Raw genomic sequence first — 71442 nt, 5'->3', positions numbered from 1 at the left:
GAAGCCCAAAGTGAGCTGTGTTTGCGTGTGCTGTCTGGTTCCTTGTTTTTATTGTTGTTTCCATCCACCATACTTATTTTTCTCATACCTATCACCTTGCTATCCACCATACTTTTGTCACAACCTAGTACTTACAACACTTTAGACCAGCAACGAGAACAAGTACTTTGGACTATAATTCAGCATTACTTTCTGTTACTGACTTATGTGCCAGATATACATATTACTCTTTGTTTGCCTTCCAAGCTCCACAAATTCTTCAGATCAGTACAGACAAAGGGCCTTGCAATCTCCGTACCACTATCTCACAGGTATCACGAACCAGCCGCCGGTTGTACCGCCCACTGCTTGCGTTGGTAAGAACTTGGTAAGAGCTTGGTAAGATGCTTCCACTTGCTGTGAAAAGTAACACCACTACAACCACGTAGTCATTTGGTAGGGATAACTTTCACCTGTTTATTCCTATTTTTGTGTTTTCAATGGCAGGAGGTGAATAGACTGCAGATAACAATCCTAAGGGTTTCAGCGAGTGTGTCAGCCAAGAGCAACTACAAGCTGTTGTAGAGGATGCCCAAAAAAGGATGAATGAGGCCATCAGGAAGGCCGTCACTGACGCACTCATTGAACTCAACATTGGCAATAGCATAGAGAGATTGGACAAGCGAATTTCCACGCTAACCGACAAGGTTACTGAGTTGGAAACCTTTGTGGCGGGCAACAACGATGTTTCCGGCAGCAACACCGATGGTCAAGACACGGTGCATGATGCCGCCAGAAACATAGGTCGAGCAGCTATCCGACAAGAGAGATTACGGCAATGTCTACGCCGCAACACGACAGGTATGGGTGGTGTCCACCACCACCACCGTCAAGGTAATAATCACCGTGTGCCCGATGATCCTTATGCTAAGATTAAGTTCACAATACCATCTTTTTCGGGTCATTATGATGCTGAGGGATATCTTGATTGGGAGATGATGGTAGAACAAAAGTTTAGTGCCCACCTTGTATCTGAGCAGCATAGAGTTAGACAAGCTACTAGTGAGTTTAAGGATTTTACCATTATTTGGTGGAATGGGCTAGCTGCATAGGATGCTTTACCTGGTACATGGGAAGAACTTAAGGTAGCTATGCGTGATCGTTTTGTTCCTCCTTCTTATCATAGAGACTTGCGTAAGAAATTGATGCGTTTAGAACAAGGAGATAAATCTGTACAGGATTACTATGGTGAGCTCCAAAAGGGATTGATGCGCTATAGTGTTGTAGAGGGAAACGAAGATGCCATTTGTCGTTTTTATTCTGGTTTGAGGCGTGACATTTAGGACATTGTTGATTATAAAGAATTTAACACTATCAACCAGTTGTTTTAGTTTGCTATGCTTGCAGAAAAGGAATTGCAGGGGCGTGAACAGCAGGGCAAGAGCAAGGTCAGCACCAGCACATACACGCCACGCTCGGCACCATCTTCAGGGCTGACCAAGCCAACCATTTTTGGATGCCTCCACCAGCGAGCAAGCGACCAACAGCCTCTGGAGTTTTCGCTACACCTAAGACACCTCCCGCATGACCTTTAGATTCAGGTAAAAATTCTTTGTAGGTGCCTACCAAGAGTTCCTCATCCGTTGCATCGACGGGACGCACTTCGGGTATTTAGTGCCACCGCTGCCATGGCATTGGCCATGTGCAGAAGGACTACCCAAGTCAGCAGGCATATATTGCTATAGAAGATGGTTACATCAGCACCTCTGACATTGAGGATGAAGAAGACCAAGATGTAGATGAGGAGGACCGGCGAAGTCCTTAGTGACGAGGCCACGGCGTCCTATAGGAGCATTATTGTACAGTGGGTGCTCAGCTCACAAGTCCAGCAGCCTAAGAAGCTACAACGCCATAACTTGTTCTAGATTTTCTTCGTCATCAGCGACCATCGAGCACGTGTCATTATTGATGGAGGTAGCTGCAATAATTTGGTGAGTTCTGATTTGGTCAAGAAGCTTAGCTTGACCACACGCCCACACCCACATCCATATCATATTCAGTGGCTAAATGATTCTGGTAAAGCAAAGGTAACACAAACTTGTAGAGTTTTATTTTTCATTGGTTCTTATGCTGATTCTGTTGATTGTGATGTGGTACATATGCAAGCTTGTTCACTTTTATTGGGTCGTCCTTGGGAACATGATAATGATGCTACACACCATGGTAGAAGTAATAAATACACTTTTGTGCATAAAGGAAAGAAAATTACTTTGGTACCTTTGACCCCTGCTCAAATTGTACAAGCTGATAGAGAACGCGCTGCTAGTTTGAATGATGTTCAATCTGAAAATCAGCAAGTTGCTAATTCTATTTTCCCACCTAAAAAGGATAAGTCTACATCTATTTCTAAGGCTGAGGGGATTAAATTGAAGGGTGGTGTTATGCTTGCAACAAAATGTGACTTTGCTGAAATTTCTGTTGATGATATTTGCTATGCTTTGGTATGCAAACGAGCTATGTTTTCACTTGATGATATTGTTAGCTCGGTACCTCCTGCTATCACTAACCTTTTGCAGGAGTATGAGGACATTTTTCTAGCTGACATACCCCTGGGGCTGCCACCTATGAGAGGGATAGAGTATCAAATCGATTTGATTCTGGGAGCGACCTTGCCCAACCGAGCTGCATATCGAACCAATCCTGAGGAGACTAAGGAAATTCAGCGGCAAGTCCAAGACCTTTTGGACCACGGGTATGTACGTGAAAGCCTTAGTCCTTGTGCCGTTCCTGTACTTTTGGTTCCTAAGAAAGATGGAAGTTGGCGTATGTGTGTTGATTGTAGAGCCATCAATAATATTACTATTTGGTATCGTCATCCTATTCCTAGGCTAGACGACATGCTTGATGAGTTGTGTGGTTCTATAATTTTCACTAAGATTGACTTGTGAAGTGGCTACCACCAGATTAGGATGAAACTTGGAGATGAATGGAAAACTGCATTTAAAACCAAATTCGGGTTGTATGAATGGTTAGTTATGCCTTTTGGTTTGACAAATGCACCTAGCATTTTCATGCGCTTAATGAATGAGGTTTTAAGAGTTTTTATTGGTCATTTTGTGTTAGTTTACTTTGATGATATATTGATTTACTGTAACACCTCGGGTGTTTAAATATTAAAATCTGACATGTCATCATATGCATTGCAAAGCATTTGGCATTTGGTGAAACTTTGAGATGCATACACTAATACAAGTTTATATTTATGTGGTATGTGTTGCAATGTATTGTTTGACTTAAGTTCAATGTTTGTTTGGATTTGGAATTTTTCCAGAAAACCCCGCTTTTCAACATTTAAACCCTACCCTGAAAATCCATTTCAAAATCTAAGCATATTTTGGGGCTGGGCCCAAAAGCAAAAGTGTAGAGCTTGGCAAGTTATACAAAGTTTGTCTTTGGAGTTTTTCAAGTTGTTTAGAAAATTTTTGAGTAAATCAAAAAGGCGTAATTCGGTAAATTTCCCTATTCAAATTCAAAAGTTCATTTCAAAATCTAGACCGAATTAGGAGATGGTTATAAAAGCAAAGTTGTAGAACTTTTGATTTTGAACAACTTTTATTTTTGGAGATTTTTGAGTTGTTATGAAAATTTGGGAGTAATTTATGAATTTTGGCGAATGGCAAACTTGTAATTTCGATGAACAGTGTTCACCGCTTGCGCTACACCGCCGGCGAGCTTCGGCTTGCTTCCAGTCGCGCGCGTGGCCGTCTGGGCGTCGTGTTGGCGCGCTGAAGGCTTCATTGTGGCTTCTTTGCGCTTCCTTGGTGGCCCTATAAAGCTCTGGAGCCGCCGCCGTTCTTATTTCTTTGTTCTCTGTTTTTCCCACCGCCGCTGCTCCATCTCCGGCGAGCCCGTGCCGTCATTGTCGTGCTCCACCATCGCTGATAAGCTAGTCCTAGTTCTGTCTTTCTCTTGCGCATCCACCCAGCCAATTGTGGTCGGCTGATTTCGCCGGGAACTCGCTGACCACGCTCTTCTTCCTCGCGGCCGGCAGAGTACCCGTCGAGCGAGCGCCGTCGTGGCCAGTACTCTACGATGAGCTTCTGATCTCGGGAAGCATTGTTTCAGCTTCTCCGTGATGCCATGGTGCTTAATATCTTGTTGATTGCTCATTTTGTCCACCACAGCCACTGGAACACCGTCGTCGCCATTACTCGCACCGCCGTGATCGCTGTGAACGCCGCCCCGCTTCACCGTTGCTTCTCCGGCCTTAATTCTTGCTTGAACGTGTTCGTGGTGAGCTACTGGACCTTCCCATGCCCTCTGTTTCCCCATTTTCGGCTTCGTTTCGCCGGTGTAGCACTGCCGAGCCACCGCGTCCGCCATGGCCGACGCCAAGCTCGTAACTCGTAGTAATTCGTCTAGCTAGCGCCTTCAGTCGATGCGCCGGGATGATGTGGTCATTTTGGTACGTTGGTCGTCGCCGTTGATCTCACCGTCGGTGAGTTTGCGCCGGTCAGCGCCGTCGTCATCGTAGTCAACACGCGGGAGGTAGAAGATGACAGGTGGGGTCACTATGTCAGTGACTCAACGTTCAAAATGAATTTTTCTATTTTCAGATTTGAATGAATAGTGTCTGTTTTTGTTATTTTTGTGTAGATTTATTTAGAGCTCCAAAAATTATGAAAATTTTTGAGTGACTTCTTTGTGATGTATAGTATTTAAGAAAAATATGAAATAATGTTTTTCAGTAATTTTTAAATGTGGTAAAAATTGCTCAATTAATTCATAAATGGATTTCCATGATTTTTCTAGGCTTATTTATTTATCAAAAAAATTATGAAATTTGTTTTGCCACTTAGTTAACATGTAATGAACATGTACTAAAATTTGGAGCTCAAATAGAATAAGTTGATTTATTTCATAATTTTGAATTAAATAATTAATTCATAAAAGCAAATAGTAACCTTTAATGATTTAGGTTTTTGTTTGGACTTTTGGATTGAGTGATGACCTTGGGTCCTTAGTTGATGATGATCCTTGGTAGTTGATGTATGTGTTATGAAAAAGATTTAGTTTGTTTGACTTGCAACTGTACCGCGAAGGAAAGTTGTATTCAAATTATTAACTTTGCATCCATCATCGAGCATCATATTTCGTATTCCGCATCATGTTAAACATGGCATTGCTATTACGTGTAGTGAACGAAGGTGAACACGTGGTAGTTAATCAAGTCGTGGAAGAAGTTTATCCGTCTGTTGAGGTCGGATCGAATACTTGTGAACCGTCGCAAGAATCGGACTTTTCCGTCAACGAAGGCAAGCCCCGGATGCATACAACCCTACCTTATGTTTTACAAATTAATTTTGCTTTTGCTTTCTGTTACTGCATTAAGTGATTAAGGGTTAAGTAAAAGCCTAATTGGTGCATTACCATCCTTGTTATTCCATATTTACCATTTTATCAGTTTTAAACTCGTATATGCCTAGTTTTGCTTAGCTATGCGTAGAACGATGAAAGTCGGGTGACTACCTGCCACCTGCAAGTTTTAAATGGAACATTGGTTAATTATGTTAGCATGTGATATGGGAATGTGGAGTAATAAATCTAGACCGGGCGGACTCGGTGTGTGTGAGCCACAAGACATGGAGGTCTTGTGAGCGGGTTCTTTCCGCCTGTGTCGATTAAGGCACGTCCGTTGTTGAATTGTATGAGGTGAGAATTTGTAGTACTAACCACATACTCCGGTAAGCCTGAACTTGGCAATTCTATTATGAGAATGGCTACTCGCGCATTGGGAGTGGAGAGATGGTCAGAATAGCGTGTACCCACGTGGCCATGGGCTGGAATGGTGGAGTACTATGTTCTCGGGTGGCGCAGACCCGTTCTTGTTTTAGAGGATCCGAGGGTAGGTTGGTATATGGAGGTCAGGGACCTGCATATGTCGTGTGGTCTGGAATCCCCAGCTGGGTTTTTAATCGGTTCGAATTGTCGTTGCTCCTCGGTTAAGGAGACTCAACTCACTGTTCATCATCGTAGAATTAATAACCGGAACTTGAATAAGGCTTATGAAGGTGTTGGATATGAAGTTTCATGATCTTAGTGCGGATCGTGTCAGCTTTGTATATAATTCTTGAGAAGTTTTCTATATAAAAAATGTTGTTAAAAGAGCTTTTACGCAAAAGAACTTTGATCATTGTTAAAGCTATACCTTGAATCCCTGAGCCTGCATTTCTGAGTTTATCAGTTAATATTTCGGATAAGTCTTGTTGAGTACTTTTGTACTCAGAGTTCGTTGACCACTTGTTGTAGGTGAGCCTCATGAGCAGATCTGTTTTGGATCGTGCTGCATGACTATCGTTCGTTCTAACGATGAGAAGTAAATGTGTGATCCTTGGGCAGGATGTTTATTTTGTGTGCTATGTGTATATTAATTATGCCACTCCACTACTACTATGGTTTGTAATAATTATCGAACTTAGTTTATAAGGTTTGAAACAACTGGTTTGTAAACTATGTTATCGTAAGACTTCCGCTGTTTTTACTCTGGTTTTGATATTTGAATAAATGTTGTAATACTACAATGACTCTGTAACGTGATCCTTCTCGGAAATCGTGGATGATTCGGGGTTCCCTGAGGACACCCGACAGTCTTTTTAAGTTAATGGAAACATATGCATAAATGTCAAAGGTCGTCGGACAGTGACAGGTGCATGTGGGCCCTATAACTTAGGAGGTTCTGCTACAGAATGGTATCAGAGCGATCGTTAGAAGGTTTTGTTGTATTGTTTTACAAAAACTTCAAAATGATTTGGATGACTAAATTTAACTTGGTAATTTAGTCCAAATTGCTTCTGGCTTATCTTATTTCTTTCTCACCATTCTCTATTTGATTAAAAAGGTTTTTGTGTGGTGGAGTAGTAATTATACTATGCCCTATATAAAAATAAATGTTGTTTATGTGCATTATAAACTTTGATGTTTTTGTTCGTAAGAACGATTCATGCATCAGGAATAATTCACTTGTTACTTCCTTCACCTCTTAGTCTGGAGTTAAGTAGTGAGTCTGGTTTGAGGAATGTAATCCATCTTAGCTACTTTCTAGATTTTGATCAATGGTCTTACTTGGATTAAACTGGCTTCCTACAGTATGGCTCGTGCCAAGATGACGCCCCGTAAGTCAACCGAACCCAAAGGAGTTCCTCGTCACCAACTTGCCCCTAGAAATGATGGTGCTAGCAGTAGCAGTTCTAGGCCTGATCCCCAGGCAGAGATACAGAGGATTTCCGCAGAGTTAGCACAATCTACTAGAGATAGGGCTTTGGATGTTATACAAATAGGTGAATTATAGGGTTAATTGAGGCAGCTCACCACCGCGCATAGGAACTGCGAAAGTATGTTAGTTCGTACGGTGGAGGGAAGAAATGAAGCTTGGCATAGGGAAAATGTAGCTAGAGCTAGAACTCATGAGCTAGAATTCTATGTAGAAGATTTAGAAGAACATAATACGTATCTACATGAGGAGGTTCATAGGCTTAGCAATCTACTAAATCCGAATCATGAGCCTCAAGCGGATGCAATGGACCCCGGTGTCATCCTTGCCGATGATGATGAATCGGGAGAGGAAGAAGAAGAAGATCCTGAAGAATTAGTAATGATCGATGAAAGCGATGATGAAGGCGGTAATAATTCCGGAATGGATACCGAGCCTAAAGTTTGAAGAAATTGAGGAAAAGAGTAGAGTTGTATAATAGTAGCTCTAGTTAAGTTAAGTAGTTTTGTTCTCGTACTCGTGGGTTTGTTTGTACATTAGTAAACTCCTTGTAATGTGTCTAGAGTAAGCTTGGTACGATTCAATAAAGACATGTGAATAAAGTTTGGTTTGTTATGAGCAGATGCGTCGTACGTGAGGTTCATATATTCCTGGAACTTCACAAGATGAGGATGGTATTCCAGATCCGCCATCAGTTCCAACCAATTTAGCTGATGCTATAACCACACTTGTCAATGTGACGGCTGAAAATTCTCGTTTGCTTCATGAGATGGCCCAGAGTAATCAGAATCAGATGTATAGAAACCATGGACGCCACCATAACCGACAAGAGGCTACATATGTTGATTTCACAGACACAAGACCCCCAGTGTTCACCAAGGCAGATGAACCATTGGAGGCTGATGACTGGCTTCGAACCATGGAGCAGAAATTTGACCTTATCCCATGCACGGAGTATCAGAAACCTACGTTTGCCGCCCAACAACTTAGAGGAGCAGCAAGTGCTTGGTGGGCAAACTTAGTGGCTATGCAACCTGCTGGTATTCCAAAAACTTGGGCTGAGTTCCGTACTGCCTTCAGAGCCCATTATATCCCTGAAGGAGTGATGGCTATGAAGCTAGATGAATTCCTTGCTTTGAAACAAGGAGATCAAACCGTGATGCAGTATGTGGGAAGATTTAATCATCTGTCCCAATATGCATCCGAACATGTCAATACTGATGCCAAGAAGAAGAGGTGGTTTATGAGAGGCCTGAATACCAAGTTGCAGACTATGATGACCACTTGCACCAATGTTACTTACCATGAGGCAGTAAATATTGCAATTGCTTCAGAATCAAAGTATCGGCAGCATAAGGAGCTCAAGAAGAAAAAGAGTGTGCCGTCTAGATCTTTTGGTGGAAATCAGAAGAGGTAGAGGGTGATTTATCATCCAGTACATCATAATCATCCTCCTTATCGTCCGCCGCAGTTCCAAGCTGGGCAACAGTCAAATGTCCGTCCTGCTATAACCTATCAAAGTTTACAGTCAACCAATGCTCCTGGTGGCAATGCTCCAACATCCCAGGGTCACAACTATCCGTGTTACAATTGTGGAAGAACTGGTCATTTTTCCAGGGAATGTCCATATCCTAGGCAGGCTAATCAAAATTATCAGAACGCCCCTGCTAATCAACAACAGGGTCAGGCACCAAACAAGAACCCCAATCAGAATGCTCAGAAGGGCAAAGATGAGAGGAAGACAGGATGGGTGTTCTATATTCAAGCTGGAGAAATTCCAGAAGGGGAGCCAATGATGATGGATATGTTTCCTGTTGCCAATCACCCTGCAGTTATATTTTTTAATTCTGGCGCATCGCATTCATTCATCAATAGAACATTTGTCGTGAAGCATGAAATTTCAATTGGGGCAACAAAGGAAAGTTTCTTTATACAGTCGCCCGGGGGACGTCTATGTACTAAGGAAATGGCATACCAGGTACCCGTAAACCTAGGTGGGCATATTTTTCCCACTACCATGATTGTCCTTAAGGATCAGGATATAGATGTAATTTTGGGAATGAATTGGATGTATCAGCATAAGGCTATTATAGATGCTTTGAATAGGACCTTACGAGTGAATTTGCCTGATAGTAATTCTCAACTTCTTATCCAACTTCCAACCCTAAGAAGATCAGTGGGCAAGATTTGTGCAACTACTATCAAAGAGATTAGAGATATTCCGGTGGTGTGTGAATTTCTGGATGTATTTCCTGAAGATTTACCCGGTCTACCACCTGATAGGGATGTACAGTTTAATATAGAGTTACAACCTGGAACAGCTCTGATTTCTCGGAGAGCTTATAGGATGCCACCTAAGGAATTGGCCGAGTTGAAGACTCAGTTACAAGAATTGATTGAGAAAGGGTTTATCCAACCTAGTTCCTCACCTTGGGGATGTCCGGCAATTTTTGTGAAAAAGAAAGATGAGACCCTGAGGTTATGTGTTGACTATCGTCCATTGAATGAAGTGACCATCAAGAATAAGTATCCATTACCTCGGATAGATCTGCTTTTTGATCAACTGGCCGGAGCCAAAGTTTTCTCCAAGATAGATTTGAGATCAGGATATCATCAAATCAAGATAAAACCTGAGGATATTCCCAAAACGGCATTTACCACAAGATATGGATTATATGAATACTTGATAATGTCTTTTGGTTTGACAAATGCTCCAGCTCATTTCATATATCTAATGAACTCAGTATTCATGCCTGAACTAGACAGGTTTGTAATGGTGTTTATTGATGACATTTTAGTATATTCCAAGAATAAGAAAGAACATGCGGAACATCTCAGAATTGTTCTGACCCATTTGAGAGAACATCAACTATATGCAAAGTTCAGCAAGTGTGATTTTTGGCTTAAGGAAGTGCAATTTCTTGGACATGTCTTATCAGCCGAAGGAGTTGCAGTTGATCCAAGCAAAGTGAAGGATGTGCTTGATTGGAAACCGCCAACCACAGTTCATCAAGTTCGGAGTTTTCTGGGTTTGGTGGGGTATTACCGTCGGTTTATTCTAGATTTCTCAAAAATATCAAAGTCCATAACTGAATTGTTAAAGAACCAAGTTAAGTTTGTCTGGTCATCAGATTGTGAGGAGGCTTTCCAAACTTTGAAGAGACTGTTAACCACTGCACCAGTATTAGCCCAACCTAACATCGAGAAGTTGTTTGATGTTTATTGTGATGCTTCAGGTATTGGTATTGGTATTGGATGTGTATTGATGCAAGAAGGTCGAGTCATTGCTTATGCATCCCGGCAACTTAAGCAACATGAAGAACACTATCTGACCCATGACTTGGAGTTAGCAGCTGTGGTTCATGCTCTGAAGATTTGGTGGCATTACCTGCTTGGTAATACGTGTCATATGTATACAGACCACAAAAGCTTAAAGTACATCTTTACTCAGTCAGAGTTGAACATGCGACAGAGAAGATGGTTAGAACTGATTAAGGATTATGACTTGGAAGTACATTATCACCCCGGTAAAGCAAATGTAGTTGCAGATGCCCTCAGTCGCAAAGGTTATTGCAATTGTCTGACAGTGAGGACAATGGATTTGAATTTATGTCAAGAAATGGAAAAGTTGAATGTAGAAGTAATTCAACAAGGAAGTTTGACCAACATAATTGTTGAAGCCACTATTCGAGATCAAGTCATTGCTGCTCAGAAGGAAAATAAGGGTATAGCCCATATTAAGGAAAGAGTCAAGAATGGAAAAGCGGAATGCTTTAGTATTGACAATGAAGATGTGTTATGGTTCAAGGATCGCCTGGTGGTACCAAAAGTTCTTGAGTTGCGGCAGTCAATTCTAGATGAGGCACATGCTACTAGGTTATCTATCCATCTAGGAAGCAACAAGATGTACCATGATTTGAAGCAAAGATTCTGGTGGACTAAAATGAAAATAGAAATTGCTAAATATATAGCAAAGTGTGATACTTGTCAAAAGGTGAAAGCTATACATTTGAGGTCTGCTGGTGAATTACAACCATTGCCTATTCCATCTTGGAAGTGAGAGGACATAAGTATGGATTTTATTGTTGGTCTACCCAAGACATCAAAAGGATTTGACTTAGTATGGGTTATTGTAGATCGACTCACTAAGTCAGCACATTTTCTTCTAGTTAAGACAATATATCCTACGATCCAATATGCCAAGATGTACTTAGCAAGAATCATGAGTTTGCATGGAGTACCCAAGACTATTGTGTCAGATAGAGGTACACAGTTTGTCTCCAACTTTTGGAAACAATTGCATTCTTCATTGGGTATTAAACTTCTGTATAGTACAGCTTATCATCCGCAGACTGATGGACAGACGGAAAGAGTCAATCAAGTACTTGAAGATATGTTAAGGTGTTGTGTCCTTAACTATTCCAATAAGTGGGATGAATGCTTACCTTTGGCCGAGTTCTCATACAACAATAGTTATCAGGAAAGTATTAGAATGGCTCCACTTGAAGCACTCTATGGTCGTAGATGTAGGACATCATTGAGTTGGTCTGAGCCTGGAGAAAGAAGATTCTTTGGAGTTGACCTTGTGAAAGAAACAGAAGACAAGGTTAGGCAAATACAAAGAAATTTGAAGATAGCTCAATCCCGACAAAAGAGTTATGCGGATAGAAGACGGAGACCATTGGTATTTACCAAAGGAGATTTTGTATATCTGAAAGTATCACCAATGAAGGGAGTTACCCGTTTTGGTGTTAAAGGAAAGTTGGCACCTCGATATATTGGACCATATCAAATTTTGGAAAGGTATGGAAAAGTGGCATATCGCTTGCAATTACCTAAACATCTTGTAGCTGTGCATGATGTGTTCCATGTTTCTCAATTGAAGAAGTGTCTCTGAGTGCCTGAACAGAATATTGAAGTTGAAGGAGTGGAACTAGAACCGGATTTAACTTATTCCGAATATCCTATCCGAGTGTTAGATCAGAAAGATCGTGTTACTCGAAGATGAACAATCAAGTTCTATAAAATATAATGGAATCAACATTCAGAAGAGGAAGCTACTTGGGAATCAGAAGGCTACTTGTTAGAAAAGTTTCTAGAATTTCTAGCGTCAATATAGAATAGACTAATGTTAGTTGAGCTCGGTTGCTACAAGTTGTGTTTTGTAAAGTAACCTCGGCTGCTTTATGGATAGAGTTTGTATGTGTTCTCGCGACACATTTCCTTTTCCATTACTTACCCTATGGCTTTGAATCTCGGGGCGAGATTTCTTTTAGGGGGAAGGATTGTAACACCTCGGGTGTTTAAATATTAAAATCTGACATGTCATCATATGCATTGCAAAGCATTTGGCATTTGGTGAAACTTTGAGATGCAAACACTAATACAAGTTTATATTTATGTGATATGTGTTGCAATGTATTGTTTGACTTAAGTTCAATGTTTGTTTGGATTTGGAATTTTTCCAGAAAACCCCGCTTTTCAACATTTAAACCCTACCCTAAAAATCCATTTCAAAATCTAAGCATATTTTGGGGCTGGGCCCAAAAGCAAAAGTGTAGAGCTTGGCAAGTTATACAAAGTTTGTTTTTGGAGTTTTTCAAGTTGTTTAGAAAATTTTTAAGTAAATCAAAAAGGCGTAATTCGGTAAATTTCCCTATTCAAATTCAAAAGTTCATTTCAAAATTTAGACCGAATTAGGAGATGGTTATAAAAGCAAAGTTGTAGAACTTTTGATTTTGAACAACTTTTATTTTTGGAGATTTTTGAGTTATTATGAAAATTTGGGAGTAATTTATGAATTTTGGCGAATGGCAAACTTGTAATTTCGATGAACAGTGTTCACCGCTTGCGCTACACCACCGGCGAGCTTCGGCTTGCTTCCAGTCGCGCGCGTGGCCGTCTGGGCGTCGCGTTGGCACGCTGAAGGCTTCGTCGTGGCTTCTTTGCGCTTCCTTGGCTGCCCTATAAAGCTCTGGAGCCGCCGCCGTTCTTCTTTCTTCGTTCTCTGTTTTTCCCGCCGCCGCTGCTCCATCTCCGGCGAGCCCATGCCGTCGTTGTCGTGCTCCACCGTCGCTGATAAGCTAGTCCTAGTTCCGTCTTTCTCTTGTGCATCCACCCAGCCAATTGTGGTCGGCTGATTTCACCAGGAACTCGCTGACCACGCTCTTCTTCCTCGCGGCCGGCAGAGTACCCGTCGAGCGAGCGCCGTCGTGGCCAGTACTCTACGGTGAGCTTCTGATCTCGGGAAGCATTGTTTCAGCTTCTCCATGATGCCGTGGTGCTTAATATCTTGTTGATTGCTCGTTTTGTCCACCACAGCCACTGGAACACCGCCGTCGCCATTGCTCGCACCGCCGTGATCGCTGTGAACGCCGCCCCGCTTCACCGTTGCTTCTCCGGCCTTAATTCTTGCTTGAACGTGTTCGTGGTGAGCTACTGGACCTTCCTATGCCCTCTGTTTCCCCGTTTTCGGCTTCGTTTCGCCGGCGTAGCACTGCCGAGCCACCGCGTCCGCCATGGCCGACGCCAAGCTCGTAACTCGTAGTAATTCGTCTAGCTAGCGCCTTCAGTCGATGCGCCGAGATGATGTGGTCATTTTGGTACATTGGTCGTCGCCGTTGATCTCACCATCGGTGAGTTTGCGCCGGTCAGCGCCGTCGTCGTCGTAGTCAACACGCGGGAGGTAGAAGATGACAGGTGGGGTCACTATGTCAGTGACTCAACGTTCAAAATGAATTTTTCTATTTTCAGATTTAAATGAATAGTGTCTGTTTTTGTTATTTTTGTGTAGATTTATTTAGAGCTCCAAAAATTATGAAAATTTTTGAGTGACTTCTCTGTGATGTATAGTATTTAAGAAAAATATGAAATAATGTTTTTCAGTAATTTTTAAATGTGGTAAAAATTGCTCAATTAATTCATAAATGGATTTCCATGATTTTTCTAGGCTTATTTATTTATCAAAAAAATTATGAAATTTGTTTTGCCACTTAGTTAACATGTAATGAACATGTACTAAAATTTTGAGCTCAAATAGAATAAGTTGATTTATTTCATAATTTTGAATTAAATAATTAATTCATAAAAGCAAATAGTAATCTTTAATGATTTAGGTTTTTGTTTGGACTTTTGGATTGAGTGATGACCTTGGGTCCTTAGTTGATGATGATCCTTGGTAGTTGATGTATGTGTTATGAAAAAGATTTAGTTTGTTTGACTTGCAACTGTACCGCGAAGGAAAGTTGTATTCAAATTATTAACTTTGCATCCATCATCGAGCATCATATTTCGTATTCCGCATCATGTTAAACATGGCATTGCTATTACGTGTAGTGAACAAAGGTGAACATGTGGTAGTTAATCAAGTCGTGGAAGAAGTTTATCCGTCTGTTGAGGTCGGATCGAATACTTGTGAACCGTCGCAGGAATCGGACTTTTCCGTCAACGAAGGCAAGCCCCGGATGCATACAACCCTACCTTATGTTTTACAAATTAATTTTGCTTTTGCTTTCCGTTACTGCATTAAGTGATTAAGGGTTAAGTAAAAGCCTAATTGGTGCATTACCACCCTTGTTATTCCATATTTACCATTTTATCAGTTTTAAACTCGTATATGCCTAGTTTTGCTTAGCTATGCGTAGAACGATGAAAGTCGGGTGACTACCTACCACCTGCAAGTTTTAAATGGAACATTGGTTAATTATGTTAGCATGTGATATGGGAATGTGGAGTAATAAATCTAGACCGGGCGGACTCGGTGTGTGTGAGCCACAAGACATGGAGGTCTTGTGAGCGGGTTCTTTCCGCCTGTGTCGATTAAGGCACGTCCGTTGTTGAATTGTATGAGGTGAGAATTTGTAGTACTAACCACATACTCTGGTAAGCCTGAACTTGGCAATTCTATTACGAGAATGGCTACTCGCGCACTAGGAGTGGAGAGATGGCGGGAATTGCGTGTACCCACGTGGCCATGGGCTGGAATGGTGGAGTACTGTGTTCTCGGGTGGCGCGGACCCGTTCTTGTTTTAGAGGATCCGAGGGTAGGTTGGTATATGGAGGTCAGGGACCTGCATATGTCGTGTGGTCTGGAATCCCCAGCTGGGTTTTTAATCGGTTCGAATCGTCGTTGCTCCTCGGTTAAGGAGACTCAACTCACTATTCATCATCGTAGAATTAATAACCGGAACTTAAATAAGGCTTGTGAAGGTGTTGGATATGAAGTTTCATGATCTCAGTGCGGATCGTGTCAGCTTTGTATATAATTCTTGAGAAGTTTTCTATATAAAAAATGTTGTTAAAAGAGCTTTTACGCAAAAGAACTTTAATCATTGTTAAAGCTATACCTTGAATCCCTGAGCCTGCATTCCTGAGTTTATCAGTTAATATTTCGAATAAGTCTTGTTGAGTACTTTTGTACTCAGGGTTCGTTGGCCCCTTGTTGCAGGTGAGCCTCATGAGCAAATCTGTTTTGGATCATGCTGCATGACTATCGTTCGTTCTGATGATGAGAAGTAAATGTGTGATCCTTGAGCAGGATGTTTATTTTGTGTGCTATGTGTATATTAATTATGCCACTCCACTACTACTATGGTTTGTAATAATTATCGAACTTAGTTTATAAGGTTTGAAATAACTGGTTTGTAAACTATGTTACCGTAAGACTTCCGCTATTTTTACTCTGGTTTTGATATTTGAATAAATGTTGTAATACTACAATGACTCTGTAACGTGATCCTGCTCGGAAGTCGTGGATGATTCGGGGTTCCCCGAGGACACCCGACAGTCTTTTTAAGTTAATGGAAACATATGCATAAATGTCAAAGGTCGTCGGACAGTGACAGGTGCATGTGGGCCCTATAACTTAGGAGGTTCTGCCACATTTACAGCAAGTCTTTTGATGAACATATGGATCACTTACGTGCTGTTTTTAATGCCTTACGTGATGCACGTTTATTTGGTAACCTTGAGAAGTGCATCTTTTGCACGGATCGAGTTTCTTTTCTTGGCTATGTTGTAACTCCACAGGGAATTAAGGTGGACGAGATGAAAATTGAAGCCATAAAGAGCTGGCCGGTTCCCCAAACCATCACACAGGTGAGGAGTTTTCTTAGTCTTGCAAGATTCTACCACTGCTTCGTCAAAGATTTCAGCACCATTGCTGCCCCATTGCATGAGTTGACGAAGAAAGGAGTGGTGTTTCATTGGGGAAAGGCACATGAGGAGTCCTTTGACACTTTGAAGGACAAGCTTACACACGCACCATTGCTGCAACTTCCAAATTTTGGTAAGACTTTTGAGCTAGAATGTGATGCTAGTGGACTTGGCATTGGTGGTGTTTTGATGCAAGATGGTAAACCTGTTGCTTACTTTAGTGAAAAATTATATGGTCCTATTCTTAATTATTCTACGTATGATAAAGAATTATATGCACTTGTCTGTTCTTTAGAGATGTGGCGTCATTATTTGTGGCCTAAAGAATTTGTTATTCATTCTGATCATGAATCGCTTAAGTATCTTCGCTCTCAAAATAATCTGAATCGTAGGCATGCTAAATGGGTTGAATTTATTGAGTATTTTCCTTATATTATCAAACATAAGAAAGGGAAGGATAATGTGATTGCTAATGCTTTGTCTAGAAGATATACATTGCTATCTCAACTTGATTGCCAGATTTTTGGTCTTCAATCCATTAAAGAACAATATGCGCTTGATCCTGATTTTAAGGATGTGTTGCTTAATTGTAGAGAGGGACGCACATGGAATAAGTTTATGATCAGCGATGGGTTTTTGTTTAGAGCTAACCGCCTATGCATTCCAGTTGGTTCTGTTCGTCTTTTGTTGTTGCAGGAGGCACATGGAGGCGGATTGATGGGACATTTTGGTGCCAAGAAGATGGAGGAGGTGTTGTCCACACACTTCTTTTAGCCTAGAATGAGGCGTGATGTGGAGCGGTACGTGGCTCGGTGTGCCACATGTCAAAAAGCTAAGTCACGTTTGAACCCACATGGTTTGTATATGCCTCTTCCTGTTCCTTCTACTCCTTGGGCAGATATATCTATGGATTTTGTGTTGGGATTGCCAAGGACTAAGAGGGGGAGGGATAGTATTTTTGTGGTGGTTGATCGTTTTTCTAAGATGGCACATTTTATTCCTTGTCATAAGAGCGACGATGATGTTCATATTGCTGACCTTTTCTTTCAAGAAATTGTTCGCTTGCATGGTATGCCTTCTACTATTATTTCAGATCGTGATGCAAAATTCTTGAGTCATTTTTGGCGCACATTGTGGAATAAATTGGGGACCAAGCTGCTGTTTTCTACAACATGTCATCCCCAAACTGATGGGCAAACTGAGGTTGTGAATCGAACATTGTCCACCATGTTGAGAGCCATTTTGAAGCGCAATTTGAAGATGTGGGAAGAGTGTTTGCCGCATGTGGAGTTTGCATATAATAGGGCGGAACATTCCACCACCAAGGTAAGTCCTTTTCAGGTAGTGTATGGTTTTAACCCCCGTGCTCCTACTGATCTTTTGCCTTTACCTACCACTGAGAGAATACATAGTGATGCTAGAGAGCGTGCTGATTTTATTCGTAAGTTGCATGAAACAACTAAAGCAAATATTGAAAGCATGAATGAAAAGTATAGAATTGCTGGTAGTAAAGGTAGAAGAGATTAAACTTGAACCGGGTGATTTGGTTTAGTTACATTTAAGAAAAGATAGATTTCCTAAGCTACGTAAGTCTAAATTAATGCCAAGAGCAGCTGGTCCTTATAAGATTATTGAGAAAATAAATGATAATGCATACAAACTTGAGTTGCCACCCGAGTTCGGGGTTAGTCCCACATTTAACATTCCAGATTTGAAACCTTATTTGGGAAAAGAAGATGAGCTTGAGTCGAGGACGACTCCAATTCAAGAGGGGGAGGATGATGAGGACATCACTCCTTTGGATGTACCAGCTGATCCTCCAACCGTCATGCAAGGTCCAATGACCCAGGCTCCAATGCGTCAACTCAATTTACAGGTGAGCTCGTTCTTAAGCGATCCTTTTCATAATTTTGAGAATAGACTACTACCTAATGATGTTATCTTGCTTAGGAACATTGGAGAGGGTCAAGAGGGACTAAGAGGACGTGGAGGAGGTGATGATGACCAGCAAGGACGTCCAACACAAGCCGGAGGCCCAGTCCAACACGAATTCGAGTCTGCCTCGGCCTCTAGGACCAGTCTGCCTTAAACTGGTCGTCCAGGACACATCCGGACTCCGTTTTTGATGATCCACATATGGATGGAAAGCTAATTTGATAAGGAAGCCAATCCAAGTGGTTTCACATCAAAAGCTATTCGAAATCAACAGAAATCATCGAAAAAAGTCAGCATCCAGAATCTGCCAGGGTGCTGCGACACCGTCTTTTGGTCCGTTGGACCATGTATCGAGTTTGGGCCCATTAGGGGTGCGTCCAGGGGTCTTGCACGACCCTAGAGTCTTCATAAACAGCCACCGCCCCTCCATTAGGGTTTGGGTTTTGCTTAGATTATTCTGTCAAGAAACAGTTTTGCCGTTCTTCGGTTTGTGAGACCCCAACTCGTGAGATTAATCATACATTTGCAATTTGGTTGCGATCTTTCTTGTTCTTGCTTGTGTTCTTCGTTGCGCAGGCAGGGATTAGCCTTCTTGGCGAGGTCAACCTGGTCCGTGACTCGGTTGATAACCAGAGGGGCTGTGGTGCTAAGATTGCAGGGTTTGATCTTTCGATCTGAAGCCAGATCGGTGTGTCATTCTCCGCCACAACGATAGTTACCATCACCTGACGGAAGATCGAGATCCCCGTATCCCAGTGAAAAATTGGGGAGGAAAGTGGATTTAGAAAAAGTCTGTTGGATCCCCTTCATTGAGGGATTGAAGGGGGATTTTGAGAGGTTGAGAAAAAATGTAGGGAAAGGAGATTTAGAAATGGGAACTGCTAGAGCTATTGATTTTTCCTCCCATTCATTTTAGTGAAAGGAGATTGTTTTTCTCAATCCGCCGTAGATGCTCTAAGAAAATAAAATTTATTGTCATCCTTTGTGTGATATAAACAATTATAAAAGCGGATGGCATTTCTATTATTTTCAATTGTGTGTGTGCTGCACACAGTGCCACCATGTTTAAAGTTTCAATGACGAACACAAGAAACTAATTGGTGGTGGTTGGGGGAGAAGAGACATTGTTTCTATCTTCTTACCTCAGATCTCAGCACAGCCATCAGCGCTAATCTAGCAATGTATGGATCCATGCCGTCATTCGGACTTTACAATGAGATGTCGTGGCCGCTGTCGACCGTGTGCACTTTCGAGAGGTCACGATCCTTCGCGGCCGTGCCTCTCCAAGTGGCACCGCCTAGGCTGTCCATGTCCAGATCGGTCTAGTTCACGTCCTATTGTTTCTTGGAGATAGCATCCAGCTCCGCGTCCACCATCTCTAGCCCACCCTCAGATCGTCCATTCATGTCAGGTCTACTTGACCGCTCATATTCTGTCTTCTCGTACGTGGGGCTCCAACCAAGCCTCACTTAACTGACGCAGGAAGCCTTAGGGCTTCTGCGGTATCGCAATTGACACGAGTTGTCACGACCGCCACGAACACCTCCGGGTACAGCCGCGCGCACCCGTTCGTGGCCCTCAATGCCTCCACCACCTCTTTCACAACGTTGAAGTCATAGAAGTTGAACTCCTAGGCGAGTTGCAGGGGGCGGCCGTCATTTTTTATGACGTCGAGGAGGTTGTCGTCCTCATCGCATATGGTGAGCTTGCGCAGCAAGGCAGGGAGCTCGTCGACGTTGGCCTTGATGAGCTCATAGTTGTGCATGGTCAGGGCGAGCGCATCACCCACGAGCACGCCATGGACGGTGCCCAGGTACTCGGTGTCGATGGCAATGTATCTCCGCTTTGCTTGATGATGAGGCATCTGCTCAGCCGCCAATAGCAGCTGGGCATCCTGCCGCCGACCTTGCAGGCAAGATGCAGTAGAGCAAGGGCCTACATCCCAATGAAAGATGGGGGAGGAAAGTGGATTTAGAAAAAGTTTGTTGGATCCCCTTCATTTGAGGGATTGAAGGGGGATTTTGAGAGGTTGAGAAAAAAATGTAGGGAAAGGGGATTTAGTAATGGGAACTGCTAGAGCTATTGCTTTTTCATCCCATTGGTTTTATTGAAAGGAGATTGTTTTTTTCAATCCGGTGGAGACGCTCTAAGAAAATAAAATTTAATTTCAACCTTTGTGTGATGTACACAATTATAAAAGCGGATGGCATTTCGAGTATTTTCAAGTGTGTGTGCTGCACACAGTGCCACTTTATTTAAAGTTTCAACGATGAACATAAGAAACTACTCGGTGGTGGTTGGGGGAGAAGAGGCATGGTTTCCATCTTCTTACCTCATATCTCAGCATAGCCATCAGCGCCAGTCTAGCGACGTCTGGGTCGATGCCGTCGTTCTGACTTTACAATGAGATGATGTGGCTACCACCTACCACATGCACCTTCGAGAGGTCATGGACCTTCATAGCCATGCCTCTCCAAGTGGCACCACCTAAGCTTTCCATGACTAGATCAATCTAGTTCACATCCTATCATTTCTTGGAGATAGCATCCAGCTCCACGTCCACCATCTCCGGCCCACCCTCGGATTGTCCATTCATGTCATGTCTACTTGACCACTCATATTATGTCTCCTCGTACGTGGGGCTCCAACCAATCCTCACTTAATTGACGTAGGAATTCTTAGGGCCTCTGTGGTATCGCAATTGACACAGGTTGTCGCGAGCGGCACGAACACCTTTGGGTACAGCCGCGCACACCCGTTCATGGCCCTCAACGCCTCCACCACCTCTTTTGCGAAGTTGAAGTCATAGAAGTTGAACTCCTAGGCGACTTGCATGGTGAGACCATCATTTTTTATGACGTTGAGGAGGTTGTCGTCCTCATCGCATATGCTGAGCTCAAGCTGCAAGGCGGGGAGTTTGTCGATGTTGGCCTTGATGAGCTCGTAGCTACGCGTGGACAGGGAGAGCGCATCACCCACGAGCACACCATGGAAGGTGCCTAGGTACTCGGTGTCGGTGGCAATGTTTCTCTGCTGCGCTTGATGACGAGGCGTCCGGTCAGCCATCGATAGCAGCTGAGCATCCTTCCGGTGACCTCGTAGGCAAGATGCAGCAGAGCAAGGGCCAGCATCCCAGTGAAAGATTGGGGAGGAAAGTGGATTTAGAAAACGTCTGTTGGATCCCCTTCATTTGAGGGATTGAATGGGGATTTTGAGAGGTTGAGAAAAAATGTAGGGAAAGAGGATTTAGAAATGGGAACTGCTAGAGCTATTGATTTTTCCTCCCATTCGTTTTAGTGAAAGGAGATTGTTTTTCTCAATCCGGCGTAGATGCTCTAAGAAAATAAAATTTATTTTCATCCTTTGTGTGATATACACAATTATTAAAGCGGATGGCATTTCTATTATTTTCAAGTGTGTGTGTGCTGCACACAGTGCCACCATGTTTAAAGTTTCAATGACGAACACAAGAAACAAATTGGTGGTGGTTGGGGGAGAAGAGACATTGTTTCTATCTTCTTACCTCAGATCTAAGCACAGCCATCAGTGCTAATCTAGCGATGTATGGATCCATGCCATTGTTCCGACTTTACAATGAGATGACGTGGCCGCTGTCGACCGTGTGCACTTTCGAGAGGTCACGATCCTTCGCGGCCGTGCCTCTCCAAGTGGCACTGCCTAGGCTGTCCATGTCTAGATCGGTCTAGTTCACGTCCTATTGTTTCATGGAGATAGCATCTAGCTCCACGTCCACCATCTCCGGCCCACCCTCAGATCGTCCATTCATGTCAGGTCTACTTGACCGCTCATATTCTGTCTTCTCGTATGTGGGGCTCCAACCAAGCCTCACTTAACTGACACAGGAAACCTTAGGGTTTCTGCGGTATCGCAATTGACACGAGTTGTCATGACCACCATGAACACCTCCGGGTACAGCCGCGCGCACCCGTTCGTGGCCCTCAACGCCTCCACCACCTATTTCACGACGTTGAAGTCATAGAAGTTGAACTCCTAGGCGAGTTGCAAGGGGCGGCCGTCATTTTTTATGACGTCGAGGAGGTTGTCGTCCTCATCGCATATGGTGAGCTCGCGTAGCAAGGCAGGGAGCTCGTCGATGTTAGCCTTGATGAGCTTGTAGTTACACATGGTCAAGGCGAGCGCATCACCCACAAGCACACCATGGATGGTGCCCAGGTACTCGGTGTCGATGGTGATGTATCTCCGCTTCGCTCGATGATGAGGCGTCCGCTCAGCCATCAATAGCGGCTGGGCATCCTGCCGCCGACCTTGCAGGCAAGATGCAGTAGAGCAAGGGCCTACATTCCAACGAAAGATGGGGGAGGAAAGTGGATTTAGACAAAGTTTGTTGGATCCCCTTCATTTGAGGGATTGAAGGGGGATTTTGGGAGGTTGAGAAAAAAATGTAGGGAAAGGGGATTTAGTAAGGGGAACTTCTAGAGCTATTGCTTTTTCATCCCATTGGTTTTATTGAAAGGAGATTGTTTTTTTCAATCCGATGGAGACGCTCTAAGAAAATAAAATTTAATTTCAACCTTTGTGTGATGTACACAATTATAAAAGCGGATGGCATTTCGAGTATTTTCAAGTGTGTGTGCTGCACACAGTGCCACTTTATTTAAAGTTTCAACGATGAACATAAGAAACTACTCGGTGGTGGTTGGGGGAGAAGAGGCATGGTTTCTATCTTCTTACCTCATATCTCAGCATAGCCATCAGCGCCAGTCTAGCGACGTCTGGGTCGATGCCGTCGTTCCGACTTTACAATGAGATGATGTGGCCACCGCCGACCACATGCACCTTCGAGAGGTCATGGTCCTTCATAGCCATGCCTCTCCAAGCGGCACCACCTAAGCTTTCCATGACTAGATCAGTCTAGTTCACATCCTATCATTTCTTGGAGACAACATCCAGCTCCGCGTCCACCATCTCCGACCTGCCCTCGGATTGTCCATTCATGTCATGTCTACTTGACCACTCATATTCTGTCTCCTAATACGTGGGGCTCCAACCAAGCCTCACTTAACTCACGCAGGAATTCTTAGGGCCTCTATGGTATCACAATTGACACAGGTTGTCGCGAGCGGCACGAACACCTCCGGGTATAGCCGTGCGCACCCGTTTGTGGCCCTCAACGCCTCCACCACCTCTTTTGCGAAAGTTGAAGTCGTAGAAGTTGAACTCCTAGGCAACTTGCATGCGGAGACCATCATTTTTTATGACGTCGAGGAGGTTGTCGTCCTCATCGCATATGCTGAGCTCAAGCTGCAAGGTGGGGAGTTCGTCGATGTTGGCCTTGATGAGCTCGTAGCTACACGTGGATAGGGAGAGCACATCCCCCGCGAGCACGCCATGGATGGTACCTAGGTACTTGGTGTCAATGGTAATGTGTCTCCACTTCACTCGATGATGAGGCGTCCGCTCAGCCGCCGATAGCAGCTGAGCATCCTACCGGCGACCTCGTAGGCAAGATGTAGCAGAGCAAGGGCCAGCATCCTAGTGAAAGATTGGGGAGGAAAGTGGATTTAGAAAACATCTGTTGGATCCCCTTCATTTGAGGGATTGAATGGGGATTTTGAGAGGTTGAGAAAAAATGTAGGGAAAGAGATTTAGAAATGGGAACTGCTAGAGCTATTGCTTTTTCCTCCCATTCGTTTTAGTGAAAAAAGATTGTTTTTCTTAATCCGGCATAGATGCTCTAAGAAAATAAAATTTATTTTCATCCTTTGTGTGATATACACAATTATTAAAGGGATGGCATTTCTATTATTTTCAAGTGTGTGTGTGTGTTGCACACAGTGCCACCATGTTTAAAGTTTCAATGACGAACTCAAGAAACAAATTGGTGGTGGTTGGGGGAGAAGAGACATTGTCTCTATCTTCTTACCTCAGATCTAAGCATAGCCATCAGCGCTAATCTAGCGATGTATGGGTCCATACCGTCGTTCCGTCTTTACAATGAGATGACGTGGCCACTGTCGACCGTGTGCACTTTCGAGAGGTCACGATCCTTCACGGCCGTGCCTCTCCAAGCGGCACCGCCTAGGCTGTCCATGTCCAGATCGGTCTAGTTCACATCCTATTGTTTCTTGGAGATAGCATCCAGCTCCGTGTCCACCATCTCTAGCCCACCCTCAGATCGCCATTCATGTCAGGTCTACTTGACCGCTCATATTCTGTCTTCTCATATGTGGGGCTCCAACCAAGCCTCACTTAACTGACGTAGGAAGCCTTAGGGCTTCTGCGGTATCACAATTGACATGGGTTGTCGCGAGCGCCACGAACACATCCGGGTACAGCCGCGCGCACCCATTTGTGGCCCTCAACGCCTCCACCACCTCTTTCACGACGTTGAAGTCATAGAAGTTGAACTCCTAGGCGAGTTGCGGGGGGCGACTGTCGTTTTTTATGACATCGAGGAGGTTGTCGTCCTCATCGCATATGGTGAGCTCGAGCAGCAAGGCGGGGAGCTCATCGACATTGGCCTTGACGAGCTCGTAGTTGTGCATGGTTAGGGCAAGCACATCACCTGCGAGCACGCCATGGATGGTGCCCAGGTACTTGGTGTCGATGGTGATGTATCTCCGCTTCGCTTGGTGATGAGGTGTCCGCTCAGCCGCTAATAGCGGCTGGGCATCCTATCGGCGACCTTGCAGGCAAGATGTAGTAGAGCAGGGGCCTGCATCGTAATGAAAGATGGGGGAGGAAAGTGGATTTAGAAAAAGTTTGTTGGATCCCCTTCATTTGAGGGATTGAAAGGGGATTTTGAGAGGTTGAGAAAAAAAAAATGTAGGGAAAGGGGATTTAGAAATGGGAACTGCTAGAGCTATTGCTTTTTCATCCCATTGGTTTTAGTGAAAGGAGATTGTTTTTTTCAATCCGGTGGAGACGCTCTAAGAAAATAAAATTTAATTTCAACCTTTGTGTGATGTGCACAATTATAAAAGCGGATGGCATTTTGAGTATTTTCAAGTGTGTGTGCTGCACACAGTGCCACTTTGTTTAATGTTTCAACGACAAACACAAGAAACTACTCGGTGGTGGTTGGGGGAGAAGAGGCATGGTTTCAATCTTCTTACCTCATATCTCAGCATAGCCATCAGCGCCAGTCTAGCGACATCTAGGTCGATGCCATCGTTCCGACATTACAATGAGATGATGTGGCCGCCGTCGACCACGTGCACCTTCGAGAGGTCATGGTCCTTCATAGCCATGCCTCTCCAAGCGGCACCGCCTAAGCTGTCTATGACCATATCAGTCTAGTTCACGTCCTATCATTTCTTGGAGACAGCATCCAGCTTCGCGTCCACCATCTCTAACCCGCCCTCGGATTGTCCATTCATGTCATGTCTACTTGAGCACTCATATTATGTCTCCTCGTACGTGGGGCTCCAACCAAGCCTCACTTAACTGACGTAGGAAGCCTTAGGGCCTCTGTGGTATCACAATTGACACAGGTTGTCGCGAGCCGCACGAACACCTCCGGGTACAGCCATGCGCACCTGTCCGTGGCCCTCAACGCCTCCACCACCTCTTTCGCGACGTTGAAGTCATAGAAGTTGAACTCCTAGGCGACTTGTAGCGGGAGACCGTCATTTTTTATGACGTCGAGGAGGTTGTCGTCCTCATCGCATATGCTGAGCTCAAGCTGCAAGGCGGGGAGTTCGTCGATGTTGGCCTTGATGAGCTCGTAGCTACGCGTGGTCAGGGAGAGCGCATCACCCGCGAGCACGCCGTGGACGGTGCATAGGTACTTGGTGTCGATGGCAATGTATCTCCACTTCGCTCGATGACGAGGCGTCCGCTCAGCCGCCGATAGCAGCTGGGCATCCTACCGGTGACCTCGCAGGCAAGATGCAGCAGAGTAAGGGCCCGCATCCCAGTGAAAGATTGGGGAGGAAAGTGGATTTAGAAAAAGTGTGTTGGGTCCCCTTCATTTGAGGGATTGAAGGGGGTTTTTGAGAGGTTGAGAAAAAAATGTAGGGAAATAGGATTTAGAAATGGGAACTGCTAGAGCTATTGCTTTTTCATCCCATTCGTTTTAGTAAAAGGAGATTGTTTTTCTTAATCTGGTGGAGACGCTCTAAGAAAATAAAGTTTATTTTCAACCTTTGTGTCATGTACATAATTATAAAAGCGGATGGCATTTCGATTATTTTCTAGTGTGTGTGTGTGTGCTGCAAACAGTGCAACCATGTTTAAAGTTTCAATGATGAACACAAGAATCTACTTGGTTGTGGTTGGTAGAGAAGAGATATGGTTTCTATCTTCTTACCTCAGATCTCAGCATAGCCATCGGCACCAATCTAGCGATGTATGCGTTGATGCCATTGTTCCGCCTATTCAATGAGATGATGTGGCCGCCGTCGACCGCGTCACCTTCGAGAGGGAGGTCACTTTCCCTCATTGTCGTGCCTCTCCAAGCGGTGCCGCCTAGGTTGTCCATGTCCAGATTGGTCTAGTTCACGTCGTGTTGTTTCTTGGAGACATCTAGCTCTGACGTCCACCTTCTCTGGCCCGCCCTCAGATCGTCCATTCAGGTTAGGTCTACTTGACTGCTCATCGTTCATCTTCTCATACGTGGGGCTCCAACCAAGTCTCACTTAACTGACGCTGGAAGCCTTAGCGCCTCCGCGTTATCGCAATTGACATAGGTTGTCACGAGCGGCATGAACACCTCCGGGTACAGCCGTGCGCAGCCGTTCGTGGCCCTTGGCACCTTTGCCTCCTCTTCTGTGACGTTAGAGTCAGAGAAGTTGAACTCCCAGGCGAGTTGCAGGGGGCGACTGTCGTTGTTGATGATGGTGTGGAGGTTGCTGTCCTCATCACATATGGTGAGCTCGAGTTATAGGGTGAAGAGCTCGTCGACATTGGCCATGACGAGCGCGTAGTTGCACACGGCCGGAAGAGCGCAGCCCCCTTGGGCACGCCGTGGCCGGTGCCTAGGTACTTGGTGTCGATGGCCATGTAGCTCTGCTACGCTCGATGACGAGGCGTCCGCTTAGCCACCGGTAGCGACTGTGGATCCTGCCAGCGACCTCGCATGCATGATGCAGCAGAGTAGGGGCCCGCATGCCATAGAAAGATGGGGGGAGAAAAGTGGATTGAGAAAAAAAGACCATTGGATCCCCTTCATTTGAAGGATTGAAGGAGGATTTTGAGAGGTTGATAAAAAATATAAGGAAAGATGATTGAGAAAGGGGATATGTTCAAGTTGTTTTTTCAAACCCAATCCTTTTAGTGAAAAGGGATTGTTTTTCTCAATCCAGTGGAGATGCTCTAAGAAAATAAAATTTATTTTAACCTTTGTGTGATGTATACAATTATGAAAGCGGATGACATTTCGAGTATTTTCAAGTGTGTGTGCTGCACACAGTGCCACCATTTTCAAAGTTTCGATGAGGAACACAAGGAAGTACTCGGTGGTGGGTTGGGGAGAAGAGGCATGGTTTCTTTGTACTTACCTCAGATCAACGCCAATCTGGCGACGTCAGCGTCCATGCCGTCGTTTCGTCTGTTCAACGAGCTGATGTGGCCGCCATCGACCGCATGCACCTTCGAGAAGTCATGGTCCTTTGCTGCCTTTTCCAGGTGCCACCGCTAAGCTGTGCATCAGTCTGTTCGGGAGGCCGTAAACAATCGTGGATTATTTACTGCTGGCTAGTTTGATGTGAAAGAAAAATACTGTTCCCGACTGAAAATTTACGATCATTTACGAGCAAGCGAACATGCATGTCCAGATCGGGTCTTATCGTTTCTTTGAGACATACAGCGCCGCGTCTGGCCCGCCCTGAGATCGTCTATTCTTGTCAGGCCCACTTGACTGCTCATCGTCTGGATTTTGGAAAGTGTGAAGGACCCTTGTTTTGGGACCGAGTATTTCCATTTCACACGGGTACAACATGTTTTTTTTTCGGATCACATGTTCCACACTTAAGCCAACTTGTCACGCAGTCGCTTTGACTGGCAGTAGCAGACGCCTCCACTCCCCGTCCCTGCGCCGACCCCCAGCTCTTCAAACTCTCTAAAAGAAAAAAAAGTCTACTTAACTCCCCTTTTATTATACTAGGTCTACTTCACTCTCTAACTATGAAATCGTCTGTTTTACCCCTAAACTATTTAAAACTGTCTATTTTACCCTTTTGGCGGTTTTTCAGAGGCGGTTTTGCAAACTCGCTGTTACCGTACTAGAAACGGCTCTGAAAACCCGTCCAGAGATAAAACAGACGGTTTTAGATAATTCAGGGTAAAACAGACGGTTTTATAGTGAGGAGTGAAGTAGACCAAGTATAATAGGTGGGGGTTAAGTAGATTTTTTTTTTCCCCTCAAAAACCCCAAAGCCCCGCGACCCCAAGATACCAAAGCCAGCAGAAGAAGGGATGCAGCAGCCGATGCCCATGCAGCCGCAGGCGCCGGCGATGACCCCGGCCGCCGGAATCACCACGGAGCAGATCCAAAAGGTGCCTCCTTTCGCCCTCACTTTCCCCCCCTCGCAGTTCTGATAGGGTTCGCATCCCTGCTTCGTGTGGGGTTTTCTTGGGGCGCCATTTCGGTCAAAGATTGGATCATCTAGCCGGCTCCAATCTGATGCATTTCATCCGTATGCGCTGGGATCGATTACTGGTGGATCGGATTAGTGGAGTAGTAAAGATGCTAGGTGTTTCTTTCTAGATTTCTTGGTGGATTTGACCAGCGTCCCTTGAAGCTGGTGTAGCGAGTTCTTTTGATCTGTTGGATATTTGGTATAATGTTATGATCCTGCTGTTAGACATGAATCCTTTTTTTTTTTAAAACTGTCAGACATGAATCCTGATGCTTGGTTGATAATATATTTGTCTTCTTATGGTGGCGGTGCACCAAAGATTTTACCACACAAAGAATATGGCCATTCGTGTTCTGTTATAATAGGAGCACAACATTTCAATGTATCATTTTTTTGGTAATGGGACTTGAGTCCTTTCTTGTAGCATGGCCTTATATCACATTGCTTCGAACAGAAGGAAGCTGATGCTTTCCATATGTGCTCTGTGGTGTTGATCTCACGCTGACACTCTCTTAACTTCGTAACCTGCAAATCCTTCTCTGTGTGTACATTCCCTTCTCTTGATGGCATAATTTCTTTGGTGTTGTGATGGAAGATGTCATGGCTCATATGGAGAATCAGTGGCAGCTTTTATTTACAGGCTTAGCAGAAGTTTAACAAGCACCACAGAGACATGAGTTTATGATTGACATACCTTCCAAGTTCTACCTGTAACTAGCAGTAGTAAATTTTGTACTAAGTTCTGGGAATGCCTCGATATGTTTTCATTGGAAATCTAGTGTTATCTTTCTTATTTTCAATCTTCATCTTGTTGTTCAGTTTAAAAGGAAAAGTGACAGCTTTTTTAATTTGTTTTTTGGTCTCATCTATTAATTTCCTGCTCATTGTCTGTTTTTTTTCTTTGTATTTTGTACTTAAGTTGTCTAGTAGCTAATTTTAATTTTGTTAATTGTAGACTGCCAAATGTAATGCTTACAAATAGGTGCTGAAGAATGTTCATCTTTGTTGTACTTGCATAATTCCAAATTATTGTAGCCAAGTTGGTTCTTTCTAGAAAAACATAGAGCGAAATATGGGCCTGATCTGTTTCAAACATAGCAATGGCCTCATGTTTATGTAGCCCACTGGACCAAACATTTGCAGTTCAAGAATATAGTTCCACACAGACTCTAACTGATGTTTAATACTTTACATCTAACACTAACTATGCTTGTATTGTTCTTTATATGCTCATTCAATTGATTTATAAATATCTTGTGATAATCTAGAGTTTTCATGTATTCTCACAGAACTACCTTGTCTTTATATTGCAATTTTACGACTTACTATCAATGTTTTATTCATTTTATATGGCACAATTGGCCCTTGTATTCCAGTTTAATCAGTTTTGTGTATGATCTGTTGCACATTTGTAACTTTCCTGATTGATCCTGTTTTTTTTTTCTGCAGTATCTGGATGAGAATAAGCAGCTTATTTTGGCTATTTTGGAAAATCAGAACCTAGGAAAATTGGCAGAATGTGCTCAGTATGTATTTGGTTAAACCTTTCTCTTTTGTTTTTCTATTTGATATGACCATTTAATGAGCTAAATTTTGAGGCTTCCTGTTTGGTGGCTCATCCTTGCATTAATTGAATATATGTTTTAAACATGTCTTCATTTTGTTGTTAGCTTTCCTTGATCTTTAGTTAATTCCAAACATCTCTTGTTACTAACTTGTCATCTAATAATGAGGTAGCAATAGCATGTGTTATGACTTTGTTGTGTCATGTAAATATGTAACAGAGAATGAGCTACTAGAAGCTGAAAACTGTAGCGACATCTTTGATATTTGGCCCTTATATTTCTTATTTAGAATGGATTTGCTTGATACTCTTGCTGGTTACTGTTTTTCCTAGCCAAAAACTTGCTTTGCAGGACAACCTTGTTCGACTCAAATTTTCTTGCGAATGTGGGCATACAACAAATCTATTTTGCTGCACAGACAAGTTTTGCTTTCTCACATTGTTCCATCTGTGAAAAGCTCCTCTGCCTAATTGATGATCTGCTGAATGAATATCAGATTGACTCCTTTCCAGATCAAGCTACTTGAGGCATGAGTCAGACCCCTCATATTTGGAATAAAGTTGCCCTCTCTTCACCCCAATCGCCTAAGACAGGTGGCGCATATTGAATTATGGCTATCAACCAGTGTTTTAAAGGCGTCGCCTAGGCGTCCAGGCGTACCCAGCTCGCCTTGGAAAACAGTGGCGCCTTGTCGCCTAGGCGTCCAGGCGTACCCAGCACTCGCTTGGACGCCTAGCCGCCTTTAAAACACTGCTATCAACCACTTTTGGTCAATGACGTCCCATCTGGCTATAGTGTCTGCCTGGAGTTGACTAGGTCTAGAGCGAGATACTGGGGAGGAGGAAGGGAGTTGACATAGCAAACCAGCCAAACACCATAACCTTTCCTTGCCTTGATTAGCTAGGATGGGTAATTCTGGCTTGCTAGCCTCATTTGACAACTCCTATATCCACCCTTATCGATGAAAAGCAGGGTCACTTACTGTCTATGATTCCAAATAGAAAAGAAACATAGTGTACACCTTGGTGTAAACAATGTTGTAGATATAGCCACGCGATGGCGATATGGATGTCTCTATTCTGTGTTGCCCATGGCCTCAAGGGAAGGATGCTACCATGACTCCTCCTCTCCCCTCACCATTCCCACTCCCCTTGAACATCTCCACCTAAGCTGCCCAAACTTCCCCCCATTACCTATGTTGAGGGAATGAGGGTGAAAAGGGGAGATATTGATAGGACTAGTTTACTGCCTGTGCTAATGCTACGGTATCAACCAAAATACTATATACATTATGTTGTTTCAAAAAAATACTATATATGTCGTACTGCATATGAGCCCAACATATAAATGATTTTGCAACCATTTTTTCCCCTCAAACAACACAAGTCATTTCATTAAGAAAAGAATTTTACAACTATATGACATCAAGGTCTCAACCTGTTCTAAGGGGGTGTTTGTTTCCCACCCCAAATTATGTAATCCAGCTTATAATCTATAAACTGAAACAAACATGTACATATTATGACTCTACAACCCAGGCATAGAAGCAGCCCCAATCTATCACAGAAAGCATCAAAGAGTCTACATTGATCAAGTAAAGTAAAGCAAAAAAAAGGCAGAGGGAATGGGGATAAAGAATGAGGTAGGATTTGTACAGCATACCAGATATACCACACTTCAGAAATAGGAAAGAAGTCCTTCAGTTTGCCCATAACCTGCATACACAGGAACGAGGGAGCCACAGGCAGCAATTTAGCACCATTGTGGCTGCGCCGAACCACTGGACACCACGCAGTGCCTATTGATCCTGGACCAACCACGCATAGCACTACAACAACAACATAGCCTTTCAGTCCCAAGCAAGTTGGGGTAGGCCAACCACGCATAGCACTAAAAAAAAAAAGAGAAAATAGCAATCAGACAACAAGGAAAATCGAACCCCAATTTAAAGGGCCAGCACCACGTTGCCGTACCTCTGGCCAGGGCGATGGAACGGCCAGGTAGTGCACAAAAACCTCCTTCTGTGCCAAGTCCACAAAATTAAACATCTTATTTCCAATGAATCTGGCAGTGCGTGGTTGGTCCTGGATCAACAGGCAGTGCGTGGTTCAGCAGGCTGCAAGCAACCAACGAAACATTGAATCATCCCAGCGAGACAAATGAGCCGGAGGAAAATTCCGAATCACCTGGAAAGCAAAGCAACTCACCTTCTCGATCTCGTTCCGGATCTGCAGGAGCTTGTCGAAGGAGAGAAGCAGGCCACGGTCGATGGGATGTCCCCAGTCCTCGTCGGCGCCGGCGGCCCTTGGTCTGTTACCCTTCTCTCCGGTGCCAGTGGCCGTCAGACTCTTGCCCTTCTCAGTACCAACCAAATCAGGATGCGCTGCGAGGCGGGCGTGGTGGTGGGCACAGGCCTAGTTGCTGCGGCGCAGGAGGTGAGCAGGAGGCCGGCGCCCGGCGACCTGCGGCCTTGGCGCCCTGGTGGCCAGTGGCTGGGGTTCAGGTGTCGGCTAGGTCAGCCTGAGTGTTAGTAGTATATATAGGTGATGATGGTATGGGCTGGACCTTGAATGCTATTGGGCTTCAGCCCAAGTTGCCATTTCTACCAACTATCAACTAGAAAGGCCTGACTAGTCGTGACTATAGTTAATTATTTGCTAACTGATTGATTTACTAGGCAATATAATCGAATCGATGCACCTAATCCTTCTCCAGGGACCAACTTATTGATTTACCTTTGGTTAAACATGATTAGTCGAGCGATTTGAAAACACTAACTTATGCAAATAAATAAGAAATGTGAACTCAATATAATAAATTTTAGCACCACCATGTATCTCCTATAACATAGCTTCTTTCATTGATAAAACAAACAGTTACTAGTGTTAATCTTGGTATGCTTTGTCTAAAAGATTGGTTGTTACCTATAGCCGAGTCTAGTTTTGTCCAGTGCACCAATGTGGTTGAAAGAAACTACCATATATGCAAATAAACACGTAAATATGTTTTGAAAGAAACTACCATAAATGCAAATAAACACGTAAGATAAAGAAAGGAACTTGTATGCTGGCAAAAGGAAGGCTAATGTTGAATACTATTAGATATGGCCTTAACGAATTATATTTTGCATATTTGACTAATATTTTTTTTCACAAACTCCATATGATGCAAACCTGACAAGAATGTCTTTAACCTTTCTTGGTATTACTTTTCTGAGAGAAATCTATTGAATGCTTCATCTAAATATTAGAATGCAAAGTCTTCGGTGTATTCTGTAGTCATTCATAGTATGAGTTATTGACAGAACATGTGTTATGGAGTATTACTATGTGATACAGTTAGGCACTCAGCATGCAGTCCATATCACATCTAGATGGGTTACCACACAACAATGTTATTGTTGTACTAGTGCCATCTTAATGGCATTTCACTATGCAAAGTGACAAGGAATGCACTGGGACCGTAAAAATATTGTTCAACTGGCTTCTTACCAGCAGTGCTCTTTTATACTTAGGTTCTCTATGGCCGTGGGCTGATGTTGTACTTAACAATGTGGTGTGCTTGTCAATATTTCCTTTTTCTTGATTGGTGGTTACTAGAGCTGTGGTTTAGACTTAGGGCTCGTTCATTTTAGCGGATTCCTGCCCAGGAATAGTTCCTGCTCATTCACGGTTATATAAATTAAACTATCATTCCTGGCCGGAATCATTCCAGTGCACTATTTCCCCACAACCGAACGGCGCCTTACTGAGAGTCGTCTCATTTCTCAATGATGTAGGATACAAAAAACTGACTAAAAAAAAGACCATGTTTCTGTCAAGCCGGTATGCCCAGCAGATCTGTCTGTACAAAAAAGCCAGGCCAAGCCTTTGGCCTGAAGCACTAAAAACATCTCACATATTTGCTGAGCATACGCAAAGCTGCTGTTAAGAACCATTATATCTGCAGCTAATGTACCCTATTTGGGATTATGAGATTTCAATCAATGATGTCTACTTGTTGGCAATTAACATGAAAATATTCAGCTCATAAAATCACCCTTCTAAAATGAAGTCACACGAGGACATTACAATAGAATAAATGCAAAATCTGCTAGCCCTGATCAGCAGGTTTTCCTTGGCATACATGCTTTAATAAACATCCATTCAGCATATGCAATCGTGCCAGCAAAATAGCAATACACGCAGTGTGCTATAAGCTATAACTAAGATACAAAATGCCATGGTAAGTTGTCACCTAGGTGTTGCAGCGTAACCTGGTCGCCAGAGGCAAGGCGTCGCCCTGTCGCCTGACTATGTAAATTAATTGAGAAGTTTTTCCTGACGCAAAGCTCTTTCTTGTTAATAGTATATTTTTCTTCCATGAAACTTTCAGGTATCAATCACAACTTCAGAAGAACCTCTTGTATCTCGCTGCAATCGCAGATGCCCAACCACAGACTGCTGTAAGCCGCCCTCAGGTTTGTCATTTCTAGACCTAGCTGTGCACATATCCTTTCTACTCTATGCCCTCATGTTATTTCTGCAAACAGATGGCGCCGCCTGGTGCATTGCCTGGAGTAGGGCAGTACATGTCACAGGTGCCTATTTTCCCACCGAGGACACCTCTAACACCCCAGCAGATGCAGGAGCAGCAACTTCAGCAGCAGCAGGCTCAGTTGCTAAATTTCAGTGGCCAAATGGTTGCTAGACCTGGCAGTGGTCAACGGCATGCCTCAGTCCATTCAAGTTCAACAAGCTCAGCCACCACCAGCAGTGAACAAACAGGATGCTGGTGGGGTCGCCTCGGAGCCCTCGGGCACTGAGAGCCACAGGAGCACTGGTGGTGATAATGATGGTGGAAGCGACTAGGCCAAAAAGTCCCGATAATTTACGAGCTAGCATTTTAGGTCGCAAAAGATGCATGTATACTACCGATGATGAAGAGAGGATCGTTCCTGTGCCCTTCAATGATAAGTGGTCATGATCTTCGCATGGATGATGATCAGTAGCTGTCACGTTTTACCTTTGTTGTCAGTCTGTAGAACAGACTTAGATTATTGTGACTTTTATTTGCTTGCTCTTTCCATACTGTACTTTTGTAGGCTCGAAGCCATATGCTAGTTTATGGTTTCAGGAGCTGGATTCAGTTACGAGTTGTGATGGCAAAACTTTCAACTCTTCACGTAGCTGGATTCATTATGTTAGAGCTGAATGTCATATGAAGTCCTATAGCTTCCAAGAACTTAGCTACCATGCTTTTCCTTTTATTATATGCATTCTACTTGTGTCATGAAAATTTTTATTTCGCTGAACTTGGGCCTGCTTATCTAACAGCAAATCAACTAGGAAGCCTGCACAACCTTTAGGGCCCTAGAATATACTACCAGGCTTATAGTGAACTCCGTTGATTCAAATCTTTTGAATGTTCTGATGATCACCATTTCTTCTGAATGTCGTGCTAATACAATGGGGCAGAACTGGTGGTGGAAACCTTGACATGTTTATGGGAAGGATGAGAAAGCCATGTGCCAAGTTACTGAAATTGCTTTGAAAAATCATGCCATGTTGACATGTACTCATTGAATAGCTCTTTTTTTTAATGATCAATAACAACAGAAGGGAGGTGCGAATGAAACTGCTGCCTCAGGGAATTTCCTTATTAAGATTTCCCTTTTGCCTAGTACAAAAACAAGCTGAGGATGGTGTGGTGCTTTTGACTTTATGAGGTGTGAGTGATGCAACTTGAGCTTCATTGATTCCTAATTCTTGGGGTCCCTACTTCTCAATAAAAGTCAACTATTGTTTTCCGTGCTTTCAGGAACTTCCAACTAGTCACTTCTCGCTTTTGATCTCTTCCGTTTCCCAAGTCGGGTAACCCGCTTTGTTTTCCTGTTTCCTTTTACGAAACCTTCATCACTACTTCTCCTTCACTGAAACATGCTTAAAATGAGTTTAAACTCAGGTTTAAACAATCAAATGTACAATCTATCTTCTTATCCCGGCTCGAGGTAAGGAGCCAATGGAGTTTGAGGTCAGGTGTTATGCTAGATTGACTCAATAAGAGAGAGAAGGATTGTATAGATGATATATGTGGCTTCTATCTATCAATTGCCCTAGACAAGGGTTTATGTTAGACGAAGCGGTTGGATTGAGTGAATAAAGACAAAGTATCAAGAATTGTTGTTCTTCCACTGCTACAAGCTTCCAATCGGATAAAAAGATAGGAGTAGGGATGACCTTCCACGCAGATGATCCGTTGCCTTGATTCATTAGTCTGATACCTTTGTGGGGGTAGAACTGGACCCCGGATTGGATGGATGGATCGGCTATAGGTTTTGGATTATAGTAAAATTGCCTTATTAAAAAAAAGAGCTACTCCCTACCCGCCATCAGGGGCTTGACCATAATGATGTGATAACTTTGATATATTATTATGATACTATGCTTTCATTGTCGGACTTGTTGTAAGTCGTCTCCTGATGTAAATAGTGGTGGCTAGAAATGTGTTGCGGTATTGGCATTGGATTAACTAACTGAGTTTTGAAGTAGGTGCATGCAAAATGTTAGATGACTAGTTGCATTCCATCACATGGTGAAGATTATAACAATAGTTCAGTCCAAACACACACAGAGACACATTATGCAATGCCTCTTGGACAACTATCATCTTTGGATGCTGCACTAGTTGCAACCTCCACTCCCTAGTCCCTCCAAAAGATTTCACCACTCTGAATGGCGGAACAGCCAAAGTCAATCTCCGATTACCCATCCTCAAGCACACCTCAACCAGCTCACACCTTCAAAACAACACGCAACCCACCAAAATGAATGACGAATAGACCACAAACCAACGAGAAGAAGCGGCAAACCTCATAAATATTAGGGTCAAACGAGGTGGCAGGGTCACATGAGTAATTTCCCCAACTTTTGCTACGCCAGAAACTGTCTTGCACGTCGGAATCTCGCCGGGGAAGGACTGCTCAGTGTGCATAGAAGGGCTAGCGCCCGACGTCCGGGCACAGGACGTGTATGGATGCAGCTCCCATGGGATGCCCCCGCATCACATCCCGCGCCCCACGCCCGCCTACATCGCACGCCAGCGTCCAAAACCATGCTCCCGCACCCATCCCGCGCCCGCACGGGGAAAACCTGTGGGTCCCAAGTCAGTAGCCCCGCCTACGGATGCGCGCTGCGGAAGCGTCTACCGGCCTCAGGTGCTCCAGCAGCAGCACCAGGTGGCTACGACGGGCCGCTGTCCGCCAACCACCAATGCTCATTGCAACATGTGCAATACTTGTTCTACTTTTGAAACATACAGATGAAACATTTGCAACGTACGTCTGAAACATATGAAACACTTGAAACATGCGTGTATAACTATAGCAACATATGCAACATTAAGATCCATTTTTGCAACAACCATATGAAACAATTGCAACATAAGTCTAAAACATATGAAACATTTGAAAACATACACTTGAAACATACGTGTATAGCCATATCAACATATGCAACATCTAGATAAAACACTTGAAATACATGTCTGAAACACCTAAAACACTTGAAAATATACGCTTGCAACATGCATATATTGTCATTGCAACATATGCAACATCTCAGATATACTTTTGCAACATCCAGATAAAACACTTGAAACATAAATCTAAAAAGTTTGAAACATTTCAAACACGGCGTTGTCGGTATCCATGGCCTATCTGGTGGGGAACTACGGTAGTCGGCAAGCCCGAGTCAGGGGGACGTCGCTCCACGCTCTCTCCCCGTTGGCATGGCCCATTGCTCCTCCTACGATTCTCAGCACTTTCTCGCGGCCTAGGCTCACGCCCGTCGGCGTGGCCCCACTGTTACAAAGCAGCTGCTCGCTTGGCCATAGTCAAACAGCATCATCCGCTCGCTGGGGTTGGGCGCGGCGCGGCCGGCGATGGGATGCGGCATGGTGGGGGGAAGGGCACGGTGCGGCAGGAGATGGGCGCATGGTGGGTGAAAGGGGCGGGTGGATGAGCAGCCACGCCGTAGTGGGCGGATACCAAATTTTTTATTTTTCAGACCTTTTTTTGAAAAATATTCACAAATAGACCCCTGGTGGTTTGATTTTCGTTTATGGACCCTGACCTTGGCGCTATGGCTTTTGGCGCCGAGGAAACACATCTCGACGCCTTGGCCAATGGCGTCAAGGTCTTAGCGAGGCGTTGGACGTGGCGGTGACCTGGCGCCGACGTGGACAAGGCCTTGGCGCCGTAGATCTTGGCGTTTGAAATGAAACAAGTATAATTGTTCTGAGGAACATGCAACGACACCATTGCGGTTTAGCTGGTTAGGATGCGCGCGACTTAGCTCAAAGGCCTAGGTTCAAACCCCAGTGCTGAATCTTTATTTGCTACATTTTTATAAGTAATAGAACAAGAAAAATTATTTAGAGAAACATGCTTGGTAAGACACCTTATGAGTTGCTCAATGGAAAGAAGCCGGATGTCTCCTTCTTTAGGGTATTTGGTTGCAAATGCTACATCTAGAAAAAGCGGCAACACCTAGGGAAGTTTCAAAGATATTATGATATTGATTTTCTTGTTGGTTACTCATCAAAGTCCAAAGCATATAGAGTATTTAATCATGCCACTAGCTTGGTTGAAGAAACATATGATGTGGAATTTGATGAATCTAACGGCTTTCAAGGAGCACATGAGAATCTTGATGATGTAGGTGATGAACCATTGAGGGAGGCTATGAAAGTAAACATTAATGCATAACAATGTATCACACATAAAACTCCAAATGTAATAGATAAGATAATAGATAAAGCTTCCCCTAGATATGACGCTCCCCCTAAGTCTACCATACTCGATCCCTCTCCCCCTTTGGTGTCAAACACCAAAACCTAAGGGTCGATCGGTGGGGCTACAGCGGACGAGTCAGGCAATGAGGCGTGGTGAGCGATCTAGAACTGTGTGCCATCATCATTTAATCTTAAGCTCTGAGCAGTCTGACCCTCTGTGGCTGGAAGTGACGTTGAAGCGGTCTGGGTCGGATCAGGGACTGGTGCGGCCTGTGACTCTGTAGGTATGACTGTAGCAGGCGACTCTGATGTTGCAACTGAGGAAGGGAGCGTCTCTATAGTCCCAGTGATAGGAGCAACTGTGGAAGGACCAGGGACATGTAGATATGGCGGAGTAGGCTACCCTGTTAACTCACTGAAGGTAGCACCAAGGCTCCTAGAGACTAGGGTATCTGGCACAAGCAGCGAGGAAGTCTGAGCCAGTGTGAAGCCTGTCTATAGAGGTGTGAACTATGGGGCTAGCACTGGCGAGGCAAACCACTAGGACACCTACTCTATAGGTGAAGGAAACTATGCTACTGGCTGTCCCTGACTCTAAAGTCCACTGGGCTATAAAGCTAGAGTCATAGAAGTGGTGGCAGGTTGGCCAATCTAGAGTGAAGGCTGTGGTGGTGGCGCCCTAATGGCAGTAACAACATGCTACATGAACCCGAGTAACTGCTGCTGCATGAGAAGCTGCTGCTGCTACTGGATAGCCTGCTGCTGATGCTGGAACTCGTCCTGTCTGGCATGTACCTGTGCTAGTGCAGCAGCTGTCTTCTGGGCCTGGCGAGCCTGATCCTGCCTCATCCGCTCAAGTATAGCAAGTAAAGCGGGGTCAGTCTGCGGTGTAGGTGGAGCTAAACTAGAGCCACTGGCCTCACCATCATGTCATCGAGGAGGCATACGAGGGATATCCGGATAATCATCATCTATGCTATCACTAGGGTCACTCTCGACCATACCCTCCTGCTGAGCATCAAGCTCCTCCGTCTCTGTAGCTACAATACCCCTGATAGTCTCATCCTGCTGGGCTGTAGACTCTGGCACCTCTAGGTGATGGCTCGGCTAGCTAGGTGTCCTCACTGTACTGTGGCGAAGCATCTGAGTCAAGTTATATGCAAGGAACTCTATAGTAGCACCATTGTACTCTGCCAGCATCTCTAGAGGCCTCACTATGACTGCCCTGTGAATTAGAAAAGTAATCCAGTGAGCATAGGGCAACTATCGATGACCCCTGAACCCCTCAGCAAGAGTATCCTCCATCTCTAATAGAATGAGATCCCAAATATCAAACATAGTCTGCTGTATCAGAGAGTTTAGTAGCCATAACTAAATGCGAGTCAAGCCCTCACGATATCCCATCCTCGAGAGTAGGGTCCTCCTCATGATAGCATCGAGCAGTCTAGCTGTAGGAGTGAGGTCTCTGGGTGTCCTACTCGACCCCTCGCCAAAAGCCTCTGTGAAGCACTGGCGGACCAGATCTATAGGAGGCACAAGACCACCGTGAGGGCATCTGGGAGGCTCTGTCTGACCATAGCACACCTCATGTAGCCGGATGGGCTACTCCTAAAGCCTGGGTATCTCTCTGACTCTGAAGCTCATCAGCCTGTAGTCTCGGCCTCTAAAAGCAAAGTGAATAAACCTATGCTGTGGGTCAATCCAAAGTGTAGCATAGAACTCACAGACCCATGATGGTACATATCCGCCTGTCCACCCAAGTAGGTCTATCAACCCTGGCAAGTAAGATAGGTGAGGGCGGATCTGCTCTCCTACTGCTGCAACAATGGCCTCGATGGAGCAAACTCTGTGAGATCTGAAAGCTACTCCACTGTTAAGATATGCATTATAAAAATCCTCTTGCGGTGGTGTGTAGAAGTCCTCTAAAGCACGCTCATCCCTCCTAGGCGAAAACCAGTCCTCAAACTGAACGAACCTGAGCTGTTGAACCTACTTGGCCATGGCGGCCCTCAAATCCAGATGAGTCACTAGAGGCAGATCCTGTGGTCTAGGTGGCGGATGAGAACCCCTCCGCTGCGTCTCTGGCCTCGGTGTCACCTGGGTACGGGTATGACTAGAGCGGCGAAGCTGTGGTGCCTGCTCAGTCTCCTCTGCTGGCTCTCCCACCTGAGCTTGCTCTGTCTGTGCTGGTGAAAGCTGATCTGCAATTTGGACTCCACTCCTAGCACCTCCTCTCTCTGCACGCTCTACGGCGGCTGCAACTATGGCTGCTCTTGCTGTATCAGCATCTGCATACTTCCGCTTCTTGGATGTAGTCTTCTTGGTCGCCTTGCCATTGAACTACATAAGTGTGATCATGATATTAACATGATAGTGATATTTATGTGATATGTGACATGTGTGCTCTCTATTTTGATCTTTATATATGTCATATCACTTGGATTATGCTCTTTTGCTTTGCTTCCGCGTTTTAACTCCAATGCAAATGAGCTTTATTTATTGTACTCGTGCTTATTTTATATCTATTGAGTACATCATGATGGCTTGGGTCATATAAGCTTGCCTAACTCTTTTGTTCTTATTATCAAAAGCTTATATGAACCAAGCATGTTGAAAACCTCATCTCTTTTACATACTCGAGGTGGTATTGTTATCAATCACTAAAAAGGGGGAGATTGAAAGCATCTAGGCCCCTAGTTGGGTTTTGGTGATTAATGACAATACGAGATTACTGTGACTAACGTGTGTTTTGTAGATGCAATTAAGTTAGGTCATGGTAATGACAATCGATTGGGCAATCATGGTTGTCATGCCCCTACGATGGAAATTGTTTCGGTTTTCAAAGGATGGACGGCAAGGTTAAGGATGGACTAGTTCTAAGTGTTGTTTAGTGTTGAAGAGACACTTAGAGTAGTTTAGGACTTTGTTTTTCCTTTGGCTGTACTATTAAGGGGGGTATGGACGGGTAGCTTGACCTAGGTGAGTCTAGTGGGTTAGGTGTGGTGCACACTTGTCAAATCTAGCACTAGGTATCTCCTAAATAGCTCTTAGATCAATTGAAACAAACTTTATTCACATATGATTGTGAGTTGGAAGTGAATGAAGGGTCAAATGTTGACCGGACGCTGGTTCTAGTGTGACCGGACGCTGGCACAGAGTCCAGTCAGTTCATTTGATCAAGGAGAAGTCGTCTGGTGCGACCGGACGCTAAGAGGTGAGTGACTGGACGTTGGGCGCCAGCGTTCGGTCAACTCGAGTAAGGTTCTAGAGATCAGTTTTCGTGATCAGACGCATCCGGTCAGTGCTAACCGGACGCTAGTCAGTGTCTGGTCACAACTTAAACGGCTTAGTGTTGGGTGAACTGACCGGAGCATCCAATCACCTTGACCGGAGCGTCCAGTCACCCTGCAGTGGCACATAACGGTTCATTTTGAACAAGGGTGTATAAATACTTCCTCTATTCATATGAGGGATCACTTTTGCTCATTCCAATATTTGAGAAACATCCTTGAGAGTGCCAAGAAGAGCAAGGTCCTAGTGAGGAGATTGAGATTTGAGAATCCAAGAGAGAGACCTCATTAGTGAAAGCAAGAGTAGCAAAGTGTGCATCCACCCTTCTCATTAGGTTTGTTTTGGTCAAGTGAGAGTTCATGTTTGTTACTCTTGGTGATCGCCATCACCTAGACAACTTGGTGGTGATTGGGAGCTTAGTGATCAGCCAGCGGAGCTTATGGATGACCAAACTCAAGTTGTGAGCGGTTGTGGGTGATTCACCGCGACGGAGTGTCGAAGAATCAACCCATAGAGAGCACTTGATCCTTGTGTGGATCAAGGGGGAGCTACACCCTTGTGCGGGTGCTCCAACGAGGACTAGTGGGGAGTGGCGACTCTCCGATATCTTGGCAAAACATCACCGCGTTCCTTCTCCTCTCTTTACTTTGAGCACTTACTTTTGAAAAACCCCCAGACAATTCTACCTGAATCGCCCGGGGGCTCGGGGGCTACACCCGCCGTCAAGACAAAAATCCCCAGACGATTCTGCCCGAATCGCTCGGGAGCTCGGGGGCTACACCCGCGGGTGCGCTCGCGCACACCCACCGTCAAGACAAAAATCCCCTAGACGATTCTACCCGAATCGCCTAGGGGCTCGGGGGCTCCTATCGGGTTCATAAACCCAGGGTCCCTCATGGACCGGCTTTCCAACAAAGACTCGTCCCAACGGACAACGTTGCGAGCAACGCGCAACTCATGGGCTAGCCCAAATACCTAGACGACAGGCCAGAAGGACGATCCAATCTCCGACCAGAAGGCCTGGCCGAGGGGGAACGGCGCCCGCTTCCGACTCCGTCCCGCCTCTCCGACCGGAGCGCTTACTTCGGTCTCCAGCCCGCCTTCAGACGACCTCTCCGACCAGAAGGCCTAGCCAAAGCACTACTTTCGACTCTGACCCATGTCTCTGACTGGGGATGCACCAAACCCCTACTCACTGCTCTTCTACAGCTGGCGCATTCAAAGCCGACTAGGACTAATCGACCGGGGACGCTCGCTCGGTAAGGACCAGGGAACGGACGAAGAAAGTAAGGAAGGGCGCACAAGTCAAACCGCAATACCAGGGACCATACCATGTGCACCTACCAGGCAGTACCCGGCGACCCTCCTGGCACGACAGAACTCAAGCAGTGTTGTAGGCGTCGATATTTTCCCCTACAGTGTTGTGGGCACCATTAACTCTCATACTAGATAAAAACGGTAAGGCTCCCCCACATACCTCTGGGCATCGACAGTGTTGTAGACGTCGGCATTCACCGTACCAAGAGAACATGGTAAAACCCCTCGCATGCCTCAAGATATCAACAGTGTGGCAGGCGCGACGTCTGCCATATCTAAAGAAGACAACACAACCTCCCACGTACATCTGACATTCAACAATATTGTGGGCGCCTACCATCATCCTGTACCCACCGGCGTGGGCAACAAGACTTAGTAGCATACATACTCTCTTCCTCTCACTTATAAGGCCATCCCCTTCATCTATAAAAGGGGATGCGCTTTCTCCCAACAGGCAGATTCAATCAGATCGATCAAGTTCACATAGCACATAGCAGAGCTCCCATCACTCTCGGCCTCTCTGACCAGAGTCTGACCGGACCTCTAGTACACACCATCTTTCTCCTTCTCGTTTGTAACCCCACTGTAAACTTCGAGCACCTGGACTCAAGAATAAAGTCACCGACCGACTCAAACTCAATGTAGGACACGTTGCCTAAACCAGTATAAACCCTGTGTCATTGAGTGCTAGGCCACCTCCGATCACAACGTACGGTAAAACTACAAATATTTACGTGTTGGTCACTTTCTGCACTGGCACAACTCAACTTGATCAAGGTACGTAATATTTCAAAATCAAATAAAAAATAAATTAAATATACAGTGTACGGTGGAACAATAGAACAATAATATATAGTGTGCGGTGAAACCCATGACGCTAATAATAAATGAATAATATTTCTTGTTGTAATTGCTTATAAAAATAAAAATTTAACAAAAAATATTTGTTGCATGAGTTCGAGCCCAGGTCTACAGGCTGAGACCCGTGCGTCCAAACCAACTGGTCCACAATGGGATCATTGCATGTTCCTCGAAATAATTTTTCTTGTTCTATTGCTTATAAAAATGTAGCAAAAAAGATTTAGCGTTGGAATTCGAACCTAAGCCTTTGAGCTAAGTCGCACACGTTCTAACCAGTTGAACCGCAATGTCATTGTTGCATGTTCCTCGGAACAATTATACTTGTTTCATTTCAAACGCCAAGATCTATAGGTTAACAGCTCGGCGCCAAGATCTATGGCGCCGATGCCTTGTCCACGTCGGCGCCAGGTTACCGCCACGTCTGACGCCTTGCCAAGACCTCAGCACCATTGGCCATGGCGTCGAGACGTGTTTCCTCGGCTCCAAAAGCTATGGCACCGAGGTCAGGGTCCATAAACGAAAATCAAACCACCAGGGATCTATTTGTGAATATTTTTCAAAAAAAAGGACTGAAAAATAAAAAATTCAGGGACAGATAAGCGGATGAGCAGGGTGGGGATTTTGTTTTTGTTTTTGAGAGACATGGGGCTGGTCCTACGCAGATCTAGGAGCCGGGTTATCTTAACTATTCCACATGTCTTCTATGTGCATGTAGCAGAATTTCTCATGTTAAGCCTTAAAACTAGTATAGCACGGTACGGAAAGAAGAAAATAATAAAGACATTGAGATACAAAATGCAAATCCAGCATCCATCGCATCGCAGCATCCATTTACCTCCGGTACCCAGCATCTTCCCGTTTTGATCCCCTTGCCATCTCATCATCCAACGGTGCATATTCAATCAACGCCCCCTCCCACTCCTATCCGCCATTAAATACCTCACATCATCCCCTTCCTCTCCCCGTCCCACTTACAAAACCCATCCAGACAGAGCCGACAAGTGTCCAAGGCAACACGGCAGATAAGATTTTGATGTTGTTCACTGCATACCAACATGTAAATATGATGATTCCGCATCTAAATCACATATACTACATGCATGCTATGTACTCTCGTCTCGATCGATCACATTAATATTCCGCACATATTGCCCATGTTTTCTGCTTGGCTTGGATCAAGCAAGGCCTGGTATGGTGACGGGGTGCAGCAGCATGAGTTCGTTCCCATGATGAGCACAGCCACAGTGAGACGGACAAGATCCAAATAGATAGCCATTTGGACCGTCCGACGCGGCACAGCATGGGCTCGACCAAGTCATGACCCACTGTCACCAGGCCAGGCACAGCATGTCACTGGGCTATGCCGAGCCAAGCACCATGCCTAGGCACGGCATGCCGTGCCGTTTTCCGGGTTGTACTGGCCTGAAAAGCATGCCCAATTAGCAGGTCGGAGCAGCCCGGAGCCCGCTGTTAGCTAACCCCTCATTCAATTTTCTCATTTCAATGTGGATACAATACAACACAAGTTTACAATAGAATAAGTGAATAACTGATCATACAACAGTAAGACAGAATAACATTATTCCATACAACACTCGAATTCGAAAATATATTTCAAAGTTCCAGTCTTCCAGATCAATAAAAATGAAGCCAAGATATGAAAACACCAATGGATTAACAAAATGAAGACAAGATATAAGAAAAGCCAATATTATTGAGCTGTTTGTGCAATGTTGTTTCATTAAAAACCTTTCTAGGTAAAATTCACACCTCATGAGAAGCCCTAAAAAGGAAAAAAAAAAGTACAGCTAGCTCATTCAAAGTTTGATATTTCAATGTCTTAGACTCTTAGTCTTACAAACCATAGTACCAAACTCTCACTCTCACAAGATGACTCTTGTAAGAATCCATCTACCATGAAGTTTCTTGAGGCTCTAGGTATTGCCAGCCGCATACCATCAAGTTCAGGCTTCGCGATCACTTGGCATGCAGATCTGAATACAGTTCCAGCAAGTCAGATTAGAGCGATGAAACTATGGCAACCCACCTCTAATAATACTTTGGGTGGGGTCCACATGAATTTCTTAATGGTTGTGATTCATCTAATGCATTATTTTGTTGTATATGTATGAATTTACAAAAGCATTCTAAGCCATCTGTACACAACGACCAAATTACAGCCTGTTCGTTTCGGCTGAATTGACTTATAAGCCATGGCTGAAAGTACCGCTGGCTGGTTTGGTGTGAGAGAAAAACACTGTTCAAGCCGTAGATTATAAGCCAGATACGAGCGAATAAGCCGAAACGAACAGGCTGTTAGTTATTTCTTATAGAACTAGTTGGAGTTGTCATAGTTTCGATTTTTCATGAACATACTTATTATGCCGATTGCCTAGGTGCCACTATAACAGCCATGTTCATGCAGACTACAAACTGGTTTTGGAAACTTTCAAGACTAGTATTAAAAAAACTGGATTTTTGGCCTGTTTGCTGGTTGATTTCTGGACTGGTTTGGGCTGGCTGGTGCTGGTTTGTTGTGAGAGAAAAATACTGTTGGCTGCCTGGTTTGGGCTGGCTGAAACCAACCAGCGAACAGGCCACCATTTCTGTTACAAAAAAGGTCAACACCCATAGTCATCAAATTTAGAACAGATTCTGACGATTACTCCCAGAAACTCAAATAATGAAATGTTTGTCTCCGTTACACATAGATAGCAAAATTCAGGAGACAATATAATAAGAGTACTAAGTTACTCTGTTAGAAGGATTTTGACTTACGTTTCGGTGAGTCCACATGCAAGGTCAAGAATATCATTTTCTTCATATGTTGGATCTTCTAACTTGTTATAATAATAGTTTACATCCTGGATAAATTTAAGAATTCTAGTTAGCAGTGGAACTTAAATATCGATGACGACAACAACAATAAAGCCCCAAAACAATTAGGGCAGGTTAGATGGCTAGAGATGAAACCCAACATGAGCCACTAGCTAAAAGGAAAAAAAATGTATAAAATAAAAAAAGCATTACTAAAAGTATATTATTACAAATTTGAAAAAGTATATTGCGAGCATACTGCATACCATTACTTTTACATGACAAGTAGAACACGCAAGTGAACCCTCACATGCTCCTGCAGAAGCCAGAATAGCAGGGAAGGTTACCATTAACTACAGCTGAAAATCAGTTCATAGAACATTAAGAGGACTGATTAAGATACCTAATCTATTGATGAAGAATGATAAAACCATAGAGCTAGTCGATTGAACATGAGAACATAAAAAGGCCCGATTAAGATACCTAATGTATTTTGATAAAAAATTGTAAAACCATGGAGCCAGGTGATTGAACATGACTAGTTTGTTTTTTTATATAAAAAGGATCCATATTCTTATCACCAAGCAGGAACTGACTACAGAACCATAGACGCAATAACCACACTGGAAGGGAATTGCACATTTCCATGAAAATATGCACCTTCAAGCTCTATGTCGTTTTCATGAGCAGCTTCTAACATGGACATTCCAACTGGAACACAGATCGTCTTTTCTGAGCCATCCACATAAACAAATGTTACAGAGATTCTGTGTGCAGTACAAAGAAAAATGAGCTCATCAATCATCAGAGGACTGCCTCTAGCCCCCTACCCAAAATAATTGTTGACAGGTAAACACAACATTCAGTAAATTGGTCAGGCTATTGTTTACTAGCATCTATTCCTCTAGACGTGTAAGGAGCAGCTCCTTGAATGGAGAGACAAAGAATAACAAAAGAATTCCATGTTAGATGCATCTCGATTAAGCTATTACTTGGTTCCAAGATACAAAGACAACTAGGGAGTTCAAATTTCGTGATATATAAGAGGATGAAACAAGAGACAAATGCAGTTACTTATATTTTGCCTGACTGCTTTCATCCTGCTCACCACTTGTTGCAGTTGACAAAAGTACATTTCGCTAAAAAAATATAAACAAAAAATTAATACAAAAAAACTTGAGAGAGAAATCATCACTCCTGCAGTACAAAGGCTTTGTTTGCAGTCTCTAAAAAAAAGCTAACTTACTGAGGAAAAAGAATGCAATTTTCTTTTGCAACAACCATTACGGAATGGGGAATGTATAGATAGATTTATCGAATAAAAAACAAATTATGAAAATAATATATATAGTCCAAATCAATGTCGATTGATTAAGCGAATCAATAACTAGTGATATCTTTAATATTAGCAGGAAAGAAGGGTAGCACATGTTCATCTAAATAAATTCTTCACTACCAATCTTTAATTCTTACCAACGATAATACAGTAGGAGTTACCACTGGGGTCGAATGCCGGTTAACATAACCATACAAAATGCCTCGACGGCTTCGCAAGTTTCCTGCCCGACAAAGTAGCAACAATCAACAATAGGTAAGGAGGCACCAAGCATTCAGTGTACAACATTAGCAATACATAAACTCAGGAGAATCTCAAAGCCAAAATGCAAGAAACATTAGTATCAACTGCAAGATTAACATTCCGCAGAATCATAGGGCTGGTCGAAGTTAATTAGCAAAATTTCATCACAACTAATGAGCAAAAAGCCAATAACGAGTAGTCCACCTATAATAGAGGGAAATGAACTAAGGCCCCCTTTGGATTGGAATTGAAATCTATTCTAACAATCACAATTTAGACACAATTCAATTAAGTTAATATGGCCAAATGTAGAATATGTTTGTATACTGTTGTTAGTTAAACGGGTGGGGGTGAGATACTTTTCTACTGCAGTTTTGTAGGGTAGCGAGCCAAAGAGCATAGAAACATAGCATGAGAATCTATGGAATTAATTTCTCTCTTATCTCATGATTTTTTTTGAGAACATGCGCCGGGGCGCAAGCTTTTCATAAGAGGACAACCCCTGAATTTAATTTAAAACAACCTTATTTTCAAACTTTGGAACGCCAAATTCTAAGCCAAAAAACCTAAGCCTTGTTTGCTTGGTCGAACCGTTTCAACGAAATAACAATGTTTTTCTCTCACAACAAATCAATATCAACATCAACATCAGCCGTGGCCCTAAGAGGAAAGTAGAGATTTTTTTAAGCAACAAGAGGAAAAGTAGAGATGCCAATGTAACGCCCTAGCCCGGGAAGATGGCTAAGATCCACTCTACACGTTGAATGGACCACACCTGCTAATTAACTCTTTTGCGTTTTTATCATCGCTTCACGCAAAATGTTCGAACCGAAGTTTATTCTCTCCCAAACTCAGGCTTTTAAGTTGGTTCAGCGCCTCCTCGGGTTCCAATGGGGGACTAAAGTCCCGTAGCTACATTGTTTCGCTGCTACAGTAACCGGCACCTAGAGCTACAATACTCAGTCATTCGATCTAGCCTATCAGACCGACCTAACTTAGACCCATTTAGCAGGGTCTAACAGCCAACCAGCTCTCGTGTGGGCACTAGACTTGCGCAGGAGCCGTGCCCCGAGCCGGGAGATCCACGGGAACATCGCGGCAGCTGACCCTGCTCCCTCTGATTCCTAGAACAGCTCACAAGATAACGAATCAGCGCAACCACCGCCGCGTGCTGGACGAGCAATCAGCAGGGCTCAGCTAGCCGCCCGGCGTCACAAAACGAGGTGAACTCAAGGTGAAGCTGGGAGACTGAACCGTCCGGAAGTAGCGGGAACCAGCTGCCTGACCTCTCCACGACGGCGGGAAGGACGGGGAAGGCGACGAGTTGGGGTGCGGGCGTCGGGAATCATATTCACTGGCCACTGCTGCCCGCGCTTCGCTGCGGGTGATGTGCTTGGTATAGGAAAATTTTTGAGAAATATGGCTCATATGTCTAATATGTTTTCTCATCGTGTTGGTACGAAGGTTGGTCTCAATATTGTAAACGAACATAGAGGTTAGTTGTCATTACATGGTGCCTATTCTAGGCCAGCAAATCAATGACATGTTAGTGGAAATAAGTATTTGATAGAGTTGGGCTCAAGCAACTAACACACCTAGATTTAAAGCACAACATTGGGTAGGATTACATTATAGGTGGAAATAGCAAAAACTACAACAAAGTACTTCTCCTAACGCGAGGGTTCACAAAAAAGTGAATTAGGATCCACTCCCCTTAGGCAAAACTACAACACGTATCCAACAACTACGGACGACAACAACTGGCAAGAGTACAATACAGGAGGACAGCGACGAAAAGCACTACTACTACGGGTACAGCATCTCAAGGCAACTAATCTACCTTGGAACCACGCATCTTTATTCCTGTGCTCGGTGGATTCTTCTACGGCCCTGGCTATGGATCTGCATCTTCTCGTGGCAATGGCTGAGTGAGAGGAACCAAGGGTTCTGCTTCTAACACTTCCGAAGGTGGAGGTGCTGGCGGTTCTAGCATCACCGGTTCTCCTTCCTTCAGATGGGTGGATAGGGATCCCCTCCAAGATCGGGGCATCCTGCCTTTCATCAACCAGCGTCCTCCGCTTGGCCCTAGTGAACAGATAGGCCTCACCCAGCTGATGAACATGCCGATCTTCGGCCTCCTTTAGAGCTTCTGACATGGCGGTCTCCCGGCTCTCAGCAGCTGCAGCACTGGTATGCGCTTCGGCAAGCTGCACCTGGAGCATCCGAGTGAAGATCTCGGCTTCTTCGCGCGCCGGAGGCACGCCCTCAGCTCCAAGGCTTGTCGGTCATACTGCTCATCCAGAGCAAGCAGGTACGTGGTCAAGTGCACCAAGGTAGGACTATCTTCTTGCGCATCCCATCCTTGCAAAGCCTCCATGCGAGCCCTCCATGCCCGTCGATTCCTATCCAAGGGTGGAAAGAACCTCATGGGGGTACGGGCAATGGGCTCTTCATAGAGCTGGCAAAGGTATCGCAAGGCTTTGCGGGCCACAACCTGGTAGGTGTCGGTGAAGCTAAACCCGGTTGCGGTCACACTCCAGGCTTTCGGTGATGTCGGGGAACTCTTCACTCTTCCAATGTAGACGGTAACCTCACACCGATCGGTGCCATGCTTCTCATACTCACGGCCCTCATACTCGGGACGATCTTTGACTCTGAGCTTTTGTAGGGTGGCATGCAGGATTCTAGGAAAACCCTCAACGTTCAGGCAGTAACTACTAACCCAGGCTCCTGCCATTTTCTGGCGGTGGCTACAAAGAAGGGCTGAGCAAAAAGCTTGCTCAAAGGGAAAACCTAAGCGAGCTAAAGCGCGCCGAGTGGTGGTACCAATGGCTAAGCCAGGCTCTGCTTATAAAGGCGGAGCGGTCTGTGGTCCTGGCGCGGTTCACTTAGAACTGATGAAGATCACTACTTTTCGTCTTTGTCCTACAAGCATGTGTACTGCTTTTGTTTTCCCTTTCCATTTTAGCTTTAGTCAGTGCTTCCGTGGAGGCTTCCAATTGTTCAGTGTCCATAGCTAACAGACCTAGAGATTGCTGAATTCTATATACATCCAATTTTCATGGGCGCATGCATCTTATGTCTTATCATAGTCGTATCCATCCTGGCTACTAAACATCTCTGCTTATTAAACATGTCAATAGTACTTTGGTTCTTTACTTAGCAAATTGTGTTCTTGGTATGGGTAAAGGACATTGAAGTGTTAGTATTTTTGTGGGGATGGGTGCTAGTTGGCCTGAAGCCACCGCTGGTTTAAAGGCGTGCATGCATGCACTGCTGCTGTCCGTTGGCCCACTTTTGACGTATTCTCATAGAGAAAGGACAAGCCATTAAATTTTACCTTCTCACAAGGAGACAAGAACGGGTACAGCTGGGGCACCGGCCATGCATGCAAAGCAAGCAAGGCCCCACAGCATGCAGTACGCGTACTCGCATGCGTGCCGACCACCATGCTAATTAGACACCGGCCATACAGGCACACCGTCCGTCTATTAGATGCATGGATGCATATGTAAGTACAAATGTTCCTGCATGATCGGTGGATTGTTTTTATCTGATGGTAAAGAGGAGAGGCATTAAATGTGTCCACCTGCCCGACTTGTTTTTATGTGATGGTAGCATGGAGGGAAGACATTAAATGCGTCTACCTGCTTTTGACCCACCATGCGTAGGCAAAGATGTCCAGTGCTTTTAAATTTACTAAGTGAATTTCTAGATACCTTAGGAAATGGCCTCGGACACTGCTCATCTCGTGCGCGCAAAAATCTTGTCGCTTTCCTTTTATTGGTCTCCGCGCTAGACTCAATGGTGGACTGCGCCAAGACCAATGACCGCTCTACCACTACAATCACTCGCTCCGATGGTGAAGGACCCGATGCGTGTTCTTTTATTACGAGAGAAAAACACTATTATTTTACTAAAACAGTACGACGGATAAGTTCTAAGTTCAAACGAACAGGGCGTTCGGTAACATTCCCGCAAGAACGTGTGCCACAAGACTGCGCGCCCAGGCGAACATTTCCGCAAGAACATGTGCGGTTTGCCACAAGACCGCGACAGTTGTCATGTGCCGGGACAGAAAACAGAGCAGGTACGTGCCCAGCAATAAAGCATCCGTTTGGAACACAATGAATTTGCAACAGGAAACTAAAAACAGAAACCGTAAAATCAGAGAGGAAAAAATCAATGGAATCCAGAAAGGGTCTAACAGTAAACCTAAGGATAGTTAGGCACCAGGAAAGCAACAAAACTATGCTACCACTTCCCCATCGTCAAGCAGTTCAATAGCAAGTTTTCAATAAATGTCCTGCAAGTCATCAGGCAAAAAAGGAGCTACAAGCTTCATACACGCTGGGCGAAGCCAGCAACACTGCCTGCACTGCGACGTGCAGCAGCCCTGAGTGAGAATCTATGAATGAAGATTGAGTTTCTTTTATTCAAAACATAGGGGTAGCAATTGCTCTCAGGGGTATGGTAGAATTTACTCGAGGCATGAGTAAGCAAGCGGCTTCTCCTCCGACAGCTCTTGGGCAGTGGCATCCAGCTTCTTCCTTGAGAACTCATCAATCGGGAGGCCTACATGATACAACATCAGGCAACTTACAAGGTTTAAACTTAAATTTCTTGGAAGCCAGGTGCATTGTAATCTATGATAAAAACACTTATGTTTGAACTTTGGTGTTGGGAAGATGATAGCTTATTAGATTATGATAAAACATGTTAGCGTGGTGCAGCATAGGCCCTGTATGCATAAACTTATTAGCTGCAATAACTGGTGGGAGTCAGCTTCTCGTTGGCTGGGGGCCTAAGTGGTTGGATATTCAAGCTCAGTCAAACTGTGGACTATAATCTGGATTGTTTGGATCAGCTCAAGATCTTTTAGCACCTTTCCATTAGCTCTATTTGATTAAGAAAACGGGCCATAATCACTTACTACTGAGTAGGATGGCAAGTTTTTATTGAAATCCTTTAGACACCAAGAGCTATGGAAGAAACTGCAACATCTAGCCATCTATGAAAAAAAACTACAATGAACAAAGGCCCCAAACAGCTATGTCAAGTCTTCCTTTCAACACTACAACAATCATACCTTGAACGATTTTCCATTCACCACCACTGCATGTTACTGGGAATGAGTAAATAAGTCCAGAAGGAACACCGTATGAGCCATCAGAGTGCACACCCATGGAAACAAATGTTCTCTACAATAAAAAGAATTGAAGGTGTTGATACAAGTTCACATTTAAAACTGAAAGAATCGAAAGACAAAAAGAACTAAAGCTGACCTCACGGGTTCCAAGAACCCAATCACGAATGTGGTCACAAGCAGAGCTAGCAGCTGAGAGAGCACTGGAGAGCTTTCTCGCTTTGATGATTGTAGCACCATGCTGTTGGACAATTGTGATGAATTCGCCATTAAGCCTGCTAGAACAAAGGGTGAAACCGTTAGTTCCCGACCTGGCAGGAAAATAATAAACAGTAATATCCAAGTATTTTTGGCATTTCTGATTTACCACTCATCATCAGCAACAAGCTCACGAACAGGCTTCTCCGTAGCGGAAGTCTTCACTGTGGCATGGTTAACATCAGGGTACTGAGTGGATGAGTGGTTACCCTAGATGATAACATTCTTCACATCACTAACTTGGACACTAAGTCTCTCAGAAATCTGGCCAAGAGCCCTGTTGTGGTCTAGACGGGTCAGGCAAGTAACGTTCTTCTCAGGAATAGATGGAGCGAATTCTTTCAAGATAAGAGCATTGGTGTTTGCTGGGTTGGCCACCACCAGAACCTGCAGAGCAGAGAACGGGTATTGAAAAATCTACAGATGAAAACAGCAAAGAAACATAATGAACCAGACATGGCTTCTCAGGAAACTAAGGGTACATAATAACTGGAATTCAGATCATTTGATTTGATTTAATATATGTTGAGGCTACTTGTTAAGGCATACAATGGCAGATTGGCAGTGGCATAGTGTGGAGCATACAAAACAGAAAAAGCTCATAAAACAGGGCAGGTCCATTTTATAATGGCCATATATAATACACCATTTATGTACATCACCATTGACCACCCAGATGAATAGCTAAATCAAGTGCATGATGACAGGATAACCACTTACATGACTGAATTGAGTGATCGGCAGCACTATCAGCACCAAAATGACCAAATTTAGTGCATGATGACTTAGTCTGCTACAAAAAATTGGATGGTAGCCAATACCTTGCAGTTAGGGGCCGCATGGGCTTCAAGGGAAGATGCTTGGGCTTTGTAGATTGAAACATTTTTCGACATAACATCTTTCCTTTCCATTCCCTCCTTCCTGGGGAATCCACCAACCATGACGGCCACATTCACACCAGTGCAGGCTTCCACAACATCAGTTGTTGCGACAACTCCTATAGTTTACCAAACGTTTATACATCAGCAAGGCAGCAAGAACAATTCACATATAGAAGACAGAAGAGGCAGTACTCTCTGAATTAGCACATCAGCTTACCCTTCAGAAGAGGAAATGCAGCATCAACCAACTCCATCTTAACGCCATTAAGGGCTTCAGCTGCTGGCGGAATGTCAAGCATGTGCAGAATAATAGGTTGGCCTGCACCAAGCATAACTCCCCTAGCAATCATGGGAACAAGAGCATATCCAATTTGTCCTATCGAACGAAAAAACAAATTAGCTCACATTGCCTTCCGAAAATTAGAGAAAGATCAGTTTAAAATGCCCCCTTGTACAAATCGTTTTACTGTGGTAACAGCGAGAGAATGGAATCGTAATATGAAGTCAGCACTAAAGTTGCAAATCAGTATGGTTCAGTGCTAACCTCTGAGAACTAAAATATACTCAACCACAGACTATTTCCTCTCGATTTCCAGTACAGCAAGCAATTTTATCAGATAATATTGGGCAAGTTCACTAAGTGCAGCTAGTGAGTTAACTGGATCAAGTGGCTACCACGAGGATCTACCCATCAAGCCCAACCACCGATCAGATCAGCTAGCACCGCGGATCGGCTCAACTTTACCAGCTGAACAAGGACAGTGACAGTGAGCTCTTCGACTGGTCAAATCTACGTCAACCCTAACACCCTAAACAACATCAGATCAAGCGACAAAAACAGAGATCTAGCGAGTTAACACACTCTAAACCCCATAGGATCGAATCGGGCTCGGGCGAACCAGGCCAGATCCGAGCAGGGACCAGACGAACAACGGATACTACGCGGATCGGGAAGGAAGGAGGGTTCAACACTGTACCTGCGGCGCCAGTGACGAGCTCGCGCATCGGGTCCTTCGCCATCGAGAGAGGCAAAGAGAGAGGAGGTCGAGAGCAGAGAGAGAGGGCCGAAGGAGGTGGAGGGGAAAAACTCACCTGCGGTGGTGCGCCGCCCTGCGCAGGGGCCTGACATGGCCGGCTCGCCTCGTCGCCGCTCTGGAGCCACCAGCGTCGGGGGAGGAGAAGAAGAGGACGCCTGCCGCCGCTTCGGGGGCGACCTGCGTCGGGGTAGGAGAGGAAGAGGGTGAGGTACCGCCAGATCCAGGCATCGAGTTTCGTCGTCGCCGCCGCCGACGGCGAGGAAGAGGCAGCTAGGGTTTCGTCGAGCACACGCGGACCGGTGGGACGAGGCAGCGCCGGGGGAGAGCAGGGGCTCGGACGCCGCCGCGGCCACCGGCGTTGGATGGCGCACCATGGCGCCGTGCCAGGGGACGCCGCTGCGCCGTGCACAGGGTGCGGGGAGCCTCGACGATCGCGATGAGGAGCGAGGGAGAGAGCGAGAGCGCGGAGAGGAGAGAGACGAGGGGAGGAGCGGAGCTGCTGCCGCCTGCCATTTTGGAGCCTAGCTCTGCAAAGCAAACAAGGCCTAGCAGCATGCATGCACGCATACTTGCATGCGTGCCGACCACTAGTTAGGCACCGACCATGCATGTCGAGAATCCACCAGTTCTCTGCTACGCTGCCACCGTCCATTTGCGTGCCGGGTACCATGAGCAGGAAGCCGTACTTCATTTAATGCGTTCAGTTGCTTCATCTATCTACTGCCGAACTGCACGGAGGAAGACCGATTGTGACGTGCTTCATCTGAGCCAGTGAAATTTCTATCTAACGCACCAAATAAAAAGAACTTACGTGGACACCCTAGAAGGCCGCCGATTCGGCGTGCCTTCATATCTTTAATATTGATGGTTGGGTTCACAATATTAGAGCAGCATATAAAATACCTATGATCAACTGAAATATTTCATTTGCCATATTAATATAGCTTGGTATTAAATAGAATTATGCCAAAATTTCATCTTACCATATCAAGCGGCTCGACATCTGGCATCTGATTTGAGGCTGATTGGATATATACAAGTGATCTCTGTGGCATCTGTGATGTATTTTTGGGTTTTCCATACTGATGGAATCACGATAATGCATGCTCTCCTCACGGCGTCCTGATGGACGGACCCGAATTCCCCGCTCCCGTCCTTGCCGCCCATGCCCCTTCCGCTCAGTTTACCAGCTCCCCTAATGCTCTCCTCATGGCTTCTCCATCTAAAAAACAAGATATCGATTCTCCCCATTTCGGTGCTGCTGCTTGTGCTCTCCCCGGCCTCGCTCCTCTCCCTCCTCCAACTTGGCTCGCCGTCGCCTCCCGCTCTCGCCATCCCTCCTCCTTCCCGCCACCGATGGAGGAAGCATCATCAGCAACAGGCTCTCGAGGTTGTCGCACGCTCGCCGCCTCCCCTTCTCCAGCACACCGCGGGGACTACACCCACTTGTCCTATCGCCGGGACCGGCGTAGCCACTCATCGGGGCCATGTAGCCGCTTGTCGGGTTTGTGCCCAGCTGCCCACCTGCATCCCCCCGCGTGACTTCGCGGCATCGAGCTCCGCATCAACGAGCCTCCATTCATCCAAGGAGCAAGTAGATATTACGTTTGAAAGCGCATGTTGCAAGTATATGTTTCAAGTATTTTTAGATGTTTCAGAGGTATGTTGCAAGTGTTTCATATGGATGTTGCAAAATTAGATCAAGATGTTGCATATGTTGCAATGGTTGTACACGTATGTTGCAAACATCTGTTCTAAATGTTTCATCTATTTTTTCAGATGTATGTTTGTAAGTGTATTTATCTGGATGTTGCATGTGTTTCACACATATGTTGCATGTATTTATCTAAATGTTGCATATATTTTGTAATGGTTTTTTCAAGCGTATTTTAGGTATTTTTACAAGTGTTTTAGACGTATATTGAGTGTTTCAACTGTTTCAACCTAAATTACAAATGTTTTATTTGGATGTTTTAAAATAGATCGGTGTTGCATCTCCCTCCTCGTCTTCTGCTGCCTCACCTCGGTGTCTCCTCCTCTTCTTGATGTTGGTGATGTTCGGGCGACGTGGGACCGTGTGGGGACGGGCGCGCGTGGGTGGGGCGAGTCGTTCGAGCAGCATGGAATCTGAGCGGACAGCGTGCGCGGCACGAAGCAGGCGCAGAGCGTGGGGAGCTATGTTTGGACTCGGGCCTAGGGCCAGACGTATGAGCGCTAGCTTGGCCCAATTCATTTTGACCCAATTTTATAATTTGTCTTATTTTATACTCCCTCCGTACTCGTAAAGAAAGTCGTTTATGACATGATTGTGCTTATCAAGGAGTGATTAATTAGGGGGTATTTTTTCCTGTCTGCCCCTATTAAAAAATGGTTGCGGGTGCATTCCATACGAGAAATAACCATAGTTCAGACGGCTAGTGCAGCGAGGCGTTGGCCCGAAGGACCCGGGTTCGATACCTGGCGTGTCGCGTGCGCTGTGGCTGCATGGCTCACGGATTTGATTCTGCTAGGCGTGGTGCGCGCGCTGAGCCGCTTGAGCGTGTTTGTGCTCGTGTTTGGGGGCGTTTCTGGGCGTGTTGGGCGCCATGTTTTCGTTGGTTTTTCACATGCAAACGATTTTTGCGGTGGCACCACGGGATTCTAATTTTTCCGCTCAATAGCTCCGACATTTGTGTTCCACCGTGCCTATTTTAATGGAGTCTTTCCCTCGACCTCTTCTCTTTCCATTACCGTGCTTCATCTCCGCGCTTTCCCTCTCTTCTCTTCACTACCGCATGCAATGGCTGATCCTAGAGTTGCTGCCTTTGATCTGAACATTCGCTTAGAAGAAGATGACAACGACAATCTTGCCTTGGATCTCAACGAGCCAATATTGGAGTCCGGCAACGACAATGGTAATCACCTCTCTTGTTTGAGTTTGTTGTTTCCCTCAAGCGCCATCTTTTCTGATTTTTTTGTTTTATTTTTGGACAGGATTTGATTTGAACTTGCCATTAGATGAATATGGTGCGGTTGACTTTGATTACATACAAAACCTCGCTGATAATTTTTTTCACTTTGTTCTTTCCTTTTTCGATTATTTTTTATGTAATCCATGGCTAACAAGAAGAATGTTCTTTTTTTTTCTTTTAATAGAACAAGATGTTGAGGTTCCCGTTGAAGTACACCATAGAAGGAAGGACATGACAGAAGAAGTCACAAGACAAGTGTACCAAGCATTGTTGGCTAGAAGCAAGAATGAGACACTAGGCAAGAAGGATACAAGAATTGTTGCTGATCAATTTGGAGTGCACACTCGGTCAGTTCAGCGCTTATGGAAGCAAGGTAAACACCAACTTGCTCATAACATTCCTGTTGTGGCTGCAAGTAAAAAGAAGGGTAGATGTGGCCGCAAGGCAGTCCCTCTTGATTTGGAACAATTGCGCAACATTCCTCTCAAACAAAGAATGACCATAGAAGATGTGTCTAGTAAACTTGGTATGAGCAAAGCTAGGATACAAAGGTATTTGAAAAAAAGTTTGTTTAGGCGTCACTCTAGTAGCATCAAATCATACCTCACAGATGCTAACAAGAAGACTAGGTTGAAGTGGTGTGTTGACATGATTGAGCAGGGTTTGCTTGGTGATCCAAGATTTAAGGATTTTTTTGATTTTGTGTTCATTGATGAAAAATGGTTCTACCTCTCTCAAAAATCTAAAAATATTACTTGCTACCCGAGGAAGACGAACCACATCGCACTTGTAAAAGCAAGAATTACATCCCTAGGCTCATGTTCTTGTGTGTTTGTGCTCTGCCAAGGTTTAGGAATAGAGAATGTGGCTTTCATAGAAAAATATGTTGTTTTCCACTTGTCACTTATGAACATGCTGTTAGAAGAAGTCACAATCGTCTTCGTGTAGAACAAGTAATCAAGCCAATTACTTCAATCACAAGACAGGTGATTAGAGATTTCATCGTAAACAATGTGCTGCCTGCCATTCGAGCCAAATGGCCAAGAGAAGATGTGAACAAGACAATTTTCATACAACAAGATAATACACCTTCCCATTTAAAAGTGGATGATCCTATTTTTGTGAGACTGCTAAGCAAGAAGGGTTTGACATTCGCCTCATTTGTCAACCACCCAATTCTCTGGATTTTAACATTTTAGACTTGGGTTTTTTGAGCTATTCAAGCTATTCAATACAAGAAGGATGCAAAAATAATAAAATATCTAGTTCCAGTAGTCCAACAGGTAAATTGATCAATTATTCACTCGTTCCATTGTTTCTTGAACAACTAATATACTCATTGATTGAATTTTTGAACACATGTTTTGCAGGCATTCTTAGAGTACTCTCCATGGAAAGCAAACACGATTTTTGTAACACTTCAGAGTGTTTTGAGGGAAGCCATAAAAGTTAAAGGGTGCAACAAGTTCAAGATTCCTCACATGCAAAAAGAAAAACTAGAGAAAGAAGATCGACTGCCATTGCAAATCTCTTGTGAATCTTCCTTGCTAGCCGAAGCAATTGCTAGCCTTCCTGCAACAAATTAGAAGAAGAATATTAGAAGATGCAAGCATGTTAGTCTTTGCAGCATGCTAGCCGAAGCAATTGCTAGCCGAAGCAAGAATATTACTAGCAAATTAGTTTTTACATGCTTGTTAGGTCGACTGAATGAGACATGTATCTTACTGTTCTTTCTTTGCATCTTGCTTCATCTTTGCATCTTCCAACTTCTTCATATTGTAGATCTCGTCCAACTTCTTGATAACGTGCTCAGGAAGAAGTATTGTGTCACCATCCATTTGAAGCTTCTCCACATCAGGAATGTGGAGCTCACAATCAATTTTTTCTATGCCATCAAGTATCCATGTTGTGAGATCGTAGTCTCTATGTACAATAACGCAACGTGCACACCTGCTAGCTTCGCGGCGAGCTTGGTAGCAGCCTTCGTCGTCGTTGTCGGCGTGGAACGTGCCGCAGCGAGCACATAGAGACTCCGGCATCACCTCGACTGAGTCCGGCACCACGTCGACGGAGTCCGGCACCATCTCGACCGAGTCCGGTGCCATCTCGACCAAGTCCAGCGCCATCTCCGAGGCCAGCGTCATCTCCGAGTCTGGTGTCATCTCTGAGTCCAGCGCCTCCTCCATGGCGCGAGCAACCTCCATGGCGCCGTACTCCATGACGCGAGGAAGGAAGGGAGTAGACCGGCGAGTGGCGAGGAAGACGTGTGGCGATATACATACCTTAACTTTTAAAACTAGAAAAATAACCCATTGACCATTTCAAAATTATTAAAGACTGAAGCGATAGTGTTTCCCAAAAAATTTAAAACTAGAGTGTATTTTGTCTAGTTTTAAAAGTTAAGGTGTGTATATTGTCTGACATTAAAAATTCAGGAGTAAATTAAAGATTGAAGATATCTTTCTTAGGGTTCAAGTATGACATAAAATTTAAATTTGCTGTGGTATACAATTATTTTAACCGCTGAAGCAGTAGTGTTTCCCAAAAATTTTACCATCAGTCCACTGAAATTTCCACAAATCAACTGTGGTCAAAACTCGTTGGCATCAAATTAAAATTTTCCCCTTTACATGTTTGTGCTCGGTGCTAACTGCTAACTGTTGGCAACTGCATTGCTCTGCTTCACCAGGTTCCTCAAGCTGCAGCTGGAGGCCTTCTTCATGTTCGTGCTGCTCCGCGTTTGCGGCGGCGACAACGGACAGCAGCTGCAGGAGGTGGCGGTCGAGGGCCTGATCAGCTTCTGCCGGCAGCCGACGTTTGTGATCGAGATGTACGTGAACTACGACTGCGACCCGCTGCTGCACAACGTGTTCGAGGAGGTGGGCAAGCTGCTGTGCAAGGCGGCGTTCCCGGTGTCGGGCCCCATGACGACGATCCAGCTGCAGGCGTTCGAGGGCCTCGTCAACATGATCACCACCATCGCCGACAACGTCGAGATCGACAAGACCCCCAAACACGACGCCTACGCCGTGGACGTGTCGGAGTTCCGCCTCTTCTGGATCGAGCGCTGGGACTCCGCCGCCGCAGCCGCCGGCGGCGGCGGCGACGGCGGCCATCGGGAGACGTGGGTGGACTTCGTGCGTAAGCGCAAGCTGCGGAAGAAGAAGGTTGCCGTCGCCGCGAACCACTACAATCGCGACCAGAAGAAGGGCGTGGAGTTCCTGAAGCTGTGCCACCTGGTGCCGACGCCGCCGAATCCCAGGAGCATGGCCTACTTCCTCCGCTACTCTCCGGGGCTCGACAAGATCAAAATCGGCGAGTTCCTGGGCGACCCTAACGAGTTCCACCTCAAGGTGCTCAAGGAGTTCACCGAGACGTTCGACTTCACCGGCGCCATCCTGGACACGGCGCTGCGCACGTACCTGGAGACGTTCCGGCTCCCCGGCGAGTCGCAGAAGATCCAACGCGTTCATCCTCTGCTACTCGCTCATCATGCTCCCCGGGGGGGGGGGGGGGGGGGGGGGGGGGGGGGGGGGGGGGGGGGGGGGGAGGGGGGGTGGGTTCGCCACCAAGGACGCGGCGTTCATCCTCTGCTACTCGCTCATCATGCTCAACACCGACCTGCACAACCCGCAGGTGAAGAAGAAGATGTCGGAGGAGGACTTCATCCGGAACAACCGCGCCATCAACGACAAGAAGGACCTGCCGCGGGAGTACCTGTCGGAGCTCTTCCACTCCATCTCCACCAACGCCATCACCGTCTTCAGCACGTCGGCGGCGGCGGTGGAGATGACGCGGAGCCGGTGGGCTGACCTGGTGAAGCGGTCGAGCGCGCTGGAGCCCTTCACGCCGTGCGACTTCAAGCACAAGCTGAGCCGAGAGGTGTTCATCGCGGTGTCGGGCCCCACCGTCGCGACGCTGGCCGCCATCTTCGACGGCGCCGACGACGAGGAGACGCTGAACCAGTGCGTGGAGGGGCTGGTGTCCGTGGCGCGCATCGCGCGGTACGGGCTGGAGGACGTGCTGGACGAGCTGCTCTGCTGCCTCTGCAAGTTCACCACGCTGCTCAACCCCTACGCCACCACGGAGGAGACGCTCTTCACCTTCAGCAGCGAGCTCAAGCCACGGATGGCCACGCTCGCGCTCTTCACCATCGCCATCCGCTTCGGCGAGTCGGTGCGCGGCGCCTGGAAGAACGTCGTCGACTGCCTGCTCAAGCTCAAGCGGCTCAAGCTGCTACCGCCGTCGCTGATCGACCCGGACGGCAGCGGCACCCGCGGCAGCGCGGAGCAGCGGCCCGGGCACCGGCACAGGTCGTCCGCCTCGGACGCTGGCGTCATCTTCCCCACGACGCACCGCGGCGGGGGGACGAGCCGGCACGTGTCCGGCATGATCGGCCGGTGCTCGCAATTCCTGTCGCTGGACGGCGGCGAGTCGCTGCTCTCCGTCGGTAGCGAGTTCGAGAACAACCTCAAGATCATCAAGCAGTGCCAGGCCGCGAGAATCTTCACGGAGAGCGCCAAGCTGCCGGACGAGGCGCTGCAGAACCTCGGGCGGGCGCTCATCTTCGCCGCGGGGGGCAAGGGCCAGAAGTTCAGCACGCCCATCGAGGAGGAGGACACCGTCGGTTTCTGCTGGGACCTCCTGGCGCTCCTCGCGACGGCCAACCTCCAGCGCTTCGCGACCTTCTGGCCGCCGCTGCTCGAGTGCTTCAGCGCCGTGTCGCAGCTGCCGCTCTTCTCGCCGTCCCCGTTCGCCGAGAAGGCGATCGTGGCGCTGTTCAGGGTCGCTGTGCGGCTGCTGTCCACGCCGCCGCCGCAGCGCCCCTCCGACAGCCGCGTCCCCGAGGAGCTAGTGTTCAAGTCCATCAATATGATGTGGAAGCTGGACAAGGAGATCCTGGACACGTGCTGCGAAGGCATGTCGGAGAACATCGTGAAGCTGCTGACGGAGCACGCCGACGGCGTGCAGACGCCGCTCGGGTGGAAGACGCTGCTGCACCTGCTCACCGTCACAGGCCGGCACCCGGAGACGTTCGACCAGTCCGTGGCGGCGATGATCAAGCTGATGACCGACGGCAGTGCCAATGTCACACGGTTCAACTACGCCGCCGTCATCGAGGCCGCCTTCGGGTTCGCCGCGCTCAAGATCAGCCCGCTGGACGTCAGCACAAAGATCCTGGGGCTCATGGCCGAGTCCGTGAACTGGCTGATCCAGTGGCACAAGTCCGGCTACTCCGACCCTGGAAACAGCGGCGGCTTCAGCGGGAGCTCGTCATCCTCATCGTCGGTGGATGAGGCGTCGCGGATGGGCAACCTGGCAGCCAACATGTTCATCAAGCTCGCGGAGGCGCTGCGCAAGACGAGCCTGGTCCGGCGCGAGGAGATCCGCAGCCAGGCCGTGTTCGAGCTCGGCCGCGCCTTCAACCTGGCCGCCACGGGGACCTCGACTTCGGGCCGGCCGGATGCCTCGCCTGTTTCAACCTCGTCATCTTCGCCATGGTGGACGACCTGCACGAGAAGACGCTCGAGTACTCGCGCCGCGTGGGCGCGGAGCGGGAGACGCGGAGCATGGAGGGCACGCTCGCCGCCGCGGCTGAGCTGCTGGCGGACGTGTTCGAGCTGCTCCTGCCCACGGTGGCGCAGGCGCCGGGGTTCCGGACCTTCTGGCTCGGCGTGCTGCGGCGGATGGACACATGGATGAAGTGCGATCTCGCTGCGGGCGGCGGTGCTGGGCTGATGCAGGAGCTCGTCCCGCGCTTGCTCAAGCGGATGATCATGGAGATGAAGGCCAAGGAGGTGCTAGTGCCGCGGGAAGGTGATGAGCTTTGGGAGATCACCCACATCCAGATCCAGTGGATCGCACCGGCCGCCATGGACGAGCTATTCCCGTAGCTAGACTTATAACTGATCAGCAAGCGAGTTCGCTTTAGTTAGAAGTTTGGGAGATTATTGATTGAGTCGTCTAGGAAGTGTCTATACAACATCCGGCTGTTTCAGTAAAACAAAACAACCGGCTATTTCAAGAGAAAGAAACAGCCGGATGATACTGAAAAAATCTGGCTGTTTTGTTTCAGTAAAATAGCCGGGATTTGACATCCATTAACATCAAAGGGCAGTAAAAAAAAATTAAATCCAAATTGGTAGCAGTGAACAAAGAAAAAGATGCATTCAATCATACTAATTAGCTATGGAACAATTCATACAATACACAAGGGCAATAAATGAGGATAAAAACCCTTTGTTTAAGAAACAAAACATTATAGCTAACATTGGTCAAGAGAACTAAATAACTCGGATAAAGAAACTGAACTTAAACCTGATTATGAAACTGAACCTGAACCTTTAATCAATAGAATGCAGCGAAACTAATAATATGCACTAAGCCTGATCCTGAAACATAAACCTAATTCCAAATCAGGTTTAGGTTCAAAAATGCACTAATGATCTATTTATTCCAACATCTGAGTTTATATCAGTATATACAATTTAACATTTTTTAATGAGTTTCACATACTTCCAAAAAATTAAACAAAAGCTTAAACTCAACTCAACTGCTGACCCAAAAACTGAACTCAAAAAAGAAAAAAAAAAGAATAACCTTATGAAACAAATGCAGCTTATTAGAGTAGAATTTGCAGCAAGGAAATTTTGTAATTGAAGATTGACTAGATATATAACAGAACAAACATAACTGTTATTGAAGATTGACTAGACATAAAACTGAACTAACATAACTGTTATTGAAGATTGACTAGACATATAACTGAAATGACATAACTATAATTGAAGATTGAAATGAACTAGTAGACATTAAACTAAAGAGAGAATGAAACTGAACTGACATGATTGTAATTGAGATGAACAGAGTAACTAAAAAGCTCTAAATAAATATAACCTGAACTAAGAATGAAACTAAGAAATAAAGTAATAATGAAACTAAGACCCAAAAGACAACTAAAACAAACCCCCAACCCACGAATATCCCCCCAATCCCTCCCCCTGCCGCGCAACTGCTCTCAGATTCGAACTCATTTTAGATTTTAGAATAAACAACACAGAAAAAAATAGCGCTGGGGAACATGGAAAACAACAACGAATCAAACAATAGACTAAAACTATGAATGAAGCAACAACTCAATAAACTGAAAGCACTGAACATAATTTCCTAAATTTAATTAAACTGACTAGGACTGAATCTTTCCTAAATTTCAATAAACTGACTAGCACTAAATCTTACTATAACAAAAACTAAATAAACTTACTATGACTACAAATGACTAAGACTAAAAACTAAAAATAAACAAAATAACTGAATCCAACATTAGAACTTCTCGGTTTACACTAAATAACCTGCTGAAACTAAATAACCTGAACTCTACAAGACTGACTAGAACTGAATCTTACTAAAACATAAACTAAATAAACTGACTATGACTACAAATGACTAAGACTAAAAACTAAAAATGAACAAAATAACTGAATCCAACATTAGAACTTCTCGGTTTACACTAAATAACCTGCTGAAACTAAATAACCTGAACTCTGAAAATGAACAAAATAACTGAATCCAACATAAGAACTTCTCGGTTTACACTAAATAACCAGTTGAAACTAAATAACCTGAACTCTAAATGACTGAAACTATATGTGAAAAGATAGGGGGAGGAGAAAAGAACAGGGCTGGGGGAGGGGCAGCTGGAGAAAAGGTAGGGAGTAAATGGAGGATGCAAACAACGAGAGAAAAAAAAACAGCTGAGCTAATAAAAAAGACGCCTGAAATGAACGGTTTGCTGCCGATAAAGGCCATCCAAAAAAAGGCCCATAAAAAGGACAAAAGGCCAACAAGAAAAAATGAAGCCCAAAAAAGACAATGTAAAAAAAACAGCCCACGAAAAAATTAAAACGCCATAAAGCGAAGGCCCAAGCCAAAACCAAAAAAGAAAAGCCCAAAAAGGCCCCAGCCAAAACTAGAAAAAAGAAAAGCCCAATTACATACACTACTTGACCGAGCACACCAACCTCTTCTCCAAAACCACACGAACCCCCCCCCCCCCCCCAGCAGCCGCCGGCTGCCAAAAAACAGATCGAAGAACAAAACCAAAAAAAGAAAACAGGAGAGACCAAGATGGAGGATGAGGACAACGTATAGCAACATCAGACTGAACTTCACGGGGCAAACCAAGTAAGTTGAAAAAATCACTAACCTTCAAAATCAACATTTGGAGCACATGGGGATCCCCATCATCTTTCTGCTCCTATGATCACGATAACACTGCAGGATCCCATTCATCTTGCCTGCTGCTATGATCACAAATAACACTGCAGGATTTACACCAAAAAAATGATAAAATTGGGATCACAGCCTGACAAAACACATATCATCTAACCCCTCACCCAAAAAAAATAATCTTATTGGCAGGAAAATCAGATTATCAGAAGATTCACAAGCAAGGAGAAGGGGAAGCAACAACAGCAAATCAAGACAACAGATTCTAATACCCCAATCAGCTCAGGAAACAACTGGCAGGGGAGTTACACAGAGCTCATGATTCAACAGATAAGAAACTCCCAGGAAGAAAACATCATACCTGCTAGTGTCTAGGTAAAAAAATACTACCATCATGATGAATTTACAAGACATAAAAAGAAACTCACAGGAACAAAAAATACCACAATCAACACTAGGGGCAGAGGATGGCGAAAAAAGTCAGCGGGCGAACCAATAAGAAAGATGACTATTCAAAGAAAAAAACATAGCAAGACTTACGTATTGTTCTGTTTGGGGACTGCAGGATAAGACACAGAAAAATCTTCCAAACTTGTATAGCCTTCAGCATGCTGATACCAGCACTCCTTGAAAGCAATAATCTGACAAAAAAATAGGTAAAGTACAAACAAGGTACAAGCTAAGACCAGAGAAACTGATCAAGATAACATAAAATAAACTTACAAGCTTCGAGCTAGCATCAATTTGAAAATTAGCATTGGAATCGAAGTAAGAGTCCAAGAATACAAACATCTTGTTCTTCAGATCGACAATGAACACGAACCAATGCTTATGAAGGACTACTGGAAAACAAAGCTAAAACATATACATTAAAATTAAATCACATTTCATCAAAAAAAATTTAAATCACATTACATAGCAGGGCTTTTATCTGTACATAGGAAGTGTAAAACAAAAAATAAATGCAAGGATGAAAAACCTTATCTGACAAATGAAGCTTGTAGGCAGAATTGGCACCGATGAACGATTTCTGGACTATCCTCACATCATCTGAGCAGTTGTAGGTATAAAGAGAACCCTATAAATAAAAAAAAATTAGGCTGACTGACTAATGAACTTGAAAAATAAATAAATTAAAATTTAAAAAATTGAACAAGAATAAGAACAAAACATACCCCAACTTTTGGATAGAAAAAGTGTTTTTTTGACTGCCGAGGGTGAACATCCTCAAAAAAATAACGACACATCCCGGAAACAAAATAGTTATCAACTTTGCCCCCAGGCTCAACGGATTCGCCCAGTGAGGAATATGTCACACTGGTCAACAAAGAGAATTCAACTGCCTTCCAACTAAAAAAACAAAAGAGTCAGCGAAAAAAAACATGATTGATAAAAGAGACAATACCAAAAAAAAGAAACTTAACTTACCCACTCCATTGGCTATGAGCAAGCCCACAGATTGCATTATAGTAACAAACCTCTTCTTCAGTTATAGGAAATCTCTGGCCAGATCCGGTCCTCATCCTATATCTGACCTCTTCAAGCTTAGGTCTCTCATCAGAAATATTGATAACCGGTCTAACTGAATTACCAACTTGGACCTGAAGTGGTAAAAAGAAAAAAAATGAAATAAAAAAACTTACTAATGGTTTGCAAATGCTTCTTTAACAAAAACAGACTACCCACGAGCGGGGTAGTCACAGCATATGGAGCAACGTCATACCTTTTGTTTCTTGTTCATGATACGACCATTATCTACCATGGATGCAGCCTCATGAAACATACGATTGCCCTTACACATCACCAAAGGAGTGTCCAGGACCAGCATTTGCTTGTTCATTTTCAAACCATGTAAGAAATCAGAAGCTTCTTTTGGGTTCTATATAATAAAAGAAATAAGAAAAATCCATAAAAGATGGAAAACTAAACAAGATGACACGAATACAAAAATATATTAACATGAAAAAACAGGAGGATTACACAACCTGAGGGTGAGGACTGATCCTAGCAGAAACAGGAATGTGGCCATTGTTGTGAACTCCTGTAGACTCATAATTTGGGGGCCTTGTGCAATTAACAGGATGCTGAAACCCTTCACCACTGCGCATAAGGGGCTGCTCGCCACTGTGCATTTGGAAGTTGTTAACAACAGAATTCCCCTCAATACCTATACAAAAATATATACAGATATATTTCAGAACCAATGATTAGGTAAAAAAAGTTAATATAGTACATAAGAAGAAAACAAACCAGTCTGTGTTAATGGGAATGACTTGTCCTTACCAACAACATGAGTGTGCGCATTCTTTGGGTCTCCTGTAGTCTCGTTGATTGGAATTCTTGTGCACTTCATGGGTACGGGGAACCCTGCACCACTGCGCCTGGTGAACTGCTGAGAACAATGCACGGATGGGCCTTTTACAACCGAATTCCAAAAAGTATAAAAAAATCATTACTACTTATAAAGAAAAAAAATTAAAACAAAATGCAATAAATTAAAATTAAAGAAAATACTAAAAATACCTCCAACATTAGGATCTAAAATAGGAGGAGCAGCAGTGTTTCCTTTGGAGTCTTTGCTGATCTGTGCAGCATCTGACAATATATGAAGGACACTAAGGACTAAGCTCTCAGTGGGCATCTTACAGAACCTACACTTCCCATATGAACTCTCATTCACGAGCTTGCATAGGTCGTCAATGACCTGAAAAAAAAAAAGTTAGAACTATCAAACAGACAATCAGTAAGTTAAAAAAGGCACCTAAGGAAAAAAATACATTAGGATGCAACTGATCACCAAAATACAAAATGATATCCTCCTTAAATGATGATGAATCAGGAATAGCATTAGCTTGATCATGGCGAGATGTACTCCCTTCTTGCACAGGGTCATTATACAGATTTATTTTCTTGGCCTCACAAAAACCAACAAACTCCTCCAGCAAATGAAGATTCGCAGATGACATGGAAGCCTGATAAACACAGAAAAAGCTAATAATGTATGAAAAAAAGAGCTAATTCCATACTAGATTTATTTAAAAACAAAATAAAGAAACATACATTTCTAAAATAATTCACATAACGAAGAGCAGGGCCAACTCGATTGTTATCCTGCAGCCCGTGATTGCCGCAACAGGGATTGCTCGTATGAGCCATAACCCTAAAAAACAAAATGATATCCATGAATTCAAAGTCAAACTAACAAAAGCAAGTGACTAATTTTCATTACTTGCTGCTGCTGCTGCTGCTGCTACACACATCCTACATGTGACGACGGCCTCTCTGAAAATCAACAGAGGCCGGCATCATCAGAAACTAACTAAAACTCTACGATAAAATAATACATCACTATTCTGGAAGATTAACACTAAAACTAAATCTATAACTGAAACTATGCAGCTTCAGAAACTAACTAAAACTCTACAATTAAATAACACATCACTATTCTAGAAGATTAACACTAAAACTGAATAGAAACTAAAAATAAACCTATAACCTGAACAAAAAGATTGCAATGGTTCACACTGGTAGACTCTGAAGAAAACTAAAACTAAATCTAAAACTCAAACTATGCAGGATCAGAAACTAACTAAAACTCTACAATGAAATAATACATCACTATTCTGAAAGATTTACACTGAACTAAACATAGAATGTACTGGAAAATTCAAAACCACCCAGGACATGACTAACAATTCACTAGAACTAAACAAATAGTCAGCAAATCAACTTGAGCATATATAAACTATTCACTTGAACTGAAAAACTGAACATATAACAAAGGAGATCAATCTAGCTCCTTGGTCACAGAAACAGCAGAGAGGGAGAGGGGCAATGAA

The 71442-nt window shown here is 44.7% G+C and overlaps 4 protein-coding genes and 2 pseudogenes across 4 annotated transcripts; 3 read left to right on the top strand and 3 right to left on the bottom strand.

Moving 5' to 3' along the window:
• Positions 1 to 28685: 28685 nt before the first annotated feature.
• Positions 28686 to 35720, top strand: LOC136504400 (GRF1-interacting factor 2-like; annotated as a pseudogene).
• Positions 35721 to 46476: 10756 nt separating this feature from the next.
• Positions 46477 to 50195, bottom strand: LOC136503440 (uncharacterized). The gene is made up of 8 exons (XM_066498522.1): positions 50129 to 50195; positions 49020 to 49081; positions 48597 to 48661; positions 48183 to 48289; positions 47789 to 47838; positions 47484 to 47569; positions 46576 to 46699; positions 46477 to 46488 (listed from the first exon to the last, which is right to left on the bottom strand). The coding sequence occupies exons 1-8, from the start codon at positions 50193 to 50195 to the stop codon at positions 46477 to 46479; spliced, it is 573 nt and encodes a 190-aa protein (XP_066354619.1).
• Positions 50196 to 53375: 3180 nt separating this feature from the next.
• On the bottom strand, positions 53376 to 56406 carry LOC136504404 (malate dehydrogenase, cytoplasmic-like; annotated as a pseudogene).
• A 2794-nt stretch (positions 56407 to 59200) lies between these two features.
• Positions 59201 to 61183, top strand: LOC136504401 (uncharacterized). The gene is made up of 4 exons (XM_066499321.1): positions 59201 to 59317; positions 59397 to 59429; positions 59559 to 59747; positions 60745 to 61183. Exons 1-4 carry the CDS (start codon positions 59203 to 59205, stop codon positions 60825 to 60827), a joined length of 420 nt encoding a protein of 139 aa, XP_066355418.1. The 5' UTR covers positions 59201 to 59202; the 3' UTR covers positions 60828 to 61183.
• An 851-nt stretch (positions 61184 to 62034) lies between these two features.
• LOC136503439 (ARF guanine-nucleotide exchange factor GNL2-like) lies at positions 62035 to 65268 on the top strand (the record flags this gene model as incomplete). The annotated part of the gene is given in 3 exon segments (XM_066498521.1): positions 62035 to 62852; positions 62926 to 64808; positions 64811 to 65268. Coding segments are annotated over 3 exon segments (3159 nt in total), but the record flags the coding sequence as incomplete, so codon positions are not given.
• Positions 65269 to 67637: 2369 nt separating this feature from the next.
• Positions 67638 to 70759, bottom strand: LOC136503438 (uncharacterized). Its single transcript, XM_066498520.1, has 12 exons — positions 70664 to 70759; positions 70381 to 70575; positions 70127 to 70307; positions 69854 to 70018; positions 69589 to 69770; positions 69327 to 69482; positions 69032 to 69204; positions 68779 to 68953; positions 68583 to 68681; positions 68327 to 68458; positions 68144 to 68244; positions 67638 to 67695 (listed from the first exon to the last, which is right to left on the bottom strand). Exons 1-12 carry the CDS (start codon positions 70757 to 70759, stop codon positions 67638 to 67640), a joined length of 1713 nt encoding a protein of 570 aa, XP_066354617.1.
• Between the last annotated feature and the right edge of the window lie 683 nt (positions 70760 to 71442).

Source organism: Miscanthus floridulus, chromosome 14 (genome assembly GCF_019320115.1).
Source record: "Miscanthus floridulus cultivar M001 chromosome 14, ASM1932011v1, whole genome shotgun sequence".
In the NCBI taxonomy this organism is placed as follows: Eukaryota; Viridiplantae; Streptophyta; class Magnoliopsida; order Poales; family Poaceae; genus Miscanthus; species Miscanthus floridulus.
Note: the sequence above shows the minus strand (reverse complement) of the source record. Positions and strands in the feature narration are given on the sequence as shown.

Bases quoted from the DNA above. Each gene is read 5' to 3' on its own strand.
- LOC136503440 (XM_066498522.1), bottom strand. From the start codon at position 50,195: ATGTTCCCGTGGATCTCCCGGCTCGGGGCACGGCTCCTGCGCAAGTCT. The intron at 47,839-48,182 runs GTGCATATTTTC...TGGCTTCTGCAG, and splicing joins AAACGACATAGAGCTTGAAG to GAGCATGTGAGGGTTCACTT. The intron at 46,700-47,483 runs GTAAGTCAAAAT...AACTGTATTCAG, and splicing joins GCATGTGGACTCACCGAAAC to ATCTGCATGCCAAGTGATCG.
- LOC136503438 (XM_066498520.1), bottom strand. From the start codon at position 70,759: ATGGCTCATACGAGCAATCCCTGTTGCGGCAATCACGGGCTGCAGGAT. The intron at 69,205-69,326 runs GTATGACGTTGC...TTACCACTTCAG, and splicing joins TCATGAACAAGAAACAAAAG to GTCCAAGTTGGTAATTCAGT. The intron at 67,696-68,143 runs GTAAGTCTTGCT...TAAATCCTGCAG, and splicing joins GTCCCCAAACAGAACAATAC to TGTTATTTGTGATCATAGCA.
- LOC136504401 (XM_066499321.1), top strand. From the start codon at position 59,203: ATGGCTGATCCTAGAGTTGCTGCCTTTGATCTGAACATTCGCTTAGAA. The intron at 59,318-59,396 runs GTAATCACCTCT...ATTTTTGGACAG, and splicing joins GGAGTCCGGCAACGACAATG to GATTTGATTTGAACTTGCCA. The intron at 59,430-59,558 runs GTGCGGTTGACT...TTCTTTTAATAG, and splicing joins CTTGCCATTAGATGAATATG to AACAAGATGTTGAGGTTCCC.